The sequence below is a fragment of the Oncorhynchus gorbuscha genome, unplaced genomic scaffold (assembly GCF_021184085.1).
Source record: "Oncorhynchus gorbuscha isolate QuinsamMale2020 ecotype Even-year unplaced genomic scaffold, OgorEven_v1.0 Un_scaffold_2510, whole genome shotgun sequence".
NCBI lineage: Eukaryota > Metazoa > Chordata > Actinopteri > Salmoniformes > Salmonidae > Oncorhynchus > Oncorhynchus gorbuscha.
The window spans coordinates 1-72089 of NW_025747002.1; the positions used below are offsets into that span (position 1 = coordinate 1).

General features: G+C 43.4%; 3 protein-coding genes across 3 annotated transcripts; 2 read left to right on the forward strand and 1 right to left on the reverse strand.

Annotated features, from left to right (window-relative positions):
- Positions 1-72: 72 nt before the first annotated feature.
- Positions 73-1955, forward strand: LOC124025883 (kinesin-like protein KIFC3; the record flags this gene model as incomplete). Its single annotated transcript, XM_046339197.1, has 4 exons — positions 73-210; positions 320-517; positions 1110-1283; positions 1749-1955. Coding segments are annotated over 4 exons (717 nt in total), but the record flags the coding sequence as incomplete, so codon positions are not given.
- A 497-nt stretch (positions 1956-2452) lies between these two features.
- On the forward strand, positions 2453-9357 carry LOC124025887 (kinesin-like protein KIFC3). The gene is made up of 9 exons (XM_046339200.1): positions 2453-2548; positions 3016-3127; positions 3254-3438; positions 3621-3725; positions 3852-3982; positions 4202-4322; positions 4862-4991; positions 7199-7428; positions 8029-9357. Exons 1-9 carry the CDS (start codon positions 2462-2464, stop codon positions 8158-8160), a joined length of 1233 nt encoding a protein of 410 aa, XP_046195156.1. The 5' UTR covers positions 2453-2461; the 3' UTR covers positions 8161-9357.
- A 7785-nt stretch (positions 9358-17142) lies between these two features.
- On the reverse strand, positions 17143-37855 carry LOC124025885 (coiled-coil domain-containing protein 12-like). The gene is made up of 7 exons (XM_046339198.1): positions 37846-37855; positions 25007-25085; positions 19749-19828; positions 18144-18205; positions 17659-17693; positions 17355-17549; positions 17143-17161 (listed from the first exon to the last, which is right to left on the reverse strand). The coding sequence occupies exons 1-7, from the start codon at positions 37853-37855 to the stop codon at positions 17143-17145; spliced, it is 480 nt and encodes a 159-aa protein (XP_046195154.1).
- Positions 37856-72089: the final 34234 nt, after the last annotated feature.

Here is a 72089-nt window from a genome sequence, read left to right on the forward strand (position 1 = left end):
CTGTTCGTCATGCTTTAGTGTGATATAACCTGTTCGTCATGCTTTAGTGTAATCCATTGTGTTCCTCCTCAGGGAGCCACAGACTCGGAGAAGCGGGTTGTGTGTCTGTCAGCGGAGAACGAGAGTCTGAAACAGAGTCTGACTGTCACCCAGGGCCTCCTGCAGCAGCTCTCTGTCATCCCCTCCCAGTCCAGCTCTATACTCATCAAGGTGAGAAGCAGTCCCAAACGAAACACTAGTCCCTATACAATAACCACAAATATTGAATTTGAAGTTGTTTGAAGCTGAAACCGCGTACAAATTGAACGTCTCCCTGTAGGAGAATGAGAACCTGCGCAGCCGGGTGCAGCACCTGGAGAGTTCCCTGCAGCAGAGGGCTGATCAGCTGTCTCACCTGGAGCGACAGAGCGAACAAAGCGAGTGGAGGAGAGGAGAGGAGCAGAGGAGAAGAGAGGAGAGAGTGAGGGAGTTGCAGCTCGAGCTGGATAAAGAGAGGGCCAAAGAGCCACAGGTCAAGGTAGGGATTGTCTGCAAAAGACACCTTGCTGTTAATACAATACCTTCTCATTCTCTTATTTTACCTTTATTTAACTAGGCAAGTCAGTTAAGAACAAATTCTTATTTAAAATGATGGCCTACCCCGGCCAAACCCTTCCCTAACCCGGACAATTGTGCCCCGCTCTATGGGACTCCCGATCACAGCCGGTTGTGATACAGCCCAGGATCGAACCCGGGTCTGTAGTGATGCTGTAGTGATGCCACTGCGATACAGTGCTTTAGACTGCTGCGCCACTCGGTTCTGGATTCATTCAAATGAATCTAACAGTTTTCTGATGGTTTGGAATCAGACACTGGTCTTGTTGGTCCTGGAGAAGCGGGTTGTGTGGTCCTTCTGTAGCTCAGTTGGTAGAGCATGGCGCTTGTAACGCCAGGGTAGTGGGTTCGATCCCCGGGACCACCCATACGTAGAATGTATGCACACATGACTGTAAGTCGCTTTGGATAAAAGCGTCTGCTAAATGGCATATATATATATATGGCATATATTGTTGAATAAATGGTTTTATATTAAATGAGGTTATAACCTTCATTGGTATTTTCCGGGACAGATTGTCACTCAAACTGTGGAGGTGGAGTCACCGGTGACTCTGAGGCAGTTGGCTGAGGCCAGAGAGAGGAACGAGCAGCTGTCAGAGAAACTGACCAATCAGAACGAGAAGTGCAGACAACTGGAGGAGCACATCAGGAAGTCAGATGAATTCAGCTGTAACCTGCAACACAAGGTGAGAACCAATGAAAAGTCACCTGCAACACAAGGTGAGAACCAATGAAAAGTCACCTGCAACACAAGGTGGGAACCAATGAAAAGTCACAGTATTGGTTTGAACGTCCTGTGAAATATTGTTCTGTGAAATATTCATGAAGAAATATTACATTCCTGAGAAAAAATGTATTCTACTTCAAAGTTCACAATGACGAGATTTAACAGTTAAATTACTAACCAGAAGAAGAAACTATAGTGTATAATACTAACCTTCATTCCTACCAAGCTATGCAAGGTATTATCTGCATCCAATATGGCATCCTATTCCCTATGTCACGTACTACTGGACCCATGTTGGCTGGAGCCCAATGGGTCCTGGTCTAAAGTAGTGAACGAAATAGGGAGCAGGGTGGCATTTGGGACGCATTCCAATTCATGAACCTCCTCATCATATGCTGAATGTGAATGGGACTGCCTCTCCCAGATTGCAGCGTACGAGCGGGAGATCAGCGTACTGCAGGAGGAACTGCTGAAGGAGATAGGTCACCTGGAGGAGAAGAAGGAGGAGGCTGTAAAGGCTGCAGCGACCTGCTCCGTAGAACACTTCCAGAGCCTGCAGGACCAGTTCTTTAGTGAGTCCCATCTAGTACAACCTTCAGAAGCTTCTACAGACTGTGCAGATATGCTGTGATGGGCTTGTTGAATCTGGGAGCGCTGTTGATTCATAGGATGTTGTGCTTCATGCTCATCACATCACCATTGAGCATCTGTGACAGTCTTTCTTTCTTTCTTTCTTTCTTTCTTTCTTTCTTTCTTTCTTTCTTTCTTTCTTTCACATTTACATTTAAGTCATTTCTTTCTTATCCAGAGCGACTTACAAATTGGTGCATTCTTTCTCTATGACATCCAGTGGAACAGTCACTTTACAATAGTGCATCTAAAACTTGGCCTGGGTGTGTCTGTTCTTTCTTTCTCTATCTCTTTCTTTCTTTGTGTGTGTGTGTGTGTGTGTGTGTGTGTGTGTGTCTGTGTGTGTGTGTGTGTGTGTGTGTGTGTGTGTGTGTGTGTGTGTGTGTGTGTGTGTGTGTGTGTGTGTGTGTGTGTGTGTGTGTGTGTGTGTGTGTGTGTGTGTGTGTGTGTGTGTCCTGTGGCAGACCTGCAGAAGCGTCTGACAGCGCTCCTCCGACCCTGCGCACCATGAAGACAGACTACGCCAGCCTGAGGAGTCAGGTCCGCAACTTCTCCGACTTCTACGGAGCAGCCATCACCGACGCCAAGAAACAGGTCCCACAAAACACTGCTGCTGGATTAACCAGCGTTGTTTCAAGTCAAATCAAACTTGATTTAAAGTGAAATTTAAACCCACAAACTGTAAATCAATCAAATGAAAGAGATAAAAACCAAACAGAAGGCAGCAGAAAAGATGTAAAGAGAAAACGATGTCTGAAGTTACAGTAAAGATATAACATTAATTAAAGGCCAAGCTGAAAAGGTGTGGTGTGTGTTCACCGTTTATCTCTGGCCTGTCTGTGTAGATATCAGCAGCTATGAGTGAGATTTCACCGTTTATCTCTGGCCTGTCTGTGTAGATATCAGCAGCTATGAGTGAGATTTCACCGTTTATCTCTGGCCTGTCTGTGTAGATATCAGCAGCTATGAGTGAGATTTCACCGTTTATCTCTGGCCTGTCTGTGTAGATATCAGCAGCTATGAGTGAGATTTCACCGTTTATCTCTGGCCTGTCTGTGTAGATATCAGCAGCTATGACTGAGATGTCGGAGGCCAACAAGGACCTCCTGGAGAAGTACAGGAAGGAGGTGGCACTGCGGAGGAAGTACCACGAGCAGCTGGTCGAGCTCAAAGGTATGGTGAAACAAGTTCCAGATGAAGGAAGAGACTGGAGGAGGGAGTCTCTTTGTTCTATTGGGAAAAAAAGGCAATTATATATAACGCTGTATCATTATTAAAATAAACTGTCATTGTTGCTAGGCAACATCCGTGTGCTGTGCCGTGTGAAGCCGGTTCTGAAGGAGGACCAGCATGAGGAGGGCCAATCAGTGGTGGTAACCACGGACCCCAACAACGAATCAGCTCTCTCCGTGCTGAAAGGGCAGGGCCGCTGCCATAACTTTGAACTGGACCGTGTCTTCCACCCTCAGGCCACTCAGGAAGAGGTATACTGAGAAACTCAGTCTCCATTACGAGACACAGTGCTGTCACTTCTCTATCTATTTAAATGAGTGGACGCCATGATGGCTCAGGGGTGGTATTTCAGTTTCTGTGGTGTGACTCAAAAAACAGCAGTGACTGTGAACGATACACACTCGCTAACCGTTGGTTTTCTACTGTGTCTAAGGTCTTCCAGGAGATCGAGCCCCTGGTGACATCCTGTATAGATGGATATCACGTCTGCATCTTTGCCTATGGGCAGACTGGCTCTGGGAAGACCTACACCATGGAGGTGTGTTGTAGCACTGCATACGAATGTGTAATGTAAGGTTTATAAATGTGTTGTTGTTAAATAAGGCTGAATATTTGATTGAAATTGACTCGTTGTATCAAAATCTCCATCCTTTGTTGTCGTCAGGGCAGCACAGAGAACCCAGGCATCAACCAGCGTGCTCTGAAACACCTGTTTAGTGAGATAGAGGACAGGAAGGACATGTGGACGTACACCGTGACTGTCAGCTCTGTGGAGATCTACAACGAGGTGCTCAGGTACCTTCCCAGCTGCTCTCCTTCCCTCTCAATGACTGGCAGAAAACTATCCCAGCATTTAGAAGTGGTGATATGTTTTATCATTCATTATTCGAGTCTTCCGTTTTATATTTGTGCCACTATATTGTTTTATATTAGTATATGAGGCCTTAAATATATGAAAAGTGCTTTAAGTTAGTGTGGCGATAAACTGACAATAACTTCCTGTTCTGTCCCCAGAGACCTGCTGAGTAAGGATGGAGAGAAGCTGGACATTAAGATCAACCCAGACGGAACAGGACAGCTGCACGTCCCTGGACTCCGGCTCATAGAGGTCAAGAGCTTCCAACACATCAAGAAAGTGAGGAGACTCACGTTTATTTTTCTCAGGGTGAAAGTCCTGGTAACTTTCCAGTTTATTCCCTGCTGATCGGTAGAATCTTCCAACCATTATTTCTGGAAAACCTGGGAATTTGGGGATAGTTACCGGAATTTGGCAACTGTATACTTTTTTCAGTGGGACTGATTTCTCAACTATATCAATAGATCATTTCCTTGACTTTTCGACCTCAAATTTGATAATAATTTAATATACTATATTAAGCCATTTAACAGACGCTTTTATTCAAAGAAACTTACAGTCAACTGGCAAACATTTTACGTATGGGTTGCCCAGGGAGTAGAACCCACAATCCTGGTGTTGCCGTGCTCTACCTGCTGAAACCTGCTGAGCCCTGCGCTCTACCTGCTGAGCCATACATCTCCATCAGAACCCTAATGGTTCATTTATTGTAATGGGAAAGTGTATACAATCATATGAAAATATGCCACGTGCAAGTTTCCTATAATTCTATATAATTCTATATCACATTTCCATGAAATCTGTCACTTCCTGTGTAGCTTCTGGCGCAGGCGCGTCGTAACAGGATCACCTTCGGGACCCAGATGAACCAGCACAGCTCTCGTTCTCATGCCCTCCTCATGATCACTGTGCTGGGGACTGACCTGGCCAGCGGGGCCAAGACCACAGGTACGTCACACCTTAGAGACGAGACACACAATGCAAACTAACCGTTAGAAGCAGCAGGTGGCTGTCCTATTGCCTGTGATCAGGTACGTCACACCTTAGAGATGGGACACACAGTACCAACTAACCGTTAGAAGCAGCAGGTGGCTGTCCTATTGCCTGTGATCAGGTCGTCACACCTTAGAGATGGGGACACACAGTACCAACTAACCGTTAGAAGCAGCAGGTGGCTGTCCTATTGCCTGTGATCAGGTACGTCACCTTAGAGACGGGACACACAGTACCAACTAACCGTTAGAAGCAGCAGGTGGCTGTCCTATTGCCTGTGATCAGGTACGTCACACCTTAGAGACGGGACACACAGTGCCAACTAACCGTTAGAAGCAGCAGGTGGCTGTCCTATTGCCTGTGATCAGGTACGTCACACCTTAGAGACGGGACACACAGTACCAACTAACCGTTAGAAGCAGCAGGTGGCTGTCCTGTGCCTATGATCAGGACGTCACACCTTAGAGATGGGACACACAGTACCAACTAACCGTTAGAAGCAGCAGGTGGCTGTCCTATTGCCTGTGATCAGGTACGTCACACCTTAGAGATGGGACACACAGTACCAACTAACCGTTAGAAGCAGCAGGTGGCTGTCCTATTGCCTGTGATCAGGTACCTCACACCTTAGAGACGGGACACACAGTACCAACTAACCGTTAGAAGCAGCAGGTGGCTGTCCTATTGCCTGTGATCAGGTACCTCACACCTTAGAGATGGGACACACAGTACCAACTAACCGTTAGAAGCAGCAGGTGGCTGTCCTATTGCCTGTGATCAGGTACGTCACACCTTAGAGACGGGACACACAGTACCAACTAACCGTTAGAAGCAGCAGGTGGCTGTCCTATTGCCTGTGATCAGGTACGTCACACCTTAGAGACGAGACACACAGTACCAACTAACCGTTAGAAGCAGCAGGTGGCTGTCCTATTGCCTGTGATCAGGTACCTCACACCTTAGAGACGGGACACACAGTACCAACTAACCGTTAGAAGCAGCAGGTGGCTGTCCTATTGCCTGTGATCAGGTACGTCACACCTTAGAGACGAGACGAGACACACAGTACCAACTAACCGTTAGAAGCAGCAGGTGGCTGTCCTATTGCCTGTGATCAGGTACCTCACACCTTAGAGACGAGACACACAGTACCAACTAACCGTTAGAAGCAGCAGGTGGCTGTCCTATTGCCTGTGATCAGGTACGTCACACCTTAGAGATGAGACACACAGTACCAACTAACCGTTAGAAGCAGCAGGTGGCTGTCCTATTGCCTGTGATCAGGTACCTCACACCTTAGAGACGGGACACACAGTACCAACTAACCGTTAGAAGCAGCAGGTGGCTGTCCTATTGCCTGTGATCAGGTACGTCACACCTTAGAGATGGGACACACAGTACCAACTAACCGTTAGAAGCAGCAGGTGGCTGTCCTATTGCCTGTGATCAGGTACCTCACACCTTAGAGACGGGACACACAGTACCAACTAACCGTTAGAAGCAGCAGGTGGCTGTCCTATTGCCTGTGATCAGGTACCTCACACCTTAGAGATGGGACACACAGTACCAACTAACCGTTAGAAGCAGCAGGTGGCTGTCCTATTGCCTGTGATCAGGTACGTCACACCTTAGAGACGGGACACACAGTACCAACTAACCGTTAGAAGCAGCAGGTGGCTGTCCTATTGCCTGTGATCAGGTACGTCACACCTTAGAGACGAGACACACAGTACCAACTAACCGTTAGAAGCAGCAGGTGGCTGTCCTATTGCCTGTGATCAGGTACCTCACACCTTAGAGACGGGACACACAGTACCAACTAACCGTTAGAAGCAGCAGGTGGCTGTCCTATTGCCTGTGATCAGGTACGTCACACCTTAGAGACAGGACACACAGTACCAACTAGCCGTTAGAAGCAGCAGGTGGCTGTCCTATTGCCTGTGATCAGAACAGCGGCTGTCATTTTCTGTTCATCACGTGATTCTACATGCTGAATCACCACCGTTCATCGACGCCCGCTGCTTTTCACCGTTTGTCGGCGAGGTGTGTTTTGTCTGGGGTGCACTACTCATTTGGCAAGTGGGCCGGTTCCAAATATTGACAAGATTCAAGGGACCAGAAAACGTTACGTTAACGGGTGAATTTTTTTGTGACATCTGCAGGCAAGTTGAACCTGGTGGACCTGGCTGGCTCTGAGAGGGTCTGGAAGTCAGGAGCTGAGGGAGAGAGGCTGAAGGAGGCCCAGAACATCAACCGCTCCCTGCTGGCTCTGGGGGACGTTATCCAGGCTCTGAGGGGGAAGGAGAAACACATCCCCTTCAGAAACAGTCGCCTCACATACCTGCTGCAGGACTCACTGGGCAAGGGCAACAAGACAGCCATGGTGGTGCAGGTAGGGACTCAGGACAGTACAGTATGTCTGATATGGTGGTGCAGGTAGGGACTCAGGACAGTACAGTATGTCTGATATGGTGGTGCAGGTAGGGACTCAGGACAGTACAGTATGTCTGATATGGTGGTGCAGGTAGGGACTCAGGACAGTACAGTATGTCTGATATGGTGGTGCAGGTAGGGACTCAGGACAGTACAGTATGTCTGATATGGTGGTGCAGGTAGGGACTCAGGACAGTACAGTACGTCTGATATGGTGGTGCAGGTAGGGACTCAGGACAGTACAGTATGTCTGATATGGTGATGCAGGTAGGGACTCAGGACAGTACAGTACGTCTGATACACACAGATTACAATGTCTGTATATCCATCTATATGTATACCCATAGGGCTGGCTTCCCGGACATTAAGCCTTGTCCTGGACTAAAAAGCATTCTGAATGGAGAAGTCCATACTGTATTTAGCCTACACATTACAAGACAACTAGGCTAAGGTGGTGCAGCCTGGCTTACACAACATACAGTACACTACATCAAACACACTGATTATACTGTCATATCTGTCTGGAAGTGTCCTCTCTGATGCTCTGGTCCTCCTCCAGGTGTCTGCTCTGGAGAGTAACGTGGGAGAGACCATGTGTTCTCTGAAGTTTGCTGAGAGGGTTTGTAAGGTGGAGCTGGGGCCTGCGGCCAGGAAGATACAGAGAGGAGGGGGAAGTCATCAGTGTGACTAGAACTCCCCTTCCTGAAGTCATCCAACTTCCTGTTCCTATGGACGACCAGGACTCCAGGGACTCAACAGACACGCAGCCAACCAAATACATCAACAAGCAATAACAACATCAAACAACCCCCCTCTTCCCAGTCAGCCAGTCAGTCTATCAGTCTGTTTATCAGTCAGTCAGTATAAAAGCTACCAGGTGTGTATTCAGTGAGATTAAATATTGAGAATATTGCAGATTCTCTAGTCTACCGATCATAATGTCTGTTCATGTCATGCACAGGAGGTTGGTGGCACCTTAATTGGGGAGAACACATGGTTTCCATGGTTTCCAGGTGTTTGATGCCATTCCATTCGCTCACGTTACACCCACCTGAACAGACCCCAGCTGTAACGTTACATCCTCCTGAACAGACCCCAGCTGTAACGTTACATCCTCCTGAACAGACCCCATATGTAACATTACACCCACCTGAACAGACCCCAGCTGTAACGTTACACCCATCTGAACAGACCCCAGCTGTAACGTTACACCCACCTGAACAGACCCCAGCTGTAACGTTACACCCACCTGAACAGACCCCAGCTGTAACGTTACACCCACCTGAACAGACCCCAGCTGTAACGTTACATCCTCCTGAACAGACCCCAGCTGTAACGTTACACCCTCCTGAAACAGACCCTAGCTGTAACGTTACACCCACCTGAACAGACCCCATATGTAACATTACACCCACCTGAACAGACCCCAGCTGTAACGTTACACCCTCCTGAACAGACCCCAGCTGTAACGTTACATCCTCCTGAAACAGACCCTAGCTGTAACGTTACACCCACCTGAACAGACCCCATATGTAACATTACACCCACCTGAACAGACCCCAGCTGTAACGTTACACCCATCTGAACAGACCCCAGCTGTAACGTTACATCCTCCTGAACAGACCCCAGCTATAACGTTACATCCTCCTGAACAGACCCCAGCTGAGTCTAAAATTATTCTGATTATCCTGATAAAGAAGGGCTATGACTTGAGGTCTCCATGACAACGTCATCAGGATAACAGATACGATTGAAGGGATAGGATGTCTCTACTGTCTCCTGTCTGCTGCTGTTCAGATAAGAAGTCTCTACGGTCTCCTGTCTGCTGCTGTTCAGATAAGAAGTCTCTACTGTCTCCTGTCTGCTGCTGTTCAGATAAGAAGTCTCTACGGTCTCCTGTCTGCTGCTGTTCAGATAAGAAGTCTCTACTGTCTCCTGTCTGCTGCTGTTCAGATAAGAAGTCTCTACTGTCTCCTGTCTGCTGCTGTTCAGATAAGAAGTCTCTACTGTCTCCTGTCTGCTGCTGTTCAGATAAGAAGTCTCTACTGTCTCCTGTCTGCTGCTGGTCAGATAAGAAGTCTCTACTGTCTCCTGTCTGCTGCTGTTCAGATAAGAAGTCTCTACGGTCTCCTGTCTGCTGCTGTTCAGATAAGAAGTCTCTACGGTCTCCTGTCTGCTGCTGTTCAGATAAGAAGTCTCTACTGTCTCCTGTCTGCTGCTGTTCAGATAAGAAGTCTCTACGGTCTCCTGTCTGCTGCTGTTCAGATAAGAAGTCTCTACTGTCTCCTGTCTGCTGCTGTTCAGATAAGAAGTCTCTACTGTCTCCTGTCTGCTGCTGTTCAGATAAGAAGTCTCTACGGTCTCCTGTCTGCTGCTGTTCAGATAAGAAGTCTCTACTGTCTCCTGTCTGCTGCTGTTCAGATAAGAAGTCTCTACTGTCTCCTGTCTGCTGCTGTTCAGATAAGAAGTCTCTACTGTCTCCTGTCTGCTGCTGTTCAGATAAGAAGTCTCTACTGTCTCCTGTCTGCTGCTGTTCAGATAAGAAGTCTCTACGGTCTCCTGTCTGCTGCTGTTCAGATAAGAAGTCTCTACTGTCTCCTGTCTGCTGCTGTTCAGATAAGAAGTCTCTACGGTCTCCTGTCTGCTGCTGTTCAGATAAGGCCCTTGTCATCAGCTCATCTGCATGATGCACCAACCAGTATGACATCATCATCACCAAAACACTAACCCGAGTACCAAGACAACCTCTACCTTTGAAACTTCCCACTAGAACCACAACTAAACAAAAAAAAAAAATGCTGTTTCCTTTGACTGAATTGCCAGGAGTTCTTCATCAGGGGTTGTATGTTTCAAGCATCTCAGAATACGGGTGCTGGTCTAGGATCAGGAACTCCCTGTAGTTATTATAACCGTCTTCATTATGACCCGAGAGGCAAAACTGATCCTAGATCAGCACTTCTACTCAGACATTTTGGGAATACAGGCCTTGAATGCTATTTCCACCATCACAATGCTTAGAGATGTTTCATTAAGATGCAACATGTTCTCCAAGAGATGAGTGTCACAGTAGATACACATCTGTGCTGTTCTATTCTTGCAGTATTAACTATCAAGCTATATCTTCTGTATGATAACACGTGAGCTTCTTTGATTCCAATATAGACATGGCCTATCTTAAAAAGGCACTGTAGTGTGTAGGATCAATCTGAGTTTTGTGTAAGTGATGGATTGGGCTGTATTAGCTCTGGTCCAGGGTGTTAGTACAGCTACCTTCAGGTAGTCTCTGGTCCAGGGTGTTAGTACAGCTACCTTCAGGTACTCTGGTCCAGGGTGATAGTACAGCTACCTTCAGGTAGTCTGGTCCAGGGTGTTAGTACAGCTACCTTCAGGTAGTCTCTGGTCCAGGGTGTTAGTACAGCTACCTTCAGGTAGTCTCTGGTCCAGGGTGTTAGTACAGCTACCTTCAGGTAGTCTCTGGTCCAGGGTGTTAGTACAGCTACCTTCAGGTAGTCTCTGGTCCAGGGTGTTAGTATGGCCTGCTGAAGTCTCAGCAGGGGGCATGTTAACTCCATGGACCAGAGTGTTAGTGCTGCTTCCTGAAGTCTCAGCAAGGGGCATGTTAACTCCATGGACCAGAGTGTTAGTGCTGCTTCCTGAAGTCTCAGCAAGGGGCATGTTAACTCCATGGACCAGAGTGTTAGTGCTGCTTCCTGAAGTCTCAGCAGGGGGCATGTTAACTCCATGGACCAGAGTGAAGGATATACCTACTTTCAATGATGACCTCTATCACAAAATGTGTCATTATTGTGAAGTTGGAAAAAGCGGTTTGTGGTGCGTTATCGTATTTCTCTCATACGGCCTAATTCACTGGCTTTCAGTGAAGTGAGCAATTACCCCTGCGTCCCAAATGGTACCCTGTTCCCTATATAGTACCCTACTTCTGACCAGGACTCTATGGGCCCAGGGGTGCTATTTGGAACCCAGACAGAGAGTGCAGTAGGTAGCTAGCCCTGTGTGACAATATGATAAATAACTAAGTGCTGTTATATGTGCAATTCAGATGTAGTATCTTAGATCACTCTGTTGCAGGAGAACCATCCTGCAACGCAGGAAACATAAAACTTGTCATGTATTTGTCATTTCCATTCATGACTTGATTTTCCATTATGAGCAATGTAATCAACCCTTACAAAAAAAAAGTCCATTAATTATAATCCACATAATAATTCACATCTCCTGTTGCTACGGGATTATTTTCCTGCTGTAGCAACCTGGCTCAAATTAAGATCCTACTTTGATAGAGCAACTTGGTGTGTTTTGGGGACTGGTGGGAAGCACTTTGTGAAATAAATAGTTTTGCGCTTTTCAGGCCAATTTAGGTGCTTTAGATGTATAATTAGTGAAATATCATCATACCAAAAATGTCTTTGTTCATTGTAATCTGTTTTTTTCAGTCAACTGTTGGGTTCGTATAATAATATATGAATAATATAATAAATAATAATATATGCCATTTAATCCCCTTACAGTCAGTCAACTGTTGGGTTAATAGTATATTTTATGTCAATAGAGTAGCAATACATTTCCTGTTGCAGTAACTTATTATACAAGTGGATATACAAGTGGTCACTTTACAATCTGATTGGTTAAGGATCAGTTTTCAGCTGATTTTCAAAATAAATTTGGAATTTTAAAAAAATGTGGGGGAACTCATTCTGTGTTGTCTATTTTATATAATATTTCAGTCTCAAAGAAAAGGTCACGACACAAACGTTGGGAAAATCCAAATCATTTTACTGGAAAAATATAATTAAAAAGACACATGAATAACAGACGATCCTTACAACAGCTGTATACAACAACCCCCAATGATCCTCCAGCTAGCACTACACTGACAAAGTCTGGTCGGACTTTCACACAGGCTCTGCATCCCAAATGGCACCCTACTCCCCATCTAGCACACTACTTGTCAAAAGTAGTGATCTATATAGGGAATAGGGTGTCATTTGTGACAAGTACTAGGACCGGAGTTCAGAAGTCATCAAGGTGACACATCTAACTGGCATATTCACACTCCCCAGTAGCTTTAACAGCTACGGAAACCAAAAGCCCCCGATTCCCAAAACAAACATTCAGCTGAACAGAACAGACACATTGGTAGGGTCAGATCCAGGGTCGCGTGGTGTGTCTCTGGATTAAGGGGTCAGTCTGAGTCCCCCTCTGCTGTGACCCCTATGGCTCCTACAGCTCCAGCCAGCTCCTCCTCGCTGCCTTTCAGACGATCGACACACTGCACACACACACACACACGACACACCACACACACACACACACACACACACACACACACACACACACACACACACACACACACACACACACACACACACACACACACACACACACACACACACCTATACTTCAGAAAAGGGTGTAGCACAAAATACAAAGGATCTGATATTGGCGTAGAGGAGACATAACTGTAGTGCCCAAGCTGCTGCCACCATGTATTCTTCATTGTCTTTAGCTCCTACCATGTTTATCATTTCACAACAAAACACCTGGAACGGCCCATTTTAGACCGTTTACAGCCCCTCCAGACTGAATCTATCCCTTGGTGCTTTCTGATGGAATATGTGGGCCGAAGCCAAATCTATTCTGAGAATGTAGATCACAGGAAGAGTAGAGGAATCACGTCAAGCCTCCCTGGACTCTGGAATCCACAGAGCAATTAGTCTGATACAGTCAGTAACTCCATTACATTTACATTTAAGTCATTTAGCAGACGCTCTTATCCAGAGCGACTTACAAATTGGAAAACTCCATGTTCAGACCAGTCATATATAGTCTGATACAGTCACTAACTCCACGTTCAGACCAGTCATATATAGTCTGATACAGTCACTAACTCCATGTTCAGACCAGTCATATATAGTCTGATACAGTCACTAACTCAATGTTCAGACCAGTCATATATAGTCTGATACAGTCACTAACTCCACGTTCAGACCAGTCATATATAGTCTGATACAGTCAGTGACTCCATGTTCAGACCAGTCATATATAGTCTGATACAGTCAGACCAGTCATATATAGTCTGATACAGTCCCTAACTCCACGTTCAGACCAGCCATATATAGTCTGATACAGTCACTAACTCCATGTTCAGACCAGTCATATATAGTCTGATACAGTCAGACCAGTCATATATAGTCTGATACAGTCACTAACTCCACGTTCAGACCAGTCATATATAGTCTGATACAGTCACTAACTCCACGTTCAGACCAGTCATATATAGTCTGATACAGTCACTAACTCCATGTTCAGACCAGTCATATATAGTCTGATACAGTCAGACCAGTCATATATAGTCTGATACAGTCACTAACTCCACGTTCAGACCAGTCATATATAGTCTGATACAGTCACTAACTCCACGTTCAGACCAGTCATATATAGTCTGATACAGTCAGACCAGTCATATATAGTCTGATACAGTCACTAACTCCATGTTCAGACCAGTCATATATAGTCTGATACAGTCACTAACTCCATGTTCAGACCAGTCATATATAGTCTGATACAGTCAGACCAGTCATATATAGTCTGATACAGTCCCTAACTCCATGTTCAGACCAGTCATATATAGTCTGATACAGTCAGACCAGTCATATATAGTCTGATACAGTCCCTAACTCCATGTTCAGACCAGTCATATAGTCTGATACAGTCCCTAACTCCATGTTCAGACCAGTCATATATAGTCTGATACAGTCACTAACTCTACGTTCAGACCAGTCATATATAGTCTGATACAGTCACTAACTCCACGTTCAGACCAGTCATATATAGACAGTCAGACCAGTCATATATAGTCTGATACAGTCACTAACTCCATGTTCAGACCAGTCATATATAGTCTGATAGTCATCAGTCACTAACCAGTCATATATAGTCTGATACAGTCAGACCAGTCATATATAGTCTGATACAGTCAGACCAGTCATATATAGTCTGATACAGTCAGACCAGTCATATATAGTCTGATACAGTCAGACCAGTCATATATAGTCTGATACAGTCAGACCAGTCATATATAGTCTGATACAGTCACTAACTCCATGTTCAGACCAGTCATATATAGTCTGATACAGTCACTAACTCCATGTCCAGACCAGTCATATATAGTCTGATACAGTCACTAACTCCATGTCCAGACCAGTCATATATAGTCTGATACAGTCACTAACTCCATGTTCAGACCAGTCATATATAGTCTGATACAGTCACTAACTCCATGTCCAGACCAGTCATATATAGTCTGATACAGTCACTAACTCCACGTTCAGACCAGTCATATATAGTCTGATACAGTCACTAACTCCATGTTCAGACCAGTCATATATAGTCTGATACAGTCAGACCAGTCATATATAGTCTGATACAGTCACTAACTCCATGTTCAGACCAGTCATATATAGTCTGATACAGTCACTAACTCCATGTTCAGACCAGTCATATATAGTCTGATACAGTCAGACCAGTCATATATAGTCTGATACAGTCACTAACTCCACGTTCAGACCAGTCATATATAGTCTGATACAGTCCCTAACTCCACGTTCAGACCAGTCATATATAGTCTGATACAGTCCCTAACTCCACGTTCAGACCAGTCATATATAGTCTGATACAGTCAGACCAGTCATATATAGTCTGATACAGTCACTAACTCCACGTTCAGACCAGTCATATATAGTCTGATACAGTCAGACCAGTCATATATAGTCTGATACAGTCCCTAACTCCATGTTCAGACCAGTCATATATAGTCTGATACAGTCACTAACTCCACGTTCAGACCAGTCATATATAGTCTGATACAGTCACTAACTCCATGTTCAGACCAGTCATATATAGTCTGATACAGTCACTAACTCCATGTTCAGACCAGTCATATATAGTCTGATACAGTCACTAACTCCACGTTCAGACCAGTCATATATAGTCTGATACAGTCAGACCAGTCATATATAGTCTGATACAGTCACTAACTCCATGTTCAGACCAGTCATATATAGTCCGATACAGTCACTAACTCCACGTTCAGACCAGTCATATATAGTCTGATACAGTCAGACCAGTCATATATAGTCTGATACAGTCACTAACTCCATGTTCAGACCAGTCATATATAGTCTGATAGTCACTAACTCCATGTTCAGACCAGTCATATACAGTCTGATACAGTCAGACCAGTCATATATAGTCTGATACAGTCCCTAACTCCACGTTCAGACCAGTCATATATAGTCTGATACAGTCACTAACTCCATGTTCATATATAGTCTGATACAGTCAGACCAGTCATATATAGTCTGATACAGTCACTAACTCAGTTCAGACCAGTCATATATAGTCTGATACAGTCACTAACTCCACGTTCAGACCAGTCATATATAGTCTGATACAGTCAGACCAGTCAGTATATAGTCTGATACAGTCACTAACCCCATGTTCAGACCAGTCATATATAGTCTGATACAGTCAGACCAGTCATATATAGTCTGATACAGTCACTAACTCCATGTTCAGACCAGTCATATATAGTCTGATACAGTCAAACCAGTCATATATAGTCTGATACAGTCAGTAACTCCATGTTCAGACCAGTCATATATAGTCTGATACAGTCAGACCAGTCATATATAGTCTGATACAGTCAGACCAGTCATATATAGTCTGATACAGTCACTAACTCCACGTTCAGACCAGTCATATATAGTCTGATACAGTCAGACCAGTCATATATAGTCTGATACAGTCACTAACTCACGTTCAGACCAGTCATATATAGTCTGATACAGTCAGTCTAACAGTCCAGTTCAGACCAGTCATATATAGTCTGATACAGTCACTAACTCCATGTTCAGACCAGTCATATATAGTCTGATACAGTCACTAACTCCATGTCCAGACCAGTCATATAGTCTGATACAGTCAGACCAGTCATATATAGTCTGATACAGTCAGACCAGTCATATATAGTCTGATACAGTCACTAACTCCATGTCCAGACCAGTCATATAGTCTGATACAGTCACTAACTCCATGTCCAGACCAGTCATATAGTCTGATACAGTCAGACCAGTCATATATAGTCTGATACAGTCACTAACTCCATGTCCAGACCAGTCATATAGTCTGATACAGTCAGACCAGTCATATATAGTCTGATACAGTCACTAACTCCATGTCCAGACCAGTCATATAGTCTGATACAGTCAGACCAGTCATATATAGTCTGATACAGTCACTAACTCCATGTCCAGACCAGTCATATAGTCTGATACAGTCACTAACTCCATGTCCAGACCAGTCATATAGTCTGATACAGTCAGACCAGTCATATATAGTCTGATACAGTCAGACCAGTCATATATAGTCTGATACAGTCACTAACTCCATGTCCAGACCAGTCATATATAGTCTGATACAGTCAGACCAGTCATATAGTCTGATACAGTCACTAACTCCATGTCCAGACCAGTCATATAGTCTGATACAGTCAGACCAGTCAATATAGTCTGATACAGTCAGACCAGTCATATAGTCTGATACAGTCAGACCAGTCATATATAGTCTGATACAGTCAGACCAGTCATATAGTCTATACAGTCAGACAGTCACTAACTCAATACAGTTCAGACCAGTCATATATAGTCTGATACAGTCAGACCAGAGTCTACAGTCAGACCAGTCATATAGTCTGATACAGTCAGACCAGTCATATATAGTCTGATACAGTCACTAACTCCACGTTCAGACCAGTCATATATAGTCTGATACAGTCACTAACTCCATGTTCAGACCAGTCATATATAGTCTGATACAGTCAGACCAGTCATATAGTCTGATACAGTCACTAACTCCACGTTCAGACCAGTCATATCTGGTCCCAGCATAACATCCACTGTATTTAATACAATAACAAACTGACGGATAAGTTCAGCGATGGCCTTCTGTGTTCTCCTCTCCAGCTTCTCCAGCTTCTTCGCCACGTCTCGTTTCAAATCCCTTCAATCAGAAACAGGATATTAGACCACAACAACAAGGCATACGGAAATTAACCAAGAATTAGACTTGTTCTACTCTGAAGTATAACGTCTTAGTGAAAATGTCTTACCAGTCAGGCTTCCTGGGGGCTAGGTTGGCCAAATCCTACGGAGGAAATATGATCACATGTATTTAAAATGGTGGAAACTTAACATGAACACTAATCAAAACAGCAGGCTATCTACTAACTGATCACAGAGGGCTTTGCATATCTGAACTATTTAAAGATCACCAACTTACCACTTCTTCAATGACCGACTCTGGGCTTTGCATATCTGAACTATTTAAAGATCACTAACTTACCACTTCTTCAATGACCGACTCTGGGCTTTGCATATCTGAACTATTTAAAGATCACTAACTTACCACTTCTTCAATGACCGACTCTGGGCTTTGCATATCTGAACTATTTAAAGATCACTAACTTACCACTTCTTCAATGACCGACTCTGGGCTTTGCATATCTGAACTATTTAAAGATCACTAACTTACCACTTCTTCAATGACCGACTCTGGGCTTTGCATATCTGAACTATTTAAAGATCACTAACTTACCACTTCTTCAATGACCGACTCTGGTTTCCCTGCATCTAGCTGCTCCTTCACTTTCTCCTCCACTGGAACAACACAAAGCATGTCTTATGTACAGCTGCATCCTGTAGTAGTTACAGCACCAGTCAAAGGTTTAGACACACCGACTCATTCAAGAGTTTCTCTTTATTTTTTACATTGTAGAATAATAGTGAAGACATCAAAACTATGAAATTACACATATGGAATCATGTAGTAACCAAAAAAAGTGATAAACAAATCTAAATATTTTTTTAAAATGTTAGGTTCTTCAAAGTAGCCACCTTTTGCCTTGATGACAGCTTTGCATACTCTTGGCATTCTCTCAACCAGCTTCATCAGGAATGCTTTTCCAACAGTCTTGGAGTTCCCACATATGCTGAGCAATTGTTGGCTGCTTTTCCTTCACTCTGCGGTCCAATTCATCCCAAACCATCTCAATTGGGTTGAGGTCGGTTGATTGTGTAGGCCAGGTCATCTGATGCAGCACTACATCACTCTCCTTCTTGGTAAAATAGCCCTTACACAGCCTAGAGGTGTGTTGGGTCATTGTCCTGTCGAAAAACAAATGATATTCCCCACTAAGCCCAAACCAGATGGGGTGGCGTATGGCTGCAGAATGCTGTTGTAGCCATGCTGGTTAAATGTGCCTTGAATTCAAAATAAATTACGGACAGTGTCACCAGCAAAGCACCCCCCCCCCACCTCCATGCTTCACGGTGGGAACCACACATGTGGAGATTATCCGTTCACCTACTCTCCGTCTCAAAGACACCGCGGTTGGAACCAAAAATCTCAAATTTGGACTCATCAGACCAAAGGACAGATTTCCACCAGTCTAATGTCCACTGCTCGTGTTTCTTGGCCCAAGCAAGTCTCTTCTTATTGGTGTCCTTTAGTAGTGGTTTCTTTACAACAATTCAACCATGAAGGCCTGATTCACAGTCTCCTCTGAACAGTTCATGTTAAGATGCATCTGTTACTTGAACTCTGAAGCATTTATTTGGGCTGCAATTTCTGAGGCTGGTAACTCTAATGAACTTATCCTCTGCAGCAGGTAACTCTGGGTCTTCCTTTCCTGTGGCGGTCCTCATGAGAGCCAGTTTCATCATAGCGCTTGATTGTCATTTCTCTTTGCTTATTTGAGTTGTTCTTGTCATAATATTGACTTGGTCTTTTACCAAATAGGGCTATCTTCTGTATACCACCCGACCATGTCACAACTGAATGTCTCAAACACACTAAGAAGGAAAGACAACCCACAACTTAACAAGGCAGACCTGTTAATTGAAACTGGCTCTTCAATGCCAAGAGTGTTCAAAGCTGTCATCAAGGCAAAGGGTGGCTACTTGAATAATCTCAAATATAACATATATTTTCATTTGTTTAACACTTTTTGGTTACTACATGATTCCGTAGGTGTTATTTTAAAGTTTTGTAGTATTCAGTATAAATAGTCAAAATAAAGAAAAATGAGTAGGTGTCCCCAAACTTTTGACTGGTACTGTATGTACTCAACATCCTCACCACAGCAGTGCCTTCCCCAAGCTATTCTCTGGAGATAACTCCTCATCACTTCAGATGTCTCACCTGAAACAGGCTTGGCCTTGGGCACCTGTCTCTCCTTCAGCTCTTCATCCTCTGGGGTGTAGTTCCTCAGCTTCAGCTCTCTACTCAACACAAAACATGGCTTTAGTGCTGTGCATTGCTTTATACCCATAAGCTATACCATAAACAGGTGTGTGAGAGAGAGAGTATGGTAAAGCACCAGGTGGTGGCAGTGTAGCCACATGTTTTAGGTCCTACTACAGAACCAGCTGAGGAGAGGAGACAGTCTACAGGCCTAAACTACATGTATTAGGTCCTACTACAGAACCAGCTGAGGAGAGGAGACAGTATACAGGCCTAAACCACATGTATTAGGTCCTACTACAGAACCACAGAACCAGCTGAGGAGAGGAGACAGTCTACAGGCCTAAACCACATGTATTAGGTCCTACTACAGAACCAGCTGAGGAGAGGAGACAGTCTACAGGCCTAAACCACATGTATTAGGTCCTACTACAGAACCAGCTGAGGAGAGGAGACAGTCTACAGGCCTAAACCACATGTATTAGGTCCTACTACAGAACCAGCTGAGGAGAGGAGACAGTCTACAGGCCTAAACCACATGTATTAGGTCCTACTACAGAACCAGCTGAGGAGAGGAGACAGTCTACAGGCCTAAACCACATGTATTAGGTCCTACTACAGAACCAGCTGAGGAGAGGAGACAGTCTACAGGCCTAAACCACATGTATTAGGTCCTACTACAGAACCAGCTGAGGAGAGGAGACAGTCTACAGGCCTAAACCAGAACCATGTATTACAGGCCTAAACTACTAGGTCCTACAGAACCAGCTGAGGAGAGGAGACAGTCTACAGGCCTAAACCACATGTATTAGGTCCTACTACAGAACCAGCTGAGGAGAGACAGTCTACAGGCCTAAACCACATGTATTAGGTCCTACTACAGGCCTAAACCATGTATTAGGTCCTACTACAGAACCAGCTGAGAGAGGAGACAGTCTACAGGCCTAAACCAAACACAGCTACAGTTTGTCATCTCTGGAGGTTACTATACCAGTCAGGGAATAAGGCCTCCCTTTATTCTGCTGAACACATCTCATTAGTATTCTCCATCTGCTCAATGGGTCTGTCTCCAGCACAGCAGATAACAGCTGAGGAGAGAGCTGGTGTCCCACATGCTACGATAGATTGTCATCGATCATTTTTTTAAATGGTATTTTACCTTTATTTAACGAGGCAAGTCAGTTAAGAACAAATTCTTATTTTCAATGACGGCCTGGGAACAGTGGGTTAACTGCCTGTTCAGGGGCAGAACGACAGATTTGTACCTTGTCAGCTCGGGGATTTGAACTTGCAACCTTTCGGTTACTAGTCCAACGCTCTAACCACTAGGCTACCCTGCCGCCCCAAGGGCCCTCTTGGTGGAATTCTTAGCGAGCTTGGATGACATCTCTGTAGGATAGACTGTTTGAGCCCAAAGACAGGAGAAAACCTAACCTTCAATGTATGCATCCCAAATCACCCTATTCTCTATATAGGGCCCTGGTCAAGAGTAGTGCACTATATAGGAAATAGTGCACTATTGGGAACACAGCCTGAGAACATGACTTTGAATAGGGATTCCTCCAGAGGGAGTGAACAGTGATTGGAGCATGGATCAGTGTTGAAAGGGGGACACCTAGTCAGTTGTACAACTGAATGCCTTCAACTGAAATGTGTCTTCTGCATTTAACCATCTGAATCAGAGAGGTGCAGAGGGCTGCCTTAAACATCCACGTCTTCGGCGCCCGGGAACACTGGGTTAACTGCCTTGTTCAGGGGCAGAGCAATAGATTTTAACCTCGTCAGCTCTGGGATTCGATCCAGCAACCTTTCGGTTACTGGCCCATCGCTCTAACCACTAGTTGAGATATAGGCTATAAGGTAGCTGGAGGAGATAGCAGAGAGTCTGTTGGGGATAGGTCTGAGTGTTGAGATGTAGGCTAGGTTAGTTGGAGGAGACAGGGATAGGTCTGGGTGTTGAGATGTAGGCTAGGTTAGCTGGAGGAGACAGGGATAGGTCTGAGTGTTGAGATGTAGGCTAGGTTAGCTTAGGTCTGGAGGTTAGCTGGAGAGACAGGGATAGGTCTGGGTGTTGAGATGTAGGCTAGGTTAGCTGGAGAAGACAGGGATAGGTCTGGGTGTTGAGATGTAGGCTAGGTTAGCTGGAGGAGACAGGGATAGGTCTGGGTGTTCAGATGTAGGCTAGGTTAGCTGGAGGAGACAGGGATAGGTGTTCAGATGTAGGCTAGGTTAGCTGGAGGAGACAGGGATAGGTCTGGGTGTTCAGATGTAGGCTAGGTTAGCTGGAGGAGACAGCAGAGGGCCTGTTGGGGATAGGTCTGGGTGTTGAGATGTAGGCTAGGTTAGCTAGAGGAGACAGGGATAGGTCTGGGTGTTGAGATGTAGGCTAGGTTAGTTGGAGGAGACAGGGATAGGTCTGGGTGTTGAGATGTAGGCTAGGTTAGCTGGAGGAGACAGCAGAGGGCCTGTTGGAGATAGGTCTGGGTGTTGAGATGTAGGCTAGGTTAGTTGGAGGAGACAGGGATAGGTCTGGGTGTTGAGATGTAGGCTAGGTTAGCTGGAGGAGACAGAAGAGAGCCTGTTGGGGATAGGTCTGGGTGTTGAGATGTAGGCTGGGTGTTGGTTAGCTGGAGGAGGGATAGGTCTGGGTGTTGAGAGGGATAGGTCTGGGTGTTGAGATGTGTGTTCAGAGGCTAGGTTAGCTGGAGGAGACAGCAGAGAGCCTGTTGGGTGAGGCATCTATCAGAGTTAGCAGTCAACCAACAGGCAGGTCAATACTTGTGTGGATCCAGGCTGGAATGCTGACATACTCTGGTCCACCACAGCTCAAAGCAGTCAGCTCAGAGCTACAGTGCATTCGAAATGTATTCAGATCCCTTGACATTTTCCACTTTGTTACGTTACAGCCTTATTCTAAAATTGATCAAGTAATTGTTTTCCCTCATCAACCTACACACAATTCCCCGTAATGACAAAGCGAAAACAGGTTCGCAAATATATTAAGAATTAAAAACAGAAATACCTTATGTAAGTATTCAGAACCTTTGCTGTTAAACTCTAAATTGATCTCAGGTGCATCCTGTTTCCATGGATCATCCTTCAGATGTTTCTACAACTTGATTGGAGTCCACCTGTGGTAAATTCAACTGATTGGACATGGAAGGGAACACACCTGTCTATATAAGGTCCCACAGTTGACAGTGCATGTCAGAGCAAAAACCAAGCCATGCGGTCGATGTAATTGTCCGTAAAGCTCCGAGACAGGATTGTGTCGAGGCACAGATCTGGGGAAAGGTACCAAAACATTTCTGCAGCATTGGAGGTCCCCAAGAACACACTGACCTCCATCATTCTTAAAAATTGAAGCAGTTTGGAACCACCAAGACTCTTCCTAGAGCTGGCCGCCCGGCCAAATTGAACAATCAGGGGAGAAGGGCCTTGGTCAGGGGAGGTGACCAAGAACCCGATGGTCACTCTGACAGAGCTCCATAGTTCCTCTGTGAAGATGGGAGAACCTTCCCGAAGGACAACCATCTCTGCAGCACCCCACCAATCAGGTATTTATGGTAGAGTGGCCAGACAGAAGCCACTCCTTAGTAAAAGGCACAAGACAGCCCGCTTGAGTTTGCCAAAGGCACCTAAAGGACTCAGACCATGAGAAACAAGAGTGCCTGAATACCAAGCGTCACTTCTGGAGGAACCCTGGCACCATCCCTACGGTGAAGCATGGTGGTGGCAGCATCAGGCTGTGGGGATGTTTTTCAGCGGCAGGGACTGGAAGACTAGTCAGGATCGAGGGAAGATGAACAGAGCAAAGTACAGAGATTCTTGATGAAAACCTGCTGGAGAGAACTCAGGACCCCAGACTGGGGCGAAGGTTCACCTTCCAACAGGACAACGAAGGAGTGGTTTGGGGACAAGTCTCTGAATGTCCTTGAGTGGCCCAGCCAGAGCCCAGACTTGAACCTGATCGAACATCTCTGGAGAGACCTGAAAATAGCTGTGCAGCGACGCTACCCATCCAACCGGACAGAGCTTGATAGGATCTGCAGAGAAGAATAGGAGAAACTCACCAAATACAGGTGTGTCAAGCTTGTAACATCATATCCAAGAAGACTTGAGGCTGTAATCGCTGCCAAAGGTGCTTCAACAAAGTACTGAGTAAAGGGTCTGAATACTTATGCAAAACATGATATTTCAGTTTTTTCCTTTTAATAAACTTACCAACATTTCTTCAAACCTGTTTTTGCCTTGTCATTATGGGGTATTGTAAGCTGATAAATTGGTAAAAATAAATAAATAAAACCTTAAGAAAAAGGCTGTAATGTAATAAAATGTGGAAAAAGTCAAGGGGTCTGAATACTTTCAGAATGCACTGTACTTTCCATGGACCTACAGTAGCGTAGCAGTAACCTACAGACTGGCCCTAGTTGTCAGAACATGGGAGAAAACAGAACTGTTCACAATCAGCCTACATGAAAGCAACAGGAAGTCATGGAGGACAACCACGTCTGCTGCATTACAGCCATCTTGGTCTTTTCGCTGTTCTGCAATCTGAGCTCCCATGCAATTTTAATAACTACATAGCTGGTCACAAGATATTGTCTCAGAAGACTAACAGAGGGGTGGAAAAAACATGTTGCAAGTAGCAAAGTGTTTGTACCCAGCGTCCATACCACGGCCAGTACTGTTCCACTCTCTTCAGAAGTACTTCCTGAGTTTGACCCACAAAACAAAACACACAAACCCAGGCTGGCTGCATCCCACACGGCACCCATAGGGATCTTATCAAAAGCAGTGCACTAAATAGGGCATAGTGTGTCATTTGGAACGCAGTAGAGGGATTTGCAATGGCCAGCCTGTGAGTGCACTGCCAGCCCAGTGCTGCCTGGACTATCATTAAACATAAACAATGGAAAAAAAGAGTCTGTCGTGTGGGAGGAAGAGAGAGATGGCTGCTTTTGTTCCTGCAGCTGACTGGGCTCTGTGTTTCAGCTGCAGGATATTTGTGCAGCTATTGTTTAACACAGGACAACTACTCCAGCCCAGAGTAAACACTGAACACAGGACACCTGACTGGGAGGATGAGGTGCATTGGGAGACCTTGGTCTAATTCACGATAGGCACCCATCTGGAACAAAAACTGACTGACTACCTGAAGGACAACCTGAAATGCTTGTTTTTGTTTTCCGTACTAATGAAAAGGAGAAACTAACCTGTGTCGCTCCTCTTCAGCTTCCTCCTCGGCCCGGTCCCTCTTCCTGTCTGGTTCCCCGTCCCCTCTCCATCTCTCACCTGTCAGGTGACAAACACCGGGCTATTAAAAGGTGAGGCTAAAACACCGGGCTACTGAGGTGACAAAACACCGGGCTACTGAGGTGACAAAACACCGGGCTACTGAGGTGACAAAACACCGGGCTACTGGAGGTGACAAAACACCTACTGAGGTGACAAACACACCGGGCTACTGAGGTGACAAAACACCGGGCTACTGAGGTGACAAAACACCGGGCTACTGAGGTGACAAAAACACCTGAGGTGGGCTACTGAGGTGACAAAACAACTACTGAGGTGACAAAACAACTGAGGTGACAAACACTGGGTAACATTTAGCAGAGCTGTTAGCAGCACTGCTACTAAAATCATGGCCGCCACTGCAAAATAATTTAAATAAATAATTATGTACTTTTTTAGGATGGTCAAATGTTTTCAATGTAAACTTAAAATCACTAAAACCAGATATAAAGTATGTAGAAAAGATAAATGGACCTAATATATATATTATATGTACACTACCATTCAAAAGTTTAGGGTCACTTAGAAATGTCCTTCTTTTTGAAAGAAAAGTACATTTTTGTCCATTAAAGTATCAAATTGATCAGAAATACAGTGTAGACATTGTTAATGTTGTTAATGACTAATGTAGCTGGAAACAGCTGATTTTAAAAAAATGGAGTTTCTACATAGGCCCATTATCAGCAACCATCACTCCTGTGTTCCAATGGCACGTTGTGTTAACTAATCCAAGTTTATCATTTGAAAAGGCTATTTGATCATTAGAAAACCTTTTGCAATTATGTTAGCACATCTGAAAACTGTTGTTTGATTAAAGAAGCAATAAAACTGTCCTTTAGACTAGTTGAGTATCTGGAGCATCAGCATGTGGGTTTGATTACAGGCTCAAAATGGCGTGAAACAAAGGACTTTCTTCTGAAACTCGTCAGTCTATTCTTGTTCTGAGAAATGAAGGCTATTCCATGCGAGAAATTGCCAAGAAACTGAAGATCTCTTACAATGCTGTGTACTACTCCCTTCACAGTACAGCGCAAACTGACTCGAACCAGAATAGAAAGAGGAGTGGGAGGCCCCGGTGCACAGAGGACAAGTACATTAGAGTGTCTAGTTTGAGAAACTGTCCTCAACTGGAGGCTTCATTAAATAGTACCCGGAAAAACACCAGTCTCAACGTCAACAGTGAAGAGGCGACTCCGGGATGCTGGCCTTCTAGGCAGAGTTGCAAAGAAAAAGCCATATCTCAGACTGGCCAATAAAAAGAAAATATTAAGATGGGCAAAACAACAGACACTGGACAGAGGAATATTGGAAAAAAGTCTAAGTTTGAGGTGTTTGGATCACAAAGAAGAACATTCATGAGACCCAGAAAAAATGGTAGAGAAGTGCTTGACGCCATCTGTCAAGCATGGTGGAGGCAATGTGATGGTCTGGGGGTGCGTTGGTGGTGGTAAAGTGGGGGATTTGTACGGGGTAAAAGGGATCTTGAAGATGGAATCGCTCCATTTTACAACGTCCCGTACACAGCACTTAATTGGAGCCAATTTCCTCCTTCAACAGGACAATGACCCAAAGCACAACTCAAAAACTATGCAATAACCATTAAGGAAGAAGCAGTCCGCTGGTATTCTGTCTGTAATGGAGTGGCCAGCAGTCACTGGATCTCAACCCTATTGAGCTGTTGTGGGAGCAGCTTGACCGTATAAGAAGTACCCATCAAGCCAATCCAACTTGTGGGAGGTGCTTCAGGAAGCATGGGGTGAAATCTCTTCAGATGACCTTAAATTGACAACTAGAATGCCAAAGGTCTGCAAGGCTGTTATTGCTCCAAATGGAGGATTCTTTAACAAAAGCAAAAGTTTGAAGGACACTATTATTATAATTAAAAACAAAAACATTATTTATAACCTTGTCAACATCTTGACTATATTTCCTATTCATTTTGCAACTAATTCATGTATGTTTTCATGGAAAACAAGGACATGTCTAAGTGACGCCAAACGTTTGAACAGTAGTATGTATGTATGGATGTACAGTGGGGCAAAAAGTATTTAGTCAGCCACCAATTGTGCAAGTTCTCCACTTAAAAAGATGAAAGAGGCCTGTAATTTTCATCATAGGTACACTTCAACTATGACAGACACAATGAGAAAAAAATCCAGAAAATCACATTGTAGGATTTAATGAATTTATTTGCAAATTAAGGTGAAAATAAGTATTCATGTGACAAATACTGCCACAAGACAGGAGTTAGTACAATTAGCCAGGCCACAAGACAGGAGTCAGTACAACTAGCCAGGCCACAAGACAGGAGTCAGTACAACTAGCCAGGCCACAAGGCAGGAGTCAGTACAACTAGCCAGGCCACAAGGCAGGAGTCAGTACAACTAGCCAGGCCACAAGACAGGAGTCAGTACAACTAGCCAGGCCACAAGGCAGGAGTCAGTACAACTAGCCAGGCCACAAGACAGGAGTCAGTACAACTAGCCAGGCCACAAGACAGGAGTCAGTACAACTAGCCAGGCCACAAGACAGGAGTCAGTACAACTCAGTACAACTAGCCAGGCCACAAGACAGGAGTCAGTACAACTAACCAGGCCACAAGACAGGAGTCAGTACAACTAGCCAGGCCACAAGACAGGAGTCAGTACAACTAGCCAGGCCACAAGACAGGAGTCAGTACAACTCAGGCCACAAGACTAGCCAGGCCACAAGGCAGGAGTCAGTACAACCCAACCAGGCCACAAGGCAGGAGTCAGTACAACTAGCCAGGCCACAAGACAGGAGTCAGTACAACTAACCAGGCCACAAGACAGAGTTAGTGGTTCCCTGTATGAAAACATGTCACCATAAAACATACACATGTAAACAAAAAGAAGAAGTGATGTTTTTTAAATTTTTATATCAGACGGTTGTTGACCGTGACCCAAGTCACAAAGCATAACAATGAGGACTAGCAGGCCTCCTCCCAGTCCTGCATTTTCCTGGAGAGGCTTCCTGTCCACCAGCTGGAACAATCAAAACGGACTCATTCTCCAGTACAGTACAACAATCACATGCTGCAGGAATGTCAACAGCCGTTCATCAAGAATAGCCAGGCTGCTGGGACAAGCCCACTACGGGGCTGTCACTGGCTGGCTCAGCCAAACAGACTGAAGGACATTCCCGATTGTGTTGCAAATGGCCACCTATTCAACAGAGCCCCGGTCAAAAGTAGTGCACTATATAGGGCGTAGGGTGCCATTTGGGAGGGAGACCAAGTCTTAACGGCCAAAACTGTGGCTTGCTTGAACAACAACAGATGTAGTGTCATTTGGAGGACGTTTGCTGCAGTAGAACAAAATACTCATCATGTAAACAAAGGGCCGGAGGGTCAAGGAGGAAGATGTAAAGTGGACTTTGGTTGTGTTGTCGCACTCACACACACTGGTAGACATACAGTGTGTGTGTGTGTGTGTGTGTGTGTGTGTGTGTGTGTGTGTGTGTGTGTGTGTGTGTGTGTGTGTGTGTGTGTGTGTGTGTGTGTGTGTGTGCGCGTGTGTGTGTAACTGATAAAAATCCAAACTCTTTAGGCGAGGGGCCTATCCCTAGTAGGGAAACACTGGTGCCGTATTATGTAGCTATAAGTTGAGGAGCCATGATGACTAGCTAAATGTCGAGGGGCCATACTGAACAGAGCATCTGCCAGCTAGCTAGCTACAAAGAAAAAAATGTGTGATGATATAAAATGCATTGTAGGATACAAATGGGATCATCACACGGAGTTCTCACTACCTAAGAGCTCCATCTTGAATCACTGCTGAGACGCCCTCTAGTTTGGGACCGTATCAACAACAGAGGAACGCCCAACTGGGTTCTGTTATATGGAGGCGGAGTTGAGGTGATATCTGGTCGCGGATTGGGTAGAACAACAACATGTAGTCACCATCAGTCAATTGTAGTAAAAAATGTTCCATTCTGAAAAGGCTGTTACATTCTGTTACCTATGTTAGTCCTGTACAACTACAGTCCTTCTGCAGGGTGCTGAGTGTATACCTTCAATACAAACTTGACATTTTTGTCGTACTATGCAAACTGAGATTCAATTGGGCTATCCGGGATCCTCAGGACGTCCCTACCCTAAACCCTAACCATTTAAAAAGTTCAGTTCAAAATGGGGACCCAATGGACCCAATTGAATCTTAGCTTACATAGTACGAGCAACGAGGGAAAAGTCGGTTTAAAGTATGAATTTCATCACCCGGCAGAAGGAATGTGGTTGTACATAGAGACTAACATATTAGAGACTAACATAGGGACTAACATATTAGAGACTAACATAGGGACTAACATATTAGAGACTAACATAGGGACTAACATATTAGAGACTAACATAGGACTAACATATTAGAGACTAACATAGGGACTAACATATTAGAGACTTAACATAGGGACTAACATATTAGAGTAAACCAAATGCATGCTTTTCAACCGATCGCTGCCTGCACCCGCATGCCCGACTAGCATCACCACCCCTGGATGGTTCCGACCTTGAATATGTGGACATCTATAAGTACCTAGGTGTCTGGCTAGACTGCAAACTCTCCTTCCAGACCCACATCAAACATCTCCAATCGAAAATCAAATCAAGAGTCGGCTTTCTATTCCGCAACAAAGCCTCCTTCACTCACGCTGCCAAGCTTACCCTAGTAAAACTGACTATCCTACCGATCTCGACTTCGGCGATGTCATCTACAAAATGGATTCCAACACTCTACTCAGCAAACTGATGCAGTCTATCACAGTGCCATCCGTTTTGTCACTAAAGCACCTTATACCACCCACCACTGCGACTTGTATGCTCTAGTCGGCTGGCCCTCACTACATATTCGTCACCAGACCCACTGGCTCCAGGTCATCTACAAGTCCATGCTAGGTAAAGCTCCGCTTTTATCTCAGTTCACTGGTCACGATGGCAACACCCATCCGTAGCACGCGCTCCAGCAGGTGTATCTCACTGATCATCCCTAAAGCCAACACATCATTTGCCGCCTTCGTTCCAGTACTCTGCTGCCTGTGACTGAACGAATTGCAAACAAAATAAAAAAAAAAAAAAAAAAAATAGCTGAAGTTGGAGACTTTATCTCCTCACCAACTTCAAACATCAGCTATCCGAGCAGCTAACCGATCGCTGCAGCTGTACATAGTCTATAGGAAAATAGCCCACCCATTTTCACCTACCTCATTCCCATACTGTTTTTTATACTGTTTTTATTTATTTATTTTTCTGCTCTTTTGCACACCAATATCTCTACCTGTACATGACCATCTGATCATTTATCACTCCAGTGTTAATCTGCAAAACTGTATTATTCGCCTACCTCCTCAAGCCTTTTGCACACATTGTATATAGACTGCCCATTTTTTTTTCTACTGTGTTATTGACTTGTTAATTGTTTATTCCATGTGTAACTCTGTGTTGTCTGTTCACACTGCTATGCTTTATCTTGGCCAGGTCGCAGTTGCAAAATGAGAACTTGTTCTCAACTAGCCTACCTGGTTAAATAAAGGTGAAATAAAATAAAAAAATAAAATAAAGAGACTAACATAGGGACATGTAAGGGTTTTCAGCATTGACACTTTTACAAGAATTGACTGATGGTGGCTCAATGTTGTTAAATCAATTTGTCACATGACTGGTAAACATCCTAGACCCACTTCCATTTGCTTACCACCCCAATAATCTACAGACAATGCCATCGCACTGCCCTATCCCATCTGGACAAGAGGAATACCTATGTCAGACCACTCATTGGCTATAGCTCAGCCTTCAACATCATAGTACCCTTTTAAGCTCATCATTAAGCCCGGCCCTGGGTCTGATCACGGCCCTGTGCAACTGGTTCTTGGCTGGTCGCCTCAGGTGGTGAAGGTAGGAAACACCACTTCACTGATCCTTAACACAGGGGCCCCACAAGGGTGCGTATCAGCCCCTCCTGTACTACCTGTTCACCCTACTGCGTGGCCATGCACGCTCCAACTCAATCATCAAGTTTGCAGACGTCAACAGTAGTAGACCTGACTACCAACAATGACGAGACCGCTACAGGGAGGAAGTGAGGACCCTGGCGGGGTGTGGTGCCAAGATAATATAACCACTCCTCAAGAAACGAAGGAACTGATCACAGACTTCAGGAAACAGCAGAGGTGCACGCCCCTATCCATATCGACTGGACCGCAGTGGAGAAGGTGGAAAGCTTCAAGTTCCTTGGCTTCAAGTTGCAAATCTCCAAGTTGCTTAACTTTGGGGCGGCAGGTAGCCTAGTGATTAGAGCGTTGTACTAGTAACTGAAAAGTTGCTGACGAGGTAAAAGTCTGTTGTTCTGCCCTGAACAAGGCAGTTAACCCACTGTTCATAGGCCGTCATTGAAAATAAAAAATTTGTTCCTAACTGATTTGCCTAGATAAATAAGATTTATTTTAAATAACAATAAAAATACATCACTGACAATCTGAAATGGTCCACCCATGCAGACAGTGTGGTGATGAAGGCACAGCAGCGCCTCTTCAATCTCAGGAGGCTGAAGAAATGTAGCTTGGCCCCTAAGACTCTCAGAACCTTTACATATGCACAATTGAGAGCATTATGTCGGGCTGTATCACCGCCTGATACGGCAACTGCACCGCCCACCACCACAGGGCTCTCCAGAGGGTGGTGAGGTCTGCCCAACGCTTCACCTGGGGCACACTACCTGCCCTCCAGAACATCTACAGCACCCGATGTTACAGGAAGGCCAAAATATCATCAAGGACATCAACCACCCGAGCCACTGCCTGTTCACCCCGCTATCATCCAGAAGGCGAGGTCAGAACAGGCGCATCAAAGCTGGGCCCGAGAGACTAAAAAAGCTTATATCTCAAGGCCATCAGACTATTAAATAGCCATCACTACCCGGTTACTCAACCCTGCACCTTAGAGGCTGCTGCCCTATATATATAGACATGGACACATTGGCCACTTTAATCATGGAACACTATTCACTTTAATAATGTTTACACACTGCTTTACTCATCTCATATGTGTATATTGTATTCTATTCTACTGTATTTTAGTCAATGCCATGCCGACATTGCTCGTCCTAATATTTATATATTTCTTAATTCCATTCTTACTTTTAGGTTGTGTGTATTGTTGTGAATTGTTAGATACTACCTGTTGAGCTAGGATCACAAGCATTTTGCTACACCTGCAATAACATCTGCTAAATATGTGTTTCCAATACAATTTGATGGTTCCAGACTTGGTGCATTGGTACCGCTTGCAGTGCGGTAGCAGAGAACAGTCTATGACTTGGGTGGTCTGACAATTTTTAGGGGCTTCCTCCGACACCGCCTGGTATAGAGGTCCTGAATGGCAGGAAGCTCGGCTCCAGTGATGTACTGGGCCATACGCAATACCCTCTGTAGCTCTTAGAGATGTGGACAGCGAGTAACTTGAAGCTCTCAACCCGCTTCACTACAGCTCTGTCAAAATGAATGGGGGTGTACTTGGCCCTTCTGTTTCCTGTAGTACACGATCAGCTCCTTTGTCTTGCTGACATGCAGGGAGCGGTTGTTGTCCTGGCACCACACTGTCAGGTCTCTGACCTCCTCCCTATAGGCTGTCTCATAGTCGTAGGTGATCATCTGCCGTGTCATCAGCAAACTTAATGATGGAATTGGGAGTCGTGCTTGGCCACGCAGTTGTGGGTGAACAGGAGTACAAGAGGGGACTAAGCATGCACCCTGAGGAGCCCCGAGTTGAGAGTCAGCGTGGTGGATGTGTTGTCTACTCTCACCATCTGGGGGCGGCCCGTCAGGAAGTCCAGGATCCAGTTGCAGGTGTTAAGTTCCAGGATCCTTAGCTTAGTGATGAGCTTGGAGGGCACTATGGTGTTGAACGCTGCACTGTGACATTAGTCAATGTATTCTCACATGAACAGACTGCGTCATCTGTGGATCTGTTGGGGCGGTATGCGAATTGGAGTGGGTCCAGGGTGTCTGGGATGATGGTGTTGATGTGAGCCATGACCAGCCTTTCAAAAACATATCATGGCTACAGATGTGCTTACTAAGGGGCAATAGTCATTTAGACAGGTTGTTGCAATATGGTCATTTTTAGACAGGTTGCTGCTGGGGGCGATGGTCATTTAGACAGGTTGTTGCTTGGGGCGATGGTCATTTAGACAGGTTGTTACTTGGGGCGATGGTCATTTAGACAGGCTGTTACTTGGGGCGATGGTCATTTAGACAGGCTGTTACTTGGGGCGATGGTCATTTAGACAGGCTGTTGCTTGGGGCGATAGTCATTTAGACAGGCTGTTGCTTGCAAATCCCATGACCAGTTATCAAAACAACCCAGCGAGAATAAAGTTGAGAATTCTCAGCTAATATCAACAGTCGATTAATGAACTAACATGTTTGAGTAAATTATCCCATCATAGCTAGCTAGCTAATTTCACCATCAGTTCACAACTAGCATAGCAAGCTAAATACAGACAGCTAGTTAGCTAGCCTAGTAGTTATCTAACTAGTTAACCATGTAGAATCTGTTATTTGAGCTTCCAGTTAATCCGTTCTGCACAGCTAACGTTATCTAGCTGTGTACATTTCAAACGAATGTCAAGAGCAATGCTGTGTGTAACTAGCTCCTGTTCTTTCCATCAGCTAGCTAACGTTACCTAGCTAACTCAAACAGCAGGTAGCGAGCTAGCTAATTCTATGTTTGTACTGTTTACACCACAGACATTGTTATTGCTGGGTGATACTCACTTGAAGTTGTCGACCTCTCAAAGCTTTAAGTCTTTCTTTCCTTTTTAATGCTTGTTCCTGCAGTGAACCAACCGACTGCTCCATTTTTGTTTCACGTTGTGTTGTCGTGGTTCGGAAATCGATTCATAGGACTAGCTAGTAGCTACTCTCAAAGGTTTAGCAGCGAGTGCTGAGCGCATCGATTCATGGCCTGAATATCTGAGCAAATAGGCAGGCTACTGGGGCCTACTGTATTAAATGATGTGCAAAATGATAACACACTAATATCATAAGAATATCTTATAAAATATGTATTTTTTTAAACCTATGCACTTCCTAGAGAAAAAGTAGAAGGCAAAATTATATCAAATTATAAGGCTGAAAAGCCTGCAATGTTACAGGACATCATGATCAACAATCAGGCCTCTATAATGTTTTTCAATGAAAATAAAACATCATACAACATTGGGCAAATATGCAGGGGTGCAAAAAAGAAACATTTCATTTGATCTTGGAAGGCTTTTTATTTGAAATAAGTCGTGGTTCAGTTGAACCTGGTCAACCAGTCGACTGCCTGCCCCTCTCCCAGACTTTAATTGGCTCAATGGAAATTCTGTCAATCTCTAGTGAATCTTTGTTTTCATTTCAACAGCTTTCCACTTGTGATGTGCAGGACGTCTGCACAAGATTGATGTTAAAAACATCCACTGGGGCTGATTTGTTTGATCCTTTCTTGTTGCAGCTTTCTGCTCCTCTGAATGCAGAATAACAACTATTATTTTTAACCTTACAATTATTCCTGGTACAATTCCCAGGGTCTGGAAGGTGGCCCATATACTCATCCACAAAGATGGTGATCTGTGTGACCTACATCTTCATTGAACTATTTCCAGACTCTCTTGTCTAGCAACAATTCTGTAGCTTCTGTAGCTCAGTTGGTAGAGCATGGCGCTTGTAACGCCAGGGTAGTGGGTTCGATTCCCGGGACGTAGAATGTATGCACACATGACTGTAAGTCGCTTTGGATAAAAGCGTCTGCTAAATGGCATATATTATTATTATATTAACAATTCTAGAATCCTTGGAAAACCTAAATTTATATCCTTTTTAACTAGGAAATGCATTCTAAATGTACACCAGTCAGGGTTCAGACCAGATTAAATAAAGCACCATCTTTACTACTTCTTTGGTTTTAAATGATTTTCTTAATTGTTTGGATAAGAAGAAACACTGTGCGGCCTCTTTTATTGACCCGTCTAAAGCCTCCGACACTATGGATCACTCAGTACCGTATTCAGAGGCTTTCGTCAATTGGCCTGGACCAGGCTGCATGCAGCTGGTTGGATAATGATTTAAAAGAATGAAAGCAGTGTGTATTTACAGGTGGTGTTAAATCCGTTTTTCTGGACAGAATAAAGACAGTCCCGCAGTGATCGATTCTTTAATTCTCTTGAGTATCCTCAAAAATTAAAATAAATAAATTCAAACGTTATTTGTCGCATGCGCCGAATACAACAGACCTTACAGTGAAATGCTTACTTACAAGCTTAAGCAATAATGAAGAGTATTTTTTAAAGTAAATAAAAAAATAATAATACAAACACAATAAAAGTTATATTTTTGAAGAAACACAATAACATAACTATAGAGGCTATATACAGGGGGTACTGCTACCGAGTCAATGTGTGGGGGTACCGGTTAGTCAATGTGCGGGGGTACCGGTTAGTCAATGTGCGGGGGTATCGGTTAGTCAATGTGGGGGTACCGGCACAATGTGAAACCGGTTAGTCAATGTCGGGGGTACCGTTAGTCAATGTGCGGGGTACCGTTAGTCAATGTGCGGGGTACCGTTTAGTCAGGGGTACCGTTAGTCAATGTGCAGGGGTACCGTTAGTCAATGTGCGGGGGTAAACCGGGTGCCGGGGGTTAGTCAATGTGCGGGGTACCGGTTAGTCAATGTGGGGTATGTTAGTCAATGTGTGGGGTACCGGTTAGTCAATGTGCGGGGTACCGGTTAGTCATCAAAAGGGTACCGGTTAGTCAATGCGGGGGTACGGTTAGCGGGGGGTACCCGGTTAGTCAATGTGTGGGGGTACCGGTTAGTCAATGTGTGGGGTACCGGTTAGTCAATGTGCGGGGGTACCGGTTAGTCAATGTGTGGGGGTACCGTTAGTCAATGTGCGGGGTACCGGTTAATGTGCGGGGGTTAGTCAATGTGCGGGGGTACCGGTTAGTCAATGGGGGGTACCGTTAGTCGGGGTACCGGTTAGTCAATGCGCGGGTACAGGCTCGCCGAGGTAATTGAGGAAACATATACAGTACATGTAAGTAGGGATAAAGTGAATATGCATAGATAATAAACAGCAGCATAAAAAAAAGGGTTTCAATGTAAATAGTCTGGGTGGCCATTTGATTACCTGTTCAGCAGTCTTATGGTTTGGGGTAGAAGCTGTTAAGCAGCCTTTTGGACCTAGATTTGCTTCGGTACCGCTTGCCATGTGATAGCAGAGAGAACAGTCTATGACTTGGGTGGCCTGGAGCCTTGACAATTCTTAGGGTCTTCCGCTGATACTGCCTGTTATAGAGGTCCTGGATGGCACAAAGCTTGGCCCCAGTGATGTACTGGGCCGTACACACTACCCTCTGTAGCGCCTTGCAGTCGGATGCAGAGTAGTTGCCATACCAAGCGGTGATGCAACCAGTCAGGCTCTCGATGGTGCAGCTGTAGAACTTTGAGGATCTGAGGACCCATGCCAAATCTTTTCAGTATAGCCTATGCTCCTGAATTCTTAACACAAATAATTATATTCTTACACTGTCAGTCTATAATCAGCACGTGAGTGAGGGTGGCTTTGTATTCATCCTTCATATAGAGAGAGAGGCCCAGCTAGGCCCAACAGAGAGGGCCACCCAGCCAGCACTGGGTAGTGGGTAGATCCTGGTGTGGAATGTAGGCCATTGCCATGGCAATATTACAGCTGCCTGCCTGGAGGTTCTGTTGTGGCCATCCTCCTGTTGACCAGTGTTTTCCCCATAGAATTAGGAATTAGAATACACATTTAATAGGATCTCTATGTTTGGCTCTGTGTTAAAATTCACCATCACACACAATCACTAACTTGTGTCAGTTGGTCATACAAGAAATATCGTTTTTTTCTCTTCTTACAAAAACATTTACTAAACCCAGACATTTGAATCTTGAGTCTTTATCAAAATAAATCGTCTATCCAATCCTATGTATATCAATTATTATCAGCCTCTGGGGTGTAATTCACAGTTCCCCGGACGATGCTGGGCCAATTGTGTGCCACCCTATCACGTCCGGTTGTGATACAGCCTGGAATCGAACCAGGATCTGTAGTGACGCCTATAGCACTGAGATGCAGTGCCTTAGACCGCTGTGCCGCTCGGGAGCCCCTCAGTGACTAGTGTGAGGTCATTGAGAGGCAGTGTTACCGCATTGGCACGAGGATACCGGCCCGGGATACCAACCCCAATCCCTTGCAGCTCCAACCCGTTTCAACAGTGTAGTTTCCCCAAAGCTCCACCTTTGACTGAACATCTTTGAGTTGGTACGTTAAAATATCAGTAAATCTTTGAAAATCTGACCGTAAAAAAAAAAAAACTCAACAAATATTGACTGGCTGAAGTAAAACTATTACGTTCTTTGTTGTCTGTCTTTTGTAATTTGTTCAATGAACCATAAAATAAGGAACCATCTGTACTGACACAATAAGGAAGCTCTTTCCTTCCGTATACACAACTAACTGTACATGTTCAATTACATATTTGTTTTTCAATGATATAGCCTATGTACACACAATCGCTCATGACGCAATTACGCAAGATTTTAGTTCTTGGTCTCTGAGACTATAACGTGTCTTTCTACCCCTCATTTGTTCAAATACATTAATTAACAAGATCCAGTATAGGAAATCCATACAGTGTACAATACTGTTCCCTGTTGAATAGATGTTTCACTGTAAGCCTGTACCTGTCGTCATGGTTATATATTTGTTTAATACCTTGTTTAATACCTCTGCTTTTATGGCTTTAGTGCTCTGTATTTCTTACTGTCAGATATAAACACTGAAAGGGGAGGGATCAGCTTGGATGGCTGTGTTTATAGAGGAGAGAGATCCACAAGCCAAGTGGGCAATGGGCAAGACTCAAGAGAAACACACTATGGGATGGTTTCCAGGGCACAGCCTAGTCCTGGACTAAACACCAAGCTCAATTAAGAATCCCCATTGAAAATGCTTTTAAGTCCAGTATTAGGAGTAATTTGTGTCAGGAAACGGCCCCTACATGTCTGTTTATAGCATAGAAATGGATTTCTAGCTCTATTCCAATTAACCATAGGCTGATTCAAGTAATTAGGACAAATCCTTTGGGAACATTTGGCACAGACTATTGTCATTTCCCAGAAATCCCCACATTGCCTGTCAGTTCAATATGCACATTGTTCTCTCTTTTGAAGGATAATGATGCTCTTTATTATCTTTGTTTAGTTTGATGGGGCTGCTAAGAGTGTATTTTGTGAGATGACAATGTTTTATTATATTTGGGCTTCATCATCATATTCAATTTGATAACGTAAATATTATAACATACAACATGTTGTAGCCTTTGTAAGTCCTGTTTAAATGTTTAGTTATAACTTTCAGATGGACATTTTTAAAGGGTGTATGTATCTTTAAGAAGATTACCTGTCCATACTACAGTGCGCTCGCAGTCTGTCGCGAAGCCAGAGGGTTTGCTTGAACGTTCCAAAAAGTGGATGTTTAGGAGACTTCTACAGAACGACGTGGAGTCAACGTCCTGCCGCTTCACTGCGCCGACTCTTTACTGTAGATATGGAAGGAGATGCATAACTGTATATTAAGACGTAAACCGTATTATAATAAGATACCATCTGACTGCTGTGTCCGTGGGAATTACTTCGTAATTGGGGGATCATCATATTCATTCGGGTTTATTTTGCTTTGGAATTCTGATCTGCTCTTGATATGATATCCACGGCAGATAGTTGTTTTTTAACCATGTCTTTTATAATTAATTTGGCAATCTGCTAAACTTTGGGAGAGCATACAATATTCTGTCTGTCGATCACTTTGGATACTGCGAGCTATGTTGCCAAGATGTTACAAGAGATCAATGTTTCGTCCTTTTTCTGGAAACAATCTTAACGCTCTTATTGTAAACAAATGTAAAAGTACAATGATACATTCATACTGAAACCAAGGGATTATACACAGGACGGTGGAGAATGGCTTCGAAGGAGAGGTTGAATGAGCTGTGGATTTTATATTACACCAAGGTAAGTTTAATAGGGGCTGACACCTGTTGTTGAATTGCAATTGTCCTATATTTGCTTGAAAGCTTTTTTCGAAGGTATCACCGAAAAACATGACTCCAGTGCACGCTACAGTTGGCAACCATATTTGCCTATGCTTGTTGTTCTGATAGTGAGCAGGCGGAATCGTATGAGGAAGTATTTGGGATTCATGCAGGATGTATTTTGAGCGTGTCGACTCATAATTTCGCCTCTGTCCATAAACAGGCAGTTTTATTCCGTGATATGCCAGCACTATCTACGGTTTAGTTGATCTGATTTTGTGAAACATTGTTCTAATTCTATGCTAGTATAACTTGGCGTCGACAATTCTGAATATGGTTCCTTTACCTGCTGGCTACTGCCAAGGTCAGAGACGGAATAGGAAGCGAGACACCCCACTCGATGTTTCTTTCTGGTCCAGACCCAGCTGCTACTGAATTAGTATCTATGGGAGACCCACCCGTTAAGTAGACCGGAACGGACCATTTTTTTCAATGGTAAACTGCTTGAGTGAACCATCTTCATTTATCCACCATCTTTGGTCAGGTGCCCTCTTTACTTCCTGAATGTAGTTCCTACTTGTCACATGTATGTTGTTCACTTTAGCAGAGTTGGTGTAGGTCTATAGATAGTTATCCTTCTCTTATTTGTTTAACAGATTTATTCAGGGATATGGGTCATAGCATAACATATTTGCAACATTGTATTGGCAGTGGTGTAGCGCGGTTTCACGGCCCCGCAAGGTCTATGCAAGCCCTGTGCAATGGGACATAGATAAAAATGTGCCGTTTTATAGCAAATGTTGTGGTATTTTACACATTTTTGCCATGAGGCGGAGATAAAATGTTCCAGTTTTAAAGCTAATTTCCCCAAAACTCGTAGGCCGTGCGCTATGCCAGGTTGTATCAGTTTGTAGACTACTGCACTAGCACCTGCTTATAATACATTGTAGCCTACAAGAACACAACTGTTGCAACAGTATTAGTATTTATCAGCATCACAAAACTCCTTGTCTGAAATGTGCCGAGAAATTAAAATGTGTGTTATTGATATAGCCTACACACACTATTGGTCTGCATTGCAACCCTGACATATTACACCCAGGTCGGCCTAAAAACAAACATTTCCATAAGAGTGGTGGAAAAAGACTTGTCCTTGGTTTATTTTAGAATTGGGTGTGACTACTAACTGGCAATGGTCAGTCATCCATCCTTTTTCATGAATCCCTTTTTGAATGAAAACATATTGCCTGGAAATGAATTAATGATACTAAATTATTCACTAGATTTTGCAATCTGTTTCAAATGCCTAAGGAAAAGTTGCAATGAGTACTGCAGTTTTTTCCTATTATGTTATATGCCTATTTTGAGGTGCAGTTGGTGACATTCCCTCCTATACCCATGCAACCATACCTAGGCCTTTCTCTTCCTCTCCTCTCCATATTCACTCCTACTTCATAGCTTGAGGCACTGGCAGGCATTGAGGGGTTAAACATGGCAGAAGACAAAGCAGATGGACCTGTTTCAGCAGGTAGAAGTGCAGACAGAGGGCCCCTCCCTCATTAGGCCTACCTCCTGTCCTGTTGGTTCACTAACAGAGGGCCCCTCCCTCACTAGGCCTACCTCCTGTCCTGTTGGTTCAATAACAGAGGGCCCCTCCCTCACTAGGCCTACCTCCTGTCCTGTTGGTTCACTAACAGAGGAGGGCCCCTACCTCCCTCACTAACAGAGAAGGGCCTACCTCCTGTCCTGTTGGTTCACTAACAGAGAAGGGCCCCTCCCTCACTAGGCCTACCTCCTGTCCTGTTGGTTCACTAACAGAGGGCCCCTCCCTCACTAGGCCTACCTCCTGTCCTGTTGGTTCACTAACAGAGGGCCCCTCCCTCACTAGGCCTACCTCCTGTCCTGTTGGTTCACTAACAGAGAAGGGCCCCTCCCTCACTAGGCCTACCTCCTGTCCTGTTGGTTCACTAACAGAGGAGGGCCCCTCCCTCACTAGGCCTACCTCCTGTCCTGTTGGTTCACTATCAGAGAGGGCCCCTCCCTCACTAGGCCTACCTCCTGTCCTGTTGGTTCACTAACAGAGGAGGGCCCCTCCCTCACTAGGCCTACCTCCTGTCCTGTTGGTTCACTAACAGAGGAGGGCCCCTCCCTCACTAGGCCTACCTCCTGTCCTGTTGGTTCACTAACAGAGGAGGGCCCCTCCCTCACTAGGCCTACCTCCTGTCCTGTTGGTTCACTAACAGAGGAGGGCCCCTCCCTCACTAGGCCTACCTCCTGTCTTGTTGGTCCACTAACAGCCCACAGTGTGCATCCCGAATGGCACCCTATTCCCTATATAGTGCACTGCTTTTGACCAGGGCCTGCATAGGGAATAGGATGCAACCCCATTGCTGTTGGTTTAGATGCCCACACACAGTACATCTGGATGGGGTCACATTTAAGGCTGGGACGATACCAGTATCTCAATATTTTTTTCCATGGCAAAAATGTAAACACAAAGCAGACCAAAACTCTTTGGTCCTTTAACCTGCTGGATGTAACATATTGTGTGCTGTAGTTTGGAAAAATAAATACATGTGACTCTGGATGACAACATAATGATTTTTGTTTCCAACATTAAGGCTGTTTTCCTAAAACCCACTTTGTATTTTGTTTCATTGCCACTCTACTATTGAGTATCTCTATATACTGGTGTTGTCCCAGCCCTAGTTACATTGGTTGATTGAGTATCTCTATATACTGGTGTTGTCCCAGCCCTAGTTACATTGGTTGATTGAGTATCTCTATATACTGGTGTTGTCCCAGCCCTAGTTACATTGGTTGATTGAGTATCTCTATATACTGGTGTTGTCCCAGCCCTAGTTACATTGGTTGATTGAGTATCTCTATATACTGGTGTTGTCCCAGCCCTAGTTACATTGGTTGATTGAGTATCTCTATATACTGGTGTTGTCCCAGCCCTAGTTACATTGGTTGATTGAGTATCTCTATATACTGGTGTTGTCCCAGCCCTAGTTACATTGGTTGATTGAGTATCTCTATATACTGGTGTTGTCCCAGCCCTAGTTACATTGGTTGATTGAGTATCTCTATATACTGGTGTTGTCCCAGCCCTAGTTACATTGGTTGATTGAGTATCTCTATATACTGGTGTTGTCCCAGCCCTAGTTACATTGGTTGATTGAGTATCTCTATATACTGGTGTTGTCCCAGCCCTAGTTACATTGGTTGATTGAGTATCTCTATATACTGGTGTTGTCCCAGCCCTAGTTACATTGGTTGATTGAGTATCTCTATATACTGGTGTTGTCCCAGCCCTAGTTACATTGGTTGATTGAGTATCTCTATATACTGGTGTTGTCCCAGCCCTAGTTACATTGGTTGATTGAGTATCTCTATATACTGGTGTTGTCCCAGCCCTAGTTACATTGGTTGATTGAGTATCTCTATATACTGGTGTTGTCCCAGCCCTAGTTACATTGGTTGATTGAGTATCTCTATATACTGGTGTTGTCCCAGCCCTAGTTACATTGGTTGATTGAGTATCTCTATATACTGGTGTTGTCCCAGCCCTAGTTACATTGGTTGATTGAGTATCTCTATATACTGGTGTTGTCCCAGCCCTAGTTACATTGGTTGATTGAGTATCTCTATATACTGAGTATCTCTATATACTGGTGTTGTCCCAGCCCTAGTTACATTGGTTGATTGAGTATCTCTATATACTGGTGTTGTCCCAGCCCTAGTTACATTGGTTGATTGAGTATCTCTATATACTGGTGTTGTCCCAGCCCTAGTTACATTGGTTGATTGAGTATCTCTATATACTGGTGTTGTCCCAGCCCTAGTTACATTGGTTGATTGAGTATCTCTATATACTGGTGTTGTCCCAGCCCTAGTTACATTGGTTGATTGAGTATCTCTATATACTGGTGTTGTCCCAGCCCTAGTTACATTGGTTGATTGAGTATCTCTATATAGTGGTGTTGTCCCAGCCCTAGTTACATTGGTTGATTGAGTATCTCTATATAGTGGTGTTGTCCCAGCCCTAGTTACATTGGTTGATTGAGTATCTCTATATAGTGGTGTTGTCCCAGCCCTAGTTACATTGGTTGATTGAGTATCTCTATATAGTGGTGTTTCCCAGCCCTAGTTACATTGGTTGATTGAGTATCTCTATATAGTGGTGTTGTCCCAGCCCTAGTTACATTGGTTGATTGAGTATCTCTATATACTGGTGTTGTCCCAGCCCTAGTTACATTGGTTGATTGAGTATCTCTATATAGTGGTGTTGTCCCAGCCCTAGTTACATTGGTTGATTGAGTATCTCTATATAGTGGTGTTGTCCCAGCCCTAGTTACATTGGTTGATTGAGTATCTCTATATAGTGGTGTTGTCCCAGCCCTAGTTACATTGGTTGATTGAGTATCTCTATATAGTGGTGTTGTCCCAGCCCTAGTTACATTGGTTGATTGAGTATCTCTATATAGTGGTGTTGTCCCAGCCCTAGTTACATTGGTTGATTGAGTATCTCTATATACTGGTGTTGTCCCAGCCCTAGTTACATTGGTTGATTGAGTATCTCTATATACTGGTGTTGTCCCAGCCCTAGTTACATTGGTTGATTGAGTATCTCTATATACTGGTGTTGTCCCAGCCCTAGTTACATTGGTTGATTGAGTATCTCTATATACTGGTGTTGTCCCAGCCCTAGTTACATTGGTTGATTGAGTATCTCTATATACTGGTGTTGTCCCAGCCCTAGTTACATTGGTTGATTGAGTATCTCTATATACTGGTGTTGTCCCAGCCCTAGTTACATTGGTTGATTGAGTATCTCTATATACTGGTGTTGTCCCAGCCCTAGTTACATTGGTTGATTGAGTATCTCTATATACTAGTGTTGTCCCAGCCCTAGTTACATTGGTTGATTGAGTATCTCTATATACTGGTGTTGTCCCAGCCCTAGTTACATTGGTTGATTGAGTATCTCTATATACTGGTGTTGTCCCAGCCCTAGTTACATTGGTTGATTGAGTATCTCTATATACTGGTGTTGTCCCAGCCCTAGTTACATTGGTTGATTGAGTATCTCTATATACTGGTGTTGTCCCAGCCCTAGTTACATTGGTTGATTGAGTATCTCTATATACTGGTGTTGTCCCAGCCCTAGTTACATTGGTTGATTGAGTATCTCTATATACTGGTGTTGTCCCAGCCCTAGTTACATTGGTTGATTGAGTATCTCTATATACTGGTGTTGTCCCAGCCCTAGTTACATTGGTTGATTGAGTATCTCTATATACTGGTGTTGTCCCAGCCCTAGTTACATTGGTTGATTGAGTATCTCTATATACTGGTGTTGTCCCAGCCCTAGTTACATTGGTTGATTGAGTATCTCTATATACTGGTGTTGTCCCAGCCCTAGTTACATTGGTTGATTGAGTATCTCTATATACTGGTGTTGTCCCAGCCCTAGTTACATTGGTTGATTGAGTATCTCTATATACTGGTGTTGTCCCAGCCCTAGTTACATTGGTTGATTGAGTATCTCTATATACTGGTGTTGTCCCAGCCCTAGTTACATTGGTTGATTGAGTATCTCTATATACTGGTGTTGTCCCAGCCCTAGTTACATTGGTTGATTGAGTATCTCTATATACTGGTGTTGTCCCAGCCCTAGTTACATTGGTTGATTGAGTATCTCTATATACTGGTGTTGTCCCAGCCCTAGTTACATTGGTTGATTGAGTATCTCTATATACTGGTGTTGTCCCAGCCCTAGTTACATTGGTTGATTGAGTATCTCTATATACTGGTGTTGTCCCAGCCCTAGTTACATTGGTTGATTGAGTATCTCTATATACTGGTGTTGTCCCAGCCCTAGTTACATTGGTTGATTGAGTATCTCTATATACTGGTGTTGTCCCAGCCCTAGTTACATTGGTTGATTGAGTATCTCTATATACTGGTGTTGTCCCAGCCCTAGTTACATTGGTTGATTGAGTATCTCTATATACTGGTGTTGTCCCAGCCCTAGTTACATTGGTTGATTGAGTATCTCTATATACTGGTGTTGTCCCAGCCCTAGTTACATTGGTTGATTGAGTATCTCTATATACTGGTGTTGTCCCAGCCCTAGTTACATTGGTTGATTGAGTATCTCTATATACTGGTGTTGTCCCAGCCCTAGTTACATTGGTTGATTGAGTATCTCTATATACTGGTGTTGTCCCAGCCCTAGTTACATTGGTTGATTGAGTATCTCTATATACTGGTGTTGTCCCAGCCCTAGTTACATTGGTTGATTGAGTATCTCTATATACTGGTGTTGTCCCAGCCCTAGTTACATTGGTTGAATGAGTATCTCTATATACTGGTGTTGTCCCAGCCCTAGTTACATTGGTTGATTGAGTATCTCTATATACTGGTTTTGTCCCAGCCCTAGTTACATTGGTTGATTGAGTATCTCTATATACTGGTGTTGTCCCAGCCCTAGTTACATTGGTTGATTGCATTGGTTTTGAAATGGGACATTGTTTAATAAGTATCTGCATGCAGAGTGGGTGCCAGTGTTTGAATATTATCTGGTGCGTCAGTCTTCTAAGTCAAGGTTTCCCAAACTTGTGTACCTAGGGGGGGCCCCGGGACCATCTTGTTTTTTGCCCATAGCACATCACAGTTAATTTCAAATAATCAAAGCTTGATGATGAGTTGGTTATTTGAATCAGCTGTGTAGCGCTAGGACAAAAACCAGAACGGGGGCCCCAGGACAGAGTTGGGGAAACCCTTGTTTAAGTGAGGCTTCATTACTCATGGTTTTTATGGTGACCCCATTGTCTGCAGGTTAAACCTTTACTGGGTGTTCTAACAACTACTGTTAGATGTACGTAGTAGAGGTCGACCGACTTATGATTTTTCAACGGCGATACCGATTATTGGAGGACCAAAAAAAGCCGATACCGATTAATCTGTCAATTTCATATATATATATATATATATATATACACACAAATATACAAATATATTTGTAATAATGACAATTACAACAATACTGAATGAACAATTAACAATTTTATTTGAATTTAATATAATACACAATGAAACATGTTCAATTTGGTTTAAATAATGCAAAAACAAAGTGTTGGAGAAGAAAGTAAAAGTGCAAAATGTGCCATGTAAAAAAGCTAACGTTTAACCTGTTGAGTGTAGGGGGCAGTATTTTGATGTTTGGATGAAAAACATAACCAAATTAAACTGCCTATTTCTCAGGCCCAGAAGCTAGAATATGCATATAATTGTCAGTGGATGGCTGGGTGCCAGGAGAGTTTTGCATGCGCAACAGCTTGGAGCAGACATTTTCTCTCTGTCCCATTGAAAAAGCTACAGTTCGGGTTTAAATATTATCGATTATTTATTGTAAAAACAACCTGAGGATTGATTTGAAAAAACGTTTGACATGTTTCTACGAACTTTACGGATACTATTTGGAATTTGTCTGCCCCGTCGTGACCGCTCGAGCCTATGAATTACTCAACAAAATACGCCAACCAAATGTAGGTATTTTGGATATAAAAAAGGAATATTTATTGTGTAACTTTGAGTCTTGTGAGTGCAAACATCCAAAGATCAAAGGTAAGCGATTAATTTTTATTGCTTTTCTGACTGTCTTGACCAATCTACTTTGCTGCTAGCTGTTTGTAATGTTTTGTCTGCTGAGAGAGATGTCCTAACATAAACGCTTGGTTTGCTCTAGCTGTAAAGCTTTTTTGAAATCTGACACACCAGGTGGATTAACAACAAGCTAAACTGTGTTTTTCTATATAGCACTTGTGATTTCATGAGAATTAAATATTTTTAGTAATTTAATTTTAATTTAGCGCTCTGCAATTCAGCGGATGTTGACAAATGATCCTGCTAACGGAATGGGTGCGCCAAGAAGTTCCTTGCTCAGAACATGAGAACATATGAAAGCTGGTGGTTCCTTTTAACATGAGTCTTCAATATTACCAGGTAAGAGGTTTTAGGTTTTAGTTATTATAGGACTATTTCTCTCTATACCATTTGTATTTCATATACCTTTTGACTATTGGATGTTCTAATAGGTACTTTAGTATTGCCAGCCTAATCTCGGGAGTTGATAGGCTTGATGTCATAAACAGCGCAATGCTTGAAGCATTGCGAAGAGCTGCTGGCAGGTCGCACAAAAGTGCTGTTTGAATGAATGCTTACGAGCCTTCTGCTGCCTACCACCGCTCAGTCAGACTGCTCTATCAAATCATAGACTTAATTATAATATAATAACACACAGAAATACAAGCCTTAGGTCATTAATATGGTCATATCCGGAAACTATCATTTCAAAAACAAAATGTTGATTCTTTCAGTGAAATACAGTACCGTTCTGTATTTTATCTAAACGGGTGGCATCCATAAGTCTAAATATTCCTGTTACATTACACAACCTACATTGTTATGTCATAATTATGTAAAATTCTGGCAAATTAGTTCGCAATGAGCCAGGCGGCCCAAACTGTGGCATATACCCCGACTCTGCGTGCAATGAACGCAAGCGAAATGACACAATTTCCCTAGTTAGTGATTTTAAGAAAGGTATTGATGTTTATGGTTAGATACATTCGTGCAACGATTGTGCTTTTTTCGCAAATGCGCTTTTGATAAACCATCCCTCGTTTGGCGAAGTTGGCCGTCTTTGTTAGGAAGAAATAGTCTTCACACAGTTCGCAACGAGCCAGGTGGCCAAAATTGCTGAATATACCCTGACTCAGACGCACAGAACGCAAGAGAAGTGACACAATTTCCCTAGATAAAATAAATTCATGTTAGCAGGCAATATTAACTAAATATGCAGGTTATATAAATATATACAGTGCCTTGCGAAAGTATTCGGCCCCCTTGAACTTTGCGACCTTTTGCCACATTTCAGGCTTCAAACAAAGATATAAAACTGTATTTTTTTGTGAAGAATCAACAACAAGTGGGACAAAATCATGAAGTGGAATGACATTTATTGGATATTTCAAACTTTTTTAACAAATCAAAAACTGGGCGTGCAAAATTATTCAGCCCCCTTAAAGTTAATACTTTGTAGCGCCACCTTTTGCTGCGATTACAGCTGTAAGTCGCTTGGGGTATGTCTATCAGTTTTGCACATTGAGAGACCAAATTTTTTTCCCATTCCTCCTTGCAAAACAGCTGGAGCTCAGTGAGGTTGGATGGAGAGCATTTGTGAACAGCAGTTTTCAGTTCTTTCCACAGATTCGATTGGATTCAGGTCTGGACTTTGACTTGGCCATTCTAACACCTGGATATGTTTATTGCAACTGAAATGTGGCAAAAGGTCGCAAAGTTCAAGGGGGCCGAATACTTTCGCAAGGCACTGTACTTGTGTATTGATTTTAAGAAAGGCATTGATGTTTATGCTAAGGTACATATTGGTGCAACGACAGTGCTTTTTTTCGCAAATGCGCTTGTTAAATCACCCATTTGGCGATGTAGGCTGTGATTCAATGATAAATTAAAAGGCACCGCATAGATATTATGCAACACAGGACAAGCTAGACAACCTAGTCATATCATCAACCGTGTGTAGTTAACTAGTGATTATGTTAAGATTGATTTTTTTTTATAAGATACGTTTAATGCTAGCTAGCACCTTACCTTGGCTCCTTGCTGCACTCGCATAACAGGTAGTCAGCCTGCCACGCAGTCTCCTCGTGGAGTGCAATGTAATCGGCCATGATCGGTGTCCAGAAATGCAGATTACAGATTGTTATAAAAACTTGAAATCGGCCCTAATTAAAATCGGCCATTCCAATTAAATCGGTCTAACCTCTAGTACGAAGCATATTTGACTTGTTCTTAAGACTGGCAAATCAACAGTAATGATCTGATTAGCCTGTGTGAGAGAAAGGTAGACTATTGACTAGTGTGTTCTAGACTGGGCATTGGACAAGATTTACCAGACTACCTAGGCCACCACAGGTGTAGGCCCCATACCATCTCTTGTTCTCTCTCTCACTCTGTCCACTCTCTGTGGGTGTACTGCTGAGCTCAGTGTTATGTTGTGTCTGCCCATCTGTGTCTAGCATCGGGTCATGACAGTCACCGCTGTACCATGTCAACCACTTCCTCCTGATCCGTCTCTCTGTGTGAGTCTCAAATAGCACCCTATGCCCTATATAGTGCACTACTTTTGACCAGGGCCCATAGAGCTCTGGTCAAAAGTAGTGAGCTATGTAGGGAATAGTGTCCCAAATGGCATCCTATCTATCTCTCTGCAATTTGGAGGACAACTGTGATGTCATGGAGCCACTTCCTTTCCCCATGAACCTTTCAGACTGACAGAGACAACTGCATTTACTCTGTTCAGCAGGGTTTTACAACACACACACACAGGCTGAGCATCAGGTAGTTTTGAGAGGTAGTAAGATTTCAATTTTGCATGTGTACGATGGCTTGCAAATGAACAGAACCCAACCAACACATTGTGTTTGTAAATGAAATGAGAACACAGCCAAAGGGCACCCTATTCCCATAAAGTGCACTACTTTTGACCAGAGCCCTATTGACCATTTCAGTATATGTCATCCAAAGTCTGTCGCACTTAAATCCTGGAGGTAAATGAGGACCGACACTGACAAGATTGACCTTGATTTCGACATGGAACAACAGAAAGGGTGTTCACTCTCAAGATGATTTCACAACATTACACTGTATGGTAACAATCACCTGCTGTGACTGTCTCCACTCAATGAATGGACTGAGGTGAGGTAGGCTGACAGAACAGGCGAGGTATAACTTAACAGGGAACTTAACATTCACCTGCCCTCCTATAGTCTCCATGAGAATGCAATTTTCTGCGTCTTTGTTCAGTACCTGTATGTCAAGTTAACATCTTCTATAGTATCATGTTTAACCTGGATGTCTGCCTGCGTACCTGTGTCTGACACTCACATGTCACACACTCAGTATGGTGTCACTGTATGAACCAAATGGAGCATGAAGACATCTGAAACCATTTTAAGAAAGTATTTGACAATGTCTGCATCCTAAATAGTTCCCCATCCTGTATATAGGCCCATAGGGTTCTGGTCAAAAGTAGTGCACAAACATAGGGAACATGCAACCATTAGTGTTTGAGCTTGCATTCGATGTGCACTTCAATGTCAGGAGTTGACTGTATTCGAAATGCTCACACGCTGAATGCATGAGTCCTAGCCATCGCTCTGCTTCTCCAGAATCTGGAATAGAACATACGACTTGCACTGGCACGTCAATGACTGGAGCTGTGAGTCCTCCGATTTGTGCAATACATTCTTTACACACATCTTAAATCAGACCCAGAGTCAGCGCTTACATCAAGCTTAGCAATCCTTTGCACATGTACCTGCACCTCACTGTGCATGCAGTGGCTGTGTCCCCCACATGGCCCATAGGGGTCTGGTTAAACTATGTGTTATATAGAGAATGGCCCATAGGGGTCTGGTTAAACTGTGTTATATAGAGAATGGCCCATAGGGGTCTGGTTAAACTGTGTTATATAGAGAATGGCCCATAGGGGTCTGGTTAAACTATGTGTTATATAGAGAATGGCCCATAGGGGTCTGTTAAACTATGTGTTATATAGAGAATGGCCCATAGGGGTCTGGTTAAACTGTGTTATATAGAGAACTAGAGAATGGCCCATAGTGGTCTGGTTAAACTGTGTTATTAGAGAAAAGGGGTCTGGTTAAACTGTGTGGTTATATAGAGAATGGCCCATAGGGGTCTGGTTAAACTGTGTTATATAGAGAATGGCCCATAGGGGTCTGGTTAAACTATGTGTTATATAGAGAATGGCCCATAGGGGTCTGGTTAAACTGTGTTATATAGAGAATGGCCCATAGGGGTCTGGTTAAACTGTGTTATATAGAGAATGGCCCATAGGGGTCTGGTTAAACTGTGTTATATAGAGAATGGCCCATTTAGGGCAGTCTGGTTAAACTCTTGTGTATATAGGGGAAACAGATTTAGGCTATGGTGTTCTCTAACCTGTTTATAAAGGGGGAAATCTGGGATTCAAACAACAGATTTAGGCTAATGCTGCATATCTCTAACCTGTTTATAAAGGGGTCTGGATTCAAACAACAGAACTTCAGTGCTGCATATCTCTAACCTGTTTATAAAGGGGAAAGATTCAAACAACAGATTTAGGCTATTGGCTGCTCTTTCAGTGCTGCATATCTCTAACCTGTTTTTAAAGGGGAAATCTGGGATTCAAACAACAGATTTAGGCTATTGGCTGCTCTTCAGTGCTGCATATCTCTAACCTGTTTTTAAAGGGGAAATCTGGGATTCAAACAACAGATTTAGGCTATTGGCTGCTCTTCAGTGCTGCATATCTCTAACCTGTTTTTAAAGGGGAAATCTGGGATTCAAACAAACAGATTTACTATTGGCTGCTCTTCAGTGCTGCATATCTCTAACCTGTTTTTAAAGGGGAAATCTGGGATTCAAACAACAGATTTAGGCTATTGGCTGCTCTTCAGTGCTGCATATCTCTAACCTGTTTATAAAGGGGAAATCTGGGATTCAAACAACAGATTTAGGCTATTGGCTAGCTCTTCAGTGCTGCATATCTCTAACCTGTTTTTAAAGGGGAAATCTGGGATTCAAACAACAGATTTAGGCTATTGGCTGCTCTTTCAGTGCTGCATATCTCTAACCTGTTTTTAAAGGGGAAATCTGGGATTCAAACAATTTAGGCTATTGGCTCTCTTCAGTGCTGCATATCTCTAACCTGTTTATAAAGGGGAAATCTGGGATTCAAACAACAGACAGCTATTTCAGTGCTGCATATCTCTAACCTGTTTTTAAAGGGGAAATCTGATTCAAACAACAGATTTCTTTGGCTGCTGCATATCTCTAACCTGTTTTTAAAGGGGAAATCTGGGATTCAAACAACAGATTTAGGCTATTGGCTGCTCTTCAGTGCTGCATATCTCTAACCTGTTTTTAAAGGGGAAATCTGGGATTCAAACAACAGATTTAGGCTATTGGCTGCTCTTCAGTGCTGCATATCTCTAACCTGTTTATAAAGGGGGGGATTCAAACAACAGATTTAGGCTATTGGCTGCTCTTCAGTGCTGCATATCTCTAACCTGTTTTTAAAGGGGAAATCTGGGATTCAAACAACAGATTTAGGCTATTGGCTGCTCTTCAGTGCTGCATATCTCTAACCTGTTTTTAAAGGGGAAATCTGGGATTCAAACAACAGATTTAGGCTATTGGCTGCTCTTCAGTGCTGCATATCTCTAACCTGTTTTTAAAGGGGAAATCTGGGATTCAAACAACAGATTTAGGCTATTGGCTGCTCTTCAGTGCTGCATATCTCTAACCTGTTTTTAAAGGGGAAATCTGGGATTCAAACAACAGATTTAGGCTATTGGCTGCTCTTCAGCTGCATATCTCTAACCTGTTTTTAAAGGGGAAATTGGGATTATTGGCTATTGGCTGCTCTTCAGTGCTGCATATCTCTAACCTGTTTTTAAAGGGGAAATCTAAAGGGGGATTCAAACAACAGATTTAGGCTATTGGCTGCTCTTCAGTGCTGCATATCTCTAACCTGTTTTTAAAGGGGAAATCTGGGATTCAAACAACAGATTTAGGCTATTGGCTGCTCTTCAGTGCTGCATATCTCTAACCTGTTTTTAAAGGGGAAATTGGGATTCAAAAACAGATTTAACTAAATTCACAAGGATGATTTTAAAACTATTTCAAGGCATCTGCTCTTCAGTGCTGCATCCTAACCAGTGTTGTCATGCAGGTAGGGACATGCAGAGCCTTAACCTGTTTTTAAAGAAACTATTCAAACCTCTGGACTTATTCCACATGTTGTGTTACAGCCGGAAAATTCTAAATGAATCTGTTTTTAAAGGGGAAAATCAAACAACAGATTTATATATTTATATATTTAAAATAATCTCACCCATCTACACACTCATCACAATACCCCATAGTGACATCACAGTACCCCTAAATAGTGACATCAGCATCTGCACATCCTCAGTGACATCACAGTACCCCATAGTGACATCACAGTACCCCATAGTGACATCAGTACCCCATAGTGACATCACAGTACCCCATAGTGACATCACAGTACCCCATAGTGACATCACAGTACCCCATAGTGACATCACAGTACCCCATAGTGACATCAGTACCCCATAGTGACATCACAGTACCCCATAGTGACATCACAGTACCCCATAATAAAGTGAAAACATGGTTTTAGAAATGTTAGCAAATGTATTAAAAAGGAAATGCAGAAATCTCATTTACATTCACTACCATTCAAAGGTTTGTGGTCACTTAGAAATGTCCTTATATTTGAAAGAAAAGACCATTTTTTTGTCCATTAAAATAACATAAAATTGATCAGAAATACAGGGTAGACCTTGTTAATGTTGTAAATGACTATTGTAGCTGGAAACGGCAGATTTTTTAAATGGAATATCTACATAGGCGTACAGAGGCCCATTATCAGCAACCATCACTCCTGTGTTCCAATGGCACGTTGTGTTAGCTAATCCAAGTTTATCATTTTAAAAGGCTAATTGATCATTAGAAAACCCTTTTGCAATTATGTTAGCACAGCTGAAGACTGTTGTCCTGATTAAAGAATGAATAAATAAAACCGGCCTTCTTTACACTTAGTTGAGTATCTGGAGCATCAGCATTTGTGGGATCGATTACAGTTTCTGATCAATTTTACATAATTTTAATCCACCAAATAATGTACTCTTCTTTCAAAAACAAGGACATTTGTAAGTGACCCCAGACTTTTGAATGGTAGTGTAAGTATTCACACCCCTGAGTCAATACATGTTAGAATCACCTTTGGCAGTGATTACATCTGAGTCTTTCTGGTCAAGTCGCTAAGAGCTTTGGACACCTGGATTGTACAATATTTGCAAATTCATATTTAAATTCTTCAAGCTCTGTCAAGTTGGGTGTTGATCATTGCTAGACAGCCATTTTTCTAGTCTTACTATAGATTTTTAAAGACAAAACTGTAACTAGGCCACTCTGGAACATTCAATGTTGTCTTGGTAACCAACTCCAGTGTATACGTGGCCTTGTTTTAGTTTATTGTCCTGCTGAAAGGTTGAATTTGTCTCCCAGCGTCTGTTGGAAAGTAGACTGAACCAGGTTTTCCTCTTGGAGTTTGCCTGTGCTTCGCTCTATTCCCTTTCTTTTCATTCTAAGAAACTCCTTAGTACTTGCCGATGACAAGCATACCCATAACATGATGCAGCCACCACCATGCTTGAAAATATGAAGGGTGGTACTCAGTGACGTGTTGGATTTGACCAAAAAACATAATAGTTTTTTATTCAGGACATAAAATATATTTTTTTGCCGTTTTACTTTAGTGCCTTATTGCAGAGAGGATGCAAGTTCTGGAATATTCTTTTGGTTGACATTATGGGGTATTGTGTATAGGCCAGTGACACACCATCTAAATGTAATCCATTTTAAATTCAGGCTGTAACACAACAAACAGTGGAAAAAGTCAAAGGGGGGGTGTGAATCCTTTAATAAGAAGCTCCTGTATACAGTCACAATGATCTGCTCATTAAAAGAGAGATTGTGAACTAGTCAGATCTTGTCAGGTGGCTGTGTAGAGTTATGTACATTCTCAAGAGGTGGCTGTCTGCTATTGGACCCAGAGGTTCTTGATTGTTCTCTTGTGTCTCTTCATATATGTCATTACTGTTAGGGTGGACTGTAATAACAGTGTTCATGAAAGTATGGACTGGTGAATCTATAGACAGCTATTTGAGAGAGAATATACAAATGAAGGCGGGTTATGTACATGTAAATGTTATGTACAAGACCGGAGCACAGTGATACTAAATGTTATGTACAAGACCGGAGCATAGTGATACTAAATGTTATGTACAAGACCGGAGCATAGTGATACTAAATGTTATGTACAAGACCGGAGCATAGTGATACTAAATGTTATGTACAAGACCGGAGCATAGTGATACTAAATGTTATGTACAAGACCGGAGCACAGTGATACTAAATGTTATGTACAAGACCGGAGCACAGTGATACTAAATGTTATGTACAAGACTGGAGCACAGTGATACTGACCTGAAGGTTATGTACAAGACTGGAGCACAGTGATACTGACCTGAAGGTTATGTACAAGACTGGAGCACAGTGATACTGACCTGAAGGTTATGTACAAGACCGGAGCACAGTGATACTGACCTGAAGGTTATGTACAAGACTGGAGCACAGTGATACTGACCTGAAGGTTATGTACAAGACCGGAGCACAGTGATACTGAACCTGAAGGTTATGTGATACTGACAAGTTATGTACAAGGAGCACAGTGATACTGACCTGAAGGTTATGTACAAGACTGGAGCACAGTGATACTGACCTGAAGGTTATGTACAAGACCAGAGCACAGTGATACTGACCTGAAGGTTACCTGAAGGTTATGTACAAGACTGGAGCACAGTGATACTGACCTGAAGGTTATGTACAAGACCAGAGCACAGTGATACTGACCTGAAGGTTATGTACAAGACCAGAGCACAGTGATACTGACCTGAAGGTTATGTACAAGACTGGAGCACAGTGATACTGACCTGAAGGTTATGTACAAGACTGGAGCACAGTGATACTGACCTGAAGGTTATGTACAAGACCGGAGCACAGTGATACTGACCTGAAGGTTATGTACAAGACTGGAGCACAGTGATACTGACCTGAAGGTTATGTACAAGACTGGAGCACAGTGATACTGACCTACAAGAAGCACAGTTATGTACAAGACTGGAGCACAGTGATACTGACCTGAAGGTTATGTACAAGACTGGAGCACAGTGATACTGACCTGAATGTTATGTACAAGACCGGAGCACAGTGATACTGACCTGAAGGTTATGTACAAGACTGGAGCACAGTGATACTGACCTGAAGGTTATGTACAAGACCGGAGCACAGTGATACTGACCTGAAGGTTATGTACAAGACTGGAGCACAGTGATACTGACCTGAAGGTTATGTACAAGACCAGAGCATAGTGATACTGACCTGAAGGTTATGTACAAGAGTGGAGCATAGTGATACTGTAGCTGATGCCCTCCAGAGGTAGTGATGTGGTGATGTCAGCCCTTCCACTGTTCCTCTGCCTGTGGGAGAGGGACATGGACCCTGGTCAAAAGTAGGGTCCGAGGAGATGGGAAAACACACGTTTCTGGGGGATCAGGGGTCATTATGAGAAATGAAAGCAGGGAAGCAGTGAGCTGCTGCCTGTCTGGAAAAGGAAACGGATATAATCACTATCAGTAATTATCCTGGTGACTGTTCATCTAGCTAATGACTGCCTGTGGTGGAGCAGAGCTGTGACTGACCATTGTGACAACCCCACTGTTACTCAGCTGCAGCAAAACCCTACACTACACCCTCCTATTAGACTTCACATGTGCGGCCCATAGGGCTCTGATGAGCAGAGATGAGGTATCGTACTCCGTCTGCCCTCCAGCTTCATCTGGCCTTCGCTAGTTCCCTGGCTGTGTCCCAACTGGCTCCCTATAGGCCCTGATCAAATATAGTACGCTATGTAGGGAATAGGGTGCCATTTGGGAGGCATGCTCTGTTTAGGATCTCTTCTGCACTGCAGCCTCCGTGGCCAGAGTCAGTTTACCAACAAGCAGCTGAATTAGGAAACCCAAAGTGCTCTTTGTTCCCCCTCAGCTGGTGCATGTCAGGAGGCTGGAGCGCCCCGGAATGTCAAGCAGCACAGCTGCACAGTCCGTCCCACATCCTCCCTCCTCCTCCCGCCTTGGCAGCGGGAGGAGGGTGAAGTTTCCCCTAGATACAGATCTAGGATCAGTGTCCCCACCCCTAATCCGATAGGCTTAACAGTTAAAACTGACAGGAGATCAGCATCGAGGGGCAACTTCACCCTACACCTTGGCAGCCAGAGAGGGATCAGTGCAAATTAAACTTTTGATTATAATGTCAATAGTCATGGTATACACTTTTTATTTTTTATTTAACACATGGTTTTGTTTACAACAGAGTGTTGATAGTGTCGGAACAGGCTTTATAGTAGTAGTTGTGACGTACTGTTTTGAGGATGTGAAAGAGGCCTACGGTTGCATTATGGGTAAGTTGTTGTCGTCATCTGCATTAGTAATACATGTGTTTATCAGAGGTCAGGGGCTCAGGGGAATTGGGAGGTGAAAAGGGAAGGGCTAGTAGGGGGACAGGAAGGGCTAGTAGGGGGACATTTAAAGGTGTTTGGCTCCAATTACATTACCTGCTACTGTGTGGCAATGGATGCATTCCATTCCAAATGGCACTCTATTCCCTTTATAGTGCACTATTTTTAACCAGGGCTCTGGTCAAAAGTAGTGCACTACATAGGGAATAGGGTGCCATTAGGGACACCACATTGCCTTCGGTTGTACTACCTTGTACTCATTTCCTGTATCTGTAAATATCATTTAGATTCCCTTGTATTTGTGGTTTGTAATTTTGAAATGTAACAAAGTTCTCCTTTTGCACTCCAGCTTGAAATAAGGGAACTATTGTTAAGAGGAGGAACACAAGGGTAGTGGAACACTAGGCTCCATATGGATGGAACACTAGGCTCCATATGGATGGAACACTAGGCTCCATATGGATGGAACACTAGGCTCCATATGGATGGAACACTAGGCTCCATATGGATGGAACACTAGGCTCCATATGGATGGAACACTAGGCTCCATATGGATGGAACACTAGGCTCCATATGGATGGAACACTAGGCTCCATGGATGGATGGAACATATGGATGGAACACTAGGCTCCATATGGATGGAACACTAGGCTCCATATGGATGGAACACTAGGCTCCATATGGATGGAACACTAGGCTCCATATGGATGGAACACTAGGCTCCATATGGATGGAACACTAGGCTCATATGGATGGAACACTAGGCTCCATATGGATGGAACACTAGGCTCCATATGGATGGAACACTAGGCTCCATATGGATGGAACACTAGGCTCCATATGGATGGAACACTAGGCTCCATATGGATGGAACACTAGGCTCCATATGGATGGGACACTAGGCTCCATATGGATGGGACACTAGGCTCCATATGGATGGAACATGGACGTTTCACAATATGTAGGATATTACCCAGATGAATGTAGTCAGTATTCACCCATGTAGGATATTACCAAGATGAATGTAGTCAGTATTCACCCATGTAGGATATTACCCAGATGAATGTAGTCAGTATTCTCCCATGTAGGATATTACCCAGATGAATGTAGTCAGTATTCTCCCATGTAGGATATTACCCAGATGAATGTAGTCAGTATTCACCCATGTAGGATATTACCCAGATGAATGTAGTCAGTATTCTCCCATGTAGGATATTACCCAGATGAATGTAGTCAGTATTCACCCATGTAGGATATTACCCAGATGAATGTAGTCAGTATTCAGCCATGCAAGATGTTTTGACTGTAGTTTTAAGTGTGAATCCCAGTGCTGTTTCAGTCTGTTAGTGTTTGTTGATATTATGTCCCTGGTGTACAGTACAATACAGGACCATGTCCATCTGAGGATCTGGGCGGTAGGAGCATGGCCAGACATGATGTGCCTCCCCAGATCTACAGGATGTTCAGATATCAACTTGTGGTTATTGTCACCATTCCTGTGTGCCCTGGTTAAGCAGGACACTCCCAGATCTACAGTATGTTCAGATATCAACATGTGGTTATTGTCACCTTTCCTGTGTGCCCTGGTTAAGCAGGACACTCCCCAGATCTACAGTATGTTCAGATATCAACTTGTGGTTATTGTCACCTTTCCTGTGTGCCCTGGTTAAGCAGGACACTCCCCAGATCTACAGTATGTTCAGATATCAACTTGTGGTTATTGTCACCTTTCCTGTGTGCCCTGGTTAAGCAGGACACTCCCCAGATCTACAGTATGTTCAGATATCAACATGTGGTTATTGTCACCTTTCCTGTGTGCCCTGGTTAAGCAGGACACTCCCTAGATCTACAGTATGTTCAAAAGAAGGCTATTATCAGCTGATCAGATATTTTGGTCTCCACAGCATCTCATCAGACACGTTGTGTTATCGTTGAATTGAGTTGGATGATGTAGATGTTCTTACTTGATGTGTTTATCCTTGTCATCCTTCGTCAACTCGGGGCTCATCTGTAAAAGAGACTTTGGTCTCAGTATGACTCCCTGATTTTAAAATAAAGGTGAAAAATCAATACAAACAGCAGCTGCAGTTAGAGAACCTCAGAAAGGCCCTGAACTAAATCTGTTCACGTCTCCACTGGAGCAGCTATTGCTCTGTTTCTTACCGCGTGTGGTTGGAAGACCAAAGCCAAAGTAGTATGAAGATTGGGACACGCGTGAAGTTTCATGATAATCCTCGATGGGATCATGGACACGTGGTTTTGTTTAGGAATTTTTGTTTGACATTTTTGGCAATGTGAAACCAACCAGACCAGATAACAACAAACACAATGTAACAAAATAAATCTACCTCTGATTGGAACTGTAGCTGAAAACTGTGAAAATGCCCTAATTCCATTACTAGCCATGGTACGACTCCAAAGCTTTTTTATAGGAATGAGGTTGTGTAGAAAGAAAGCCTGGTCTTTTGTCATCACTAAGTTGACGAGGCCGTGTGTCTCAACCTGAACACACAGGAATAAGTGTTGTAAGTCCCAGGCTTCCTACTGTTGTGGCCCAGTCCAGAAGCTGTAATACTTTGTTTTGATTGCAGCTTAGCCGTGAAAAGAGCAACACCTTCATCACTTCCTTTAAGCCAGTTAACGCCCAGAGAACACAGAAAAGGACATTGGTTTTATCGAGGGTTTCCTCATAGCGAGGTGAAGACTTTAATGCTGGGAATTGAGACAGACAATAGTAAAAGCCTTTATGTTTTGTCTAAGTAGAGTCATTTATTCTAGAGATTGAGAGATTTTTAAAACCAGCATGATGAAATCCCATTGAGGTGGACATTAAGCTTCCAACAACCTGATGAATGAGAGAACTAATGTGGCTGAGTGGGTGTAGAGATAATATCTGAATGCAGTAAGACTGAAAACAGAGACGTTGTGTTAAGTTATAAAGGAGCTACTCCCTCTGTAAGTACTCTGTAATTGCATCATAATGTGAGTCAGCCCGTCTCTAGTACCATTAGTCTGACTAGTCAGCTGTGGATCTGTGGAAGGCCCGTCCGTTTTTATGACTGGACGCCCACAAGACTAGATACTGAACAGCTTGATTGTCGGTAAGGCATATGCAGCCTAAGTGCCAGTCTGTTGGTGCTATTATTATGCCAGCTCCTTACTGTCATTGTCAAGCCAAACATGACAATGAGTGACAAGGAGTTTATGATACAGTGGTTCCTCATTATGCACTTGGGTCCCTAGGTTTTTATATGACCACGTGGTTCCAATGACACATTTTCATGCGAGCCACCCTTGCCTTGTGGCATTCTTCAACGAAGATGACTGACAAAACATTACGGTCGAGCCAGATTTAAGTTATGACGTCATAATGAGTCAAGCTAAAAATGTCACTGGACCAGACAGGACTTACTTGCTACTCAATGTAATAAAGTAATGACTTTTCAAATAAGTTACCTTACACGTTATGTTGGCTGACAATTTGTTAGCTACGCTGTCCTACAGAACAGCTAGAATATAACCCCGCTAGATACAGAACAGCTAGAATACAACCCCGCTAGATACAGAACAGCTAGAATATAACCCCGCTAGATACAGAACAGCTAGAATATAACCCCGCTAGATACAGAACAGCTAGAATATAACCCCGCTAGATACAGAACAGCTAGAATATAACCCCACTAGATACAGAACAGCTAGAATATAACCCCACTAGATACAGAACAGCTAGAATATAACCCCGCTAGATACAGAACAGCTAGAATATAACCCCACTAGATACAGAACAGCTAGAATATAACCCCACTAGATACAGAACAGCTAGAATATAACCCCACTAGATACAGAACAGCTAGAATATAACCCCGCTAGATACAGAACAGCTAGAATATAACCCCACTAGATACAGAACAGCTAGAATATAACCCCACTAGATACAGAACAGCTAGAATACAACCCCACTAGATACAGAACAGCTAGAATATAACCCCCCTAGATACAGAACAGCTAGAATATAACCCCGCTAGATACAGAACAGCTAGAATACAACCCCGCTAGATACAGAACAGCTAGAATATAACCCCACTAGATACAGAACAGCTAGAATATAACCCCTCTAGATACAGAACAGCTAGAATACAACCCCGCTAGATACAGAACAGCTAGAATATAACCCCACTAGATACAGAACAGCTAGAATATAACCCCGCTAGATACAGAACAGCTAGAATATAACCCCACTAGATACAGAACAGTTTAAATATACAGTGTATTTAGACCCCTTGACTTCGCAAATTCAACAATGAGTGGTTTGGAAGGACTCCGTGACAGTGGCTAACTGAAATCATTGCAAAGCAATCACTAGCCTGCTATTCAGTGGAGTTGCTGTGTGATCCCAAATCTGGGATTAAATGATAAACATTCAACATTGGCCATGCTGTCAATGAAGCATGATTTGTGCCGTGCTCAAAACAACTGTTAACTCGGAACTGCAAAAATCTTGACTTCCGTGAGTTCAAGACAACTGGGAAGTAGGAAATAAACGTTTTGAACGGTTATCCAACTCAGAATTGTAAATCTGGCCTCTTTCTAGAGCTACGACCTGAAGATCAATGACGTCATCATGATTCAAGAATGTTTTTTTTCCGAGTTCCCAGTTGTTTTGAAAGCACCATAAATCCAGAGAATGCCCGACTTTGACAAAATTTGCCCACGAAGGACTGCCGCGCCACCCTTCTGTTCAAGTGAGCACAGCACAACAAGGGGAGTCCAAAAATGTCTTGTATACTGCTGCATAAATTATGTAATATGCCAGGGAGATATGTATACAGTAGCTAAGAAAGTAATACTAAGTGTATGTTATGTAGTAAGAAGTTAGTAGCCCAGAATTTGGTATATTTACCCCTCTTAATTTAGCCTACTGTTCTCACTTGGTGGCGCACATATAGCCTATAACCTGTTTTTGAGAAATGTAATCAAAATATTGTAAGAGCTTTCATTTTCTGCTTATATGCCCCCTTTATTTATCCTACGGTTCTGACTTGGTGTACAGAGAGAACACTAAGAACGGCCCATGTTCTGAATTCTGTTGCTGTACATTTCAAAAGGGCTAAACAAATAGTTATACTGAATACGTCTGTCCTAGCTCGCTCATTGTCTTAATCAAAATTACAGATGACCTCTTATCCGCTTGTCGTCACCTTATGCCATAGTTTGTACATCTCAGTTGTCAGTAGAAACCACATTTGTTTAAACAAGTCAGCCATATCAGCTATGTTTTTTTAAAGGGCAGTAAAATTAGGCTGAATTAACTGTTTCGCTGCCAGACAAGGCTCTGCTGATAACCAGGTGTAGCAGTGGTAAGGGTCCTTCTGTAGCACAGTTGGTAGAGCATGGTGCTTGTAACGCCAGGATAGTGGGTTCGATTCCCGGGACCACCCATACGTAGAATGTATGCACACATGACTGTAAGTCGCTTTGGATAAAAGCGTCTGCTAAATGGCATATATTATTATTATATTACTCCATGGTGTTGAAAAGAAAGCTCTGCTGTTGGGACAGCTTTATGGAGGCCCTAACAGTTTGTGGGCACCGTTTGTCACCGTTATAGTGCAATTCATGTGTTGTTGTGTGTTGTGTACTGGCTTTGCTGGCATGCATTTCCCCCACCAAGATGTACATGCTGAAATCATCACTGCTGCTTTGTATGAGTTAGCCTAAGCCTATCTATTGTATTAAAATGAACATTTTCACATTATTCAAACACTCAGAATTCGGAGCTTCACCTTAAGTAGCCTACCTCTCCTGTCGTAGTCGGGCGTGGGAGTTCAAGTGGGCCTAGTATGTGTGGTGTCATTGAAATAGAGTAGGCTGGCTATATGGGCGGAAGAATCACGTGCCAATTAACTTAACAAAATATATATAATAATATAATATAAGCGGTGGGTGGGTAAAATGACCTGGGAAGCCAAGGGAAGCCATATTACAACCTACACTGTATGTGTTGTGATAATTGCGTTGTTTGCTGTTCATTTATATGCCTTGTGACTGTGATATATAGGCCGATATAAGACAGTGGCAGAATAAATTCAACCACACCTTTGTTTTCATCACAAAACCGGATAGCAACCTCTGTCCAGTGAAGTCCACGACGCATGTTTATTTTATTTATTTAACCTTTTAGTAAGACAGTTACATGACCTACAGCTTGCTTAAGCAAGTTAATGTTTCTGACATTTCCGGACCACTAAATAACTATTGATTTAGAACCACAGACAGTTACCGCAATTCACAAAGAATACAGGAGCTTCCTCTATTTCTGCAATAGTAAACTTCAACATTTCAACATCATCAAATCACCTCTGCTTAGTCTAAAACAGTGACAACTAAAAGATAACAAAAACAATTTAGTCCAATCAACATCACCTAAATATGATGCGTCTGTCCATACTTCTGATTTATGTTTGTGCGTTCGTGCAAGTAGAAAACCCTGTTTACTCACCCAACATGTAGAGAAAGGCCAATGCCATCCTCCTCTCTCATGTTGACGAAACGGTCTCCCACTCTGTCATACAGTACACGCTTGTATTTGGTTGTTGTTCTAGGCTACCTAAATAAAATGCTTGCTCGCTAGCCTAACTTCCATTCATGGGTAACGTTAATTAGTTAACATTAGCCTTCTACATCTAGCTACATATTGAACTTCCGTCCTCTCAGGCCAGGGGCACAACAATGTATGAATTAATGGTTGGATCAGAATCACCGCTACAATCATTTGCCAGTACGGAGAATTAAGTCCAAATCCCTATCTCCATCCATGGCTAATTTAGGAAAGAGACGATTGTATCTATCGAGCTTAGCCACCAGAGAACAACAACAACGAGATGCAACAATTCAAGTCGTTTATGTGTAAGACTTATGCTCTCAAAGCCATTTGATAGGACCAATTAAATCTGATCTCCCTCGGTTTAGCTCAACACTGATTGGCTAATTTGTATACTTGTTTTGTCAAGGATGGCCAAATGCTCGCTGGCTTCCCTTTCATTCAATGCTACTGGCGGCAAGAATATCCCACTCGTTTGGACTAGACATAGAGAGACAGAGGGTTGCTGTTTTCTCGCTGCTTTTCCTGTGAGATACATTCATTCAGCCTCTTGCGAATTGAAGGAAAATTATGAAACACAAAGAGACGAGAAAAATTAAATGTTTATATTTTTGGGGGGAGCCTGGTTTCCCTTGTCGTTCGTGAATAGACTTCACTCTAACTTAAATATGAAATTAACTTTAAATATTGTAATGAAACACCAGGGAGCAGGGCAGGACTCGAACCCTCGACCTTCGAGCCCGAGGTCCAGCGCGCTATCGACTGCAGCAAAAGCATATTCGTGCGGCAGAGCCGATTTCCGCGCTTATAAAGCCACGGTCGTTACACTACTCCCTCCTTTCAAAGAATGCGACCTCGCGCTGGCTTGTGACTCTACGTCTTACAGGAACGCGCTCACCAGCCAAGCACACGCACTGTCGTGGGTACAAGGTCCGATCACTTTTGACACCAGTGTAATGAAACTCTCGACCTCTCGACCTTCGAGCCCCGGCGCGCTATCGACTGTGCTGCAAAGGTATGCTCGTGGGGCAGTGTCGATTTCCGCGCTTATAAACCCAGGGTCGTTACAATATGATTAGACTAGTTTACTGCAGTGTCTGTAAATAAATATTTGTAATGAAAAGAAATGAAGGGCGCTCAACCAACGTGAGTCGAGCTGCAATCAAAAAATTAATCATCATGAAAAGGTCAATCACACCGACAGCGTCATCGTGCAAAATGTTACGCAGCATCATCTGGATATGTGTGCAACTACAATTCAACATTCACCTTTCTGCTACCGTTTCTGTCAAGCCGTCTACGCATACAGTTTGACTCATAAGTTTGATTAGGCTATTGCCTAGAAATACATATTGGTCACCCATAGTCTATTTCTCAGTTTGAAACTCCCAAAGGGTAGGCTATAACAAATAACTCAAGAGAAAGGGTAAGTCTCTCCAACTCTGCTGACTTCAAACTACATCTACCATATTGGCTGATGTAGCCCAGTATTAAATATATATAATATAATGGACCACGTGAGAATCTCTGGTAATTATACATATTTCTTAAGTTATTTGCGCATTTGATATCGTCTATAGGGCGCAAAATTGCTGGGACCATGGCTGGCAAGAGAGCTATGTCATATAACTAACGGGACTGCGGTTGGGTTTGGGACCAGCTCTTGCGGTAACGAGTGGGAGTCGCACAGAACACCTGCGGGCGTAGTGCAGTATGAAAATCTGCGCGTGGGAGTCGCACAGAACACCTGCGGGCGTGGTGCAGTATGAAAATCTGCGCGTGGGAGTCGCACAGAACACCTGCGGGCGTGGTGCAGTATGAAAATCTGCGCGTGGGAGTCGCACAGAACACCTGCGGGCGTGGTGCAGTATGAAAATCTGCGCGTGGGAGTCGCACAGAACACCTGCGGGCGTGGTGGAGTATGAAAATCTGCGCGTGGGAGCAGGATGAAGAAATCAGTCCAGTGCAGACCTCTACTGTGGATAACTGACAATGATGGGATTATTTCAAGGTAATTCTATTTTCATGTCACTGAGACAGACAGATGGTCAGGCTATCAGGTGGCTTTTGAAATGAATAAAGGACTCGTGTTTATGGAAAGCCATTATGGCTAAACTTGGATCACAGATGAAGACTTGAGGGCATTTTATATTTGTACTGAGACTTTTACTTGTGCCTTACTGTGCAGAGCAGGTACACATCGGTCAAGTACTGAAGCTATAGTCAGCTTTCCATCGGTCAAGTACCTTGTAATGACTGTCACCTTGTAATGGTCATACTGAAGCTATAGTCAGCTTTCCATCGGTCAAGTACCTTGTAATGACTGTCATACTGAAGCTATAGTCAGCTTTCCATCGGTCAAGCACCTTGTAATGACTGTCATACTGAAGCTATAGTCAGCTTTCCAGTGAACAGAACTAACATTTCCCAATACAAAAGTCATTCAGAAACACTGTCCTTCTTCAGAAAAATAAACCTATTATCACCTAGTCAGATATTTTGGGTTCCACAACAACTCATCGAACTGTACAAACATTTTGTACACCAACTGGGTTCCCACACACGTCAGTCATTCTGAGAAGTAGAAGGCTGAGTACATGCAGTGCTAGATAGTTGGAGGATGCTGTTGGGTCGAGCCCTTACCGACATCCCCATCTGCTTCACAAATAGCTCCAGTAACTAAAGCGGAAGAGGCCTACTATGAGGAGGCTGAGTTTGAGCGTCGTGTGGAGGAAATGTGTTTCGGTTATAGTGACTTGACATTTCCTGGTTGCTTGACAGAAGGAGAGAGAGACGGAGCGAGTAAGCGACAGACGGACAGACAGACACTAGTGCTGATTAGGAGAGCGGGCTGGAGACAGACAGACACTGGTGCTGATTAGGAGCGATGTGCTACTTACTACTCTGAAGAGCTGAAGCACCCTGTGGGCCTGGTCTGGACCTACTGTTCTGACTCTGGACTCCCTGATAACCTAGGACCCAGGAGGGCTCACTGAGACTGGGTTCCTCTGAACCCCTTCTCCCTGCCCTCCCAGACACATGCAATGAGACATGGACTGGCCCACAAATGACAGTCAACTGGTAGGCTAATATTATAATTTAATTCTAGATTGATTACAGAAAATGTGAAGATATAAGATGTTCATCCACTCACATTGATGCGCTGCATCTTACTGTATGTTGGATTTCACATCTGTTGCGTTGCCTCTGCTGATTTCAAAAGACGTTTGCTGAAGTTCCACATTTGCCAGTAGTAGTGATCTTTAAACAGAGGGTTTCTCTGAAGTATGTTTTGGATTGTGCCTTGCAGCCATATTGGTGCTGCTGCCAGCAGTTGACAATGTAACTAACTTCCTCTATAGGGGCCTGTGGGCGTCTGTCAGGCTGCAAGCATCAACGAGGCATGGTTCATTACTAAACTAGCAGCAGTAGAAGTAGGCGTCTCATAGGGAAGTGCCTGACTAATTGTCAGGTCATGTGGTGTCACCTGATGTTGTTTGGGTGTAATGAGTCAGGTTGGGCCTTGTGGGAACTGTAGTCCCTCACTCCACACACCTCCTGATGTTGTTTAGGTGTAATGAGTCAGGTTGGGCCTTGTGGGAACTGTAGTCCCTCACTCCACACACCGCCTGATGTTGTTTGGGTGTAATGAGTCAGGTTGGGCCTTGTGGGAACTGTAGTCCCTCACTCCACACACCGCCTGATGTTGTTTGGGTGTAATGAGTCAGGTTGGGCCTTGTGGGAACTGTAGTTCATCACTCCACACACCGCCTGATGTTGTTTGGGTGAAATGAGTCAGGTTGGGCCTTGTGGGAACTGTAGTCCCTCACTCCACACACCGCCTGATGTTGTTTGGGTGTAATGAGTCAGGTTGGGCCTTGTGGGAACTGTAGTCCCTCACTCCACACACCGCCTGATGTTGTTCGGGTGTAATGAGTCAAGTTGGGCCTTGTGGGAACTGTAGTTCCTCACTCCACACACCGCCTGATGTTGTTAGGGTGTAATGAGTCAGGTTGGGCCTTGTGGGAACTGTAGTTCCTCACTCCACACACCGCCTGATGTTGTTAGGGTGTAATGAGTCAGGTTGGGCCTTGTGGGAACTGTAGTCCCTCACTCCACACACCGCCTGATGTTGTTTGGGTGTAATGAGTCAGGTTGGGCCTTGTGGGAACTGTAGTTCCTCACTCCACACACCGCCTGATGTGTGGAAGAAAATAACACTCCTCGTTCTCACGTGAAGAAGGCTTTGCGTCTCTCTAACGTCGGGCTCTGAGTGAAGAAGGCTTTAGTGACATCAATAGTAGATAGTACTCAGTCTCTCTGTGGTGCTCTAGTTGTTTAGTGACATCAATAGTAGATAGTACTCAGTCTCTCTGTGATGCTCTAGTTGTTTAGTGACATCAATAGTAGATAGTACTCAGTCTCTGTGATGCTCTAGTTGTTTAGTGACATCAATAGTAGATAGTACTCAGTCTCTCTGTGATGCTCTAGTTGTTTAGTGACATCAATAGTAGATAGTACTCAGTCTCTCTGTGATGCTCTAGTTGTTTAGTGACATCAATAGTAGATAGTACTCAGTCTCTCTGTGGTGCTCTAGTTGTTTAGTGACATCAATAGTAGATAGTACTCAGTCTCTCTGTTGTGCTCTAGTTGTTTAGTGACATCAATAGTAGATAGTACTCAGTCTCTCTGTGATGCTCTAGTTGTTTAGTGACATCAATAGTAGATAGTACTCAGTCTCTCTGTGATGCTCTAGTTGTTTAGTGACATCAATAGTAGATAGTACTCAGTCTCTCTGTGGTGCTCTAGTTGTTTAGTGACATCAATAGTAGATAGTACTCAGTCTCTCTGTGATGCTCTAGTTGTTTAGTGACATCAATAGTAGATAGTACTCAGTCTCTCTGTGATGCTCTAGTTGTTTAGTGACATCAATAGTAGCCTGGGTTCCAGTCTGTTTCTGCTCGCTTGCCAACTCCTTGGCTTGACAATGACAGCAATGGAGTAGGAAAGAGCACAAACAGATCTGGGACCAGGCTAGATGAGGCTATGTGAGAGATGAGAAACAGATCTGGGACCAGGCTAGATGAGGCTATGTGAGAGATGAGAAACAGATCTGGGACCAGGCTAGATGAGGCTATGTGAGAGATGGGGAAACAGATCTGGGACCAGGCTAGATGAGGCTATGTGAGAGATGGGGAAACCGATCTGGGACCAGGCTAGATGAGGCTATGTGAGAGATGGGGAACAGATCTGGGACCAGGCTAGATGAGGCTATGTGAGAGATGGGAAACAGATCTGGGACCAGGCTAGATGAGGCTATGTGAGAGATGGGAAACGTAGTGTGACTTGATAGGAGAGTAGCAGGATATGATGAGGCAGATAAGAGCTGCGATATTGACAGAACCTACAGAAGAACTCTGTATACATGTCCCTGTGTTATAGAACCTACAGTAGAACTCTGTATACATGTCCCTGTGTTATAGAACCTACAGTAGAACTCTGTGTACATGTCCCTGTGTTATAGAACCTACAGTAGAACTCTGTATAAATGTCCCTGTGTTATAGAACCTACAGTAGAACTCTGTATACATGTCCCTGTGTTATAGAACCTACAGTAGAACTCTGTGTACATGTCCCTGTGTTATAGAACCTACAGTAGAACTCTGTATAAATGTCCCTGTGTTATAGAACCTACAGTAGAACTCTGTATAAATGTCCCTGTGTTATAGAACCTACAGTAGAACTCTGTATAAATGTCCCTGTGTTATAGAACCTACAGTAGAACTCTGTATAAATGTCCCTGTGTTATAGAACCTACAGTAGAACCTGTATACATGTCCCTGTGTTATAGAAACTAGAACTCTGTATAAATGTCCCTGTGTTATAGAACCTACAGTAGAACTCTGTATACATGTCCCTGTGTTATTATAGAACTCTGTATACATGTCCCTGTGTTATAGAACCTACAGTAGAACTCTGTATACATGTCCCTGTGTTATAGAACCTACAGTAGAACTCTGTATACATGTCCCTGTGTTATAGAACCTACAGTAGAACTCTGTATACATGTCCCTGTGTTATAGAACCTACAGTAGAACTCTGTATACATGTCCCTCTGTTATAGAACCTACATAGTCTGTATACATGTCCCTGTGTTATAGAACCTACAGTAGAACTCTGTATACATGTCCCTGTGTTATAGAACCTACAGTAGAACTCTGTATACATGTCCCTGTGTTATAGAACCTACAGTAGAACTCTGTATACATGTCCCTGTGTTATAGAACCTACAGAAGAACTCTGTATACATGTCCCTGTGTTATAGAACCTACAGTAGAACTCTGTATACATGTCCCTGTGTTATAGAACCTACAGTAGAACTCTGTATACATGTCCCTGTGTTATAGAACCTACAGTAGAACTCTGTATACATGTCCCTGTGTTATAGAACCTACAGTAGAACTCTGTATACATGTCCCTGTGTTATAGAACCTACAGAAGAACTCTGTATACATGTCCCTGTGTTATAGAACCTACAGAAGAACTCTGTATACATGTCCCTGTGTTATAGAACCTACAGTAGAACTCTGTATACATGTCCCTGTGTTATAGAACCTACAGTAGAACTCTGTATACATGTCCCTGTGTTATAGAACCTACAGAAGAACTCTGTATACATGTCCCTGTGTTATAGAACCTACAGTAGAACTCTGTATACATGTCCCTGTGTTATAGAACCTACAGTAGAACTCTGTATACATGTCCCTGTGTTATAGAACCTACAGTAGAACTCTGTATACATGTCCCTGTGTTATAGAACCTACAGTAGAACTCTGTATAAATGTCCCTGTGTTATAGAACCTACAGTAGAACTCTGTATACATGTCCCTGTGTTATAGAACCTACAGTAGAACTCTGTATACATGTCCCTGTGTTATAGAACCTACAGTAGAACTCTGTATACATGTCCCTGTGTTATAGAACCTACAGAAGAACTCTGTATACATGTCCCTGTGTTATAGAACCTACAGTAGAACTCTGTATACATGTCCCTGTGTTATAGAACCTACAGTAGAACTCTGTATACATGTCCCTGTGTTATAGAACCTACAGTAGAACTCTGTATACATGTCCCTGTGTTATAGAACCTACAGTAGAACTCTGTATACATGTCCATGTGTTATAGAACCTACAGAAGAACTCTGTATACATGTCCCTGTGTTATAGAACCTACAGTAGAACTCTGTGTACATGTCCCTGTGTTATAGAACCTACAGTAGAACTCTGTATAAATGTCCCTGTGTTATAGAACTCTGTATAAATGTCCCTGTGTTATAGAACCTACAGTAGAACTCTGTATAAATGTCCCTGTGTTATAGAACCTACAGTAGAACTCTGTATACATGATGTCCCTGTGTTATAGAACCTACAGTAGAACTCTGTGTACATGTCCCTGTGTTATAGAACCTACAGTAGAACTCTGTATAAATGTCCCTGTGTTATAGAACCTACAGTAGAACTCTGTATACATGTCCCTGTGTTATAGAACCTACAGTAGAACTCTGTATACATGTCCCTGTGTTATAGAACCTACAGTAGAACTCTGTATACATGTCCCTCTGTTATAGAACCTACAGTAGAACTCTGTATACATGTCCCTGTGTTATAGAACCTACAGTAGAACTCTGTATACATGTCCCTGTGTTATAGAACCTACAGTAGAACTCTGTGTACATGTCCCTGTGTTATAGAACCTACAGTAGAACTCTGTATACATGTCCCTGTGTTATAGAACCTACAGTAGAACTCTGTATACATGTCCCTGTGTTATAGAACCTACAGTAGAACTCTGTATACATGTCCCTGTGTTATAGAACCTACAGTAGAACTCTGTATACATGTCCCTGTGTTATAGAACCTACAGTAGAACTCTGTATACATGTCCCTGTGTTATAGAACCTACAGTAGAACTCTGTATACATGTCCCTGTGTTATAGAACCTACAGTAGAACTCTGTATACATGTCCCTGTGTTATAG

Excerpts from the sequence above, each read along its gene's own strand:
- LOC124025887 (XM_046339200.1), top strand. The coding sequence starts at position 2,462 with ATGAAGACAGACTACGCCAGCCTGAGGAGTCAGGTCCGCAACTTCTCC. Across the intron at positions 2,549-3,015 it reads TCACCGACGCCAAGAAACAG|ATATCAGCAGCTATGACTGA; the intron begins GTCCCACAAAAC and ends CTGTCTGTGTAG. Across the intron at positions 3,128-3,253 it reads GCAGCTGGTCGAGCTCAAAG|GCAACATCCGTGTGCTGTGC; the intron begins GTATGGTGAAAC and ends CATTGTTGCTAG.
- LOC124025885 (XM_046339198.1), bottom strand. Across the intron at positions 19,829-25,006 it reads GCTGAAGAGGAGCGACACAG|AGAGCTGAAGCTGAGGAACT; the intron begins GTTAGTTTCTCC and ends TGTGTTGAGTAG. Across the intron at positions 17,694-18,143 it reads AGTCGGTCATTGAAGAAGTG|GATTTGGCCAACCTAGCCCC; the intron begins GTAAGTTAGTGA and ends TTTCCTCCGTAG.